Source organism: Carex rostrata, chromosome 4, assembly GCF_964058835.1.
Source record: "Carex rostrata chromosome 4, lpCarRost1.2, whole genome shotgun sequence".
Lineage (NCBI taxonomy): Eukaryota > Viridiplantae > Streptophyta > Magnoliopsida > Poales > Cyperaceae > Carex > Carex rostrata.
The window spans coordinates 14,993,075-15,055,403 of NC_135921.1; the positions used below are offsets into that span (position 1 = coordinate 14,993,075).

Below are 62,329 nucleotides of genomic sequence, written 5' to 3' on the forward strand. Positions count from 1 at the left end.
AATGGCTTGGAATTGGATCAATGTGTAGTTTCACATTTGGTCCCTAGCTGGCTAGCTTGAGTTAAATTAAGCATCCATCTTTAGCTGCATGTTTTATTTTTTCCTTTAAGATCGATATATGGCAGACAACTCTGGCCGAATAAGTGTTTCAATTTAATTTATTTCCATGAAAGAAGTTTTCCAGTTTAGATTTTGCGTGATTATATGTCATTCAATCATTCATTTAATCCAACGAAGACAGACAGTGCCCAAAATGCCCTTCTTTTGGAATTGGAGGGCCCACCGGTCACTGAACACGTACAGCTGAGGTTTTAGAGTACATTCTGGAGTTAATTAGGAATGCATTATTCCAACATGTTTTTTAAACATCACAAGTTGAAAGTACCTCACTTCTCTTTATAATACCATACCATGCCAAGATCTCCTCTCTCAAATTAATACCCAAATGACTACAACCAAGCAATCTCTTTCTCTCCTTCTCCTCCTTTTCTGCATCTTCCCCTTCTTATCTGCTCTGCGCACTGAAGACGAGGTGCACCGCCTCCACAACACATGGATCACTGAACATGGCCGCTCATACAAGAATGCCGAAGAAAGAGAATTGAGATTCAGTGTGTTCAGAGATAACCTCGAATTCATTGACCGACACAATGCTGATGCCGATGCCGATGCCGATGCCGGGATCCACACGTTTCGTCTCGGGCTCAACCGGTTTGCTGATCTGACGAATGAGGAGTACCGGAAGACATTCCTTGGTACGAGGCCGTCAAGGAGAGTGGAAAAAGAGAGAAAGGAGAGCGGGAGGTATACATTGTTAGAAGATGACAGCATTCCTGATTCCATTGACTGGAGAGAAAAAGGTGCTGTTAATCCAGTCAAGGACCAAGGGAGTTGTGGTACGTATGTGTTTTGTTGAGATCGATCTCTCTTCTTTTACCATTTAAACTTCTCTGATCAGCTTCTTTAATTACCAATATAATTCTTGCTTATTAGACTTTTCCAATCATATTTTGTCACTACAGTAGTCTACAGATAGATACAATTAAGTTTAATTAATTAACTTACCCAAAGTTATATATATTTGCATATATATATTGAACATTTCCAAGGTGTTAATTACATATGTCGATACTCAGTCAGGATGTATCTGCATATTAATTGCATATTGTAGTTTATGTCAACATGATTTGGTTTAGCTTGTTTGATGTACTGGTATGGACTGTGCACTGCACATGACACTGGCTAGTTAGCAGTCTAGCACTAACATCTCTCCAATTAGTAATCTAAATGCATCTACAATTAAAGCAATTTTGATATTGGTTTTCCTTTTTCCTCAAATCCAACAGAAAACTCTTTGAAATTAAGTCTAATTAAAAAAACATGCCACTCGATCTCAAGTCAATGATTTGAATGTCATTAATGAAGAGCACGTTCTATATATATCCCAATATCCAGTGCGCCTCATCTCCAGTCATCAAGTACTGGAGAGGTTCTCCCTTGACTTGTCAACTTTTACCTCTCCCTTTTTATTTAGCAAATATATATATATATATGTTCATCAGTTCATTACTTTAACTTAGTTTTTGTCTCTTCCAGGGAGTTGCTGGGCCTTCTCAACAATCGCAGCAGTCGAGGGTATAAACCAGATCGTCACCGGCGAACTCATTTCATTGTCTGAGCAGGAGTTGGTCGACTGCGACGTTAATGGCGCTGACGCAGGATGCAATGGAGGCCTCATGGATTATGCTTTTCAGTATATCATCAAAAATGGCGGGATCGATACCGAAGATGACTACAAGTATACTGGTTTAGATGGAAAATGCAATTCTGAAAAGGTATATATATATATATAATTAAAGATTTTGATGTGAGGTGAGGTTTATATATATATATACATATATATAGGAAAAGAAGAAGGTTGTGAGTATAGATTCATACGAGGATGTGGCAGCAAACAGCGAGAGTGCTCTGAAGAAGGCAGTGGCAAATCAACCAGTCAGTGTTGCAATTGAAGCTGGTGGCCGCGCTTTCCAGTTTTATTCATCGGTCAGTACTCAGTAGTCAGTACTAGTACTGTCTTATTAATTAATTTCCTTAATTTTATCTATCTATCTATCTATATATATATTTAATTTCTTTCTTTTTGTTTGTTTTAATATATATATATATATATATATATATATCTATAGGGAGTTTTTACGGGCTCATGTGGAACCGACCTTGATCACGGTGTTACAGCCATTGGGTATGGAACATCCGACGAGGTTGACTACTGGATCGTGCGTAACTCATGGGGTAGTTCCTGGGGCGAGTCTGGCTACATTCGCATGGAGCGCAACATCGCAGCTTCCCATGGCAAATGCGGCATTGCCATAGAGCCTTCATACCCCATCAAGAAAGGCGCTAACCCGCCACCATACACTACTCCTCCACCACCACCTCCTACTCCTCCACCACCTCCTACACCTCCTACTCCTGTGAGCCCACCGCCACCACCATCATCACCAACAAATCTGTGTGATGACTATTACTCGTGCCCTTCAGCTACAACTTGTTGTTGTATATACTCTTGGGGCAGTCAATGCTTTTACTGGGGCTGCTGCCCTCTGCCCAATGCGTCATGTTGCGACGACCACTATAGTTGCTGCCCGCATGACTATCCCGTGTGCCATGTTCGCGAGGGCACCTGCTCCAAGGTTAATTAATTTAATTTAATTTAATATATATATGTTGCATTCTTAATTTATTATTTAATTACATGCATGATATTGATATTGATATTGACGGACGATCACAAAGATTAATTACTTTTTACTTTAATTTGTGAAACAGACCAAGGATAGCACATTTAAGGTGAAGGGGTATAAGAAGATCCCTGCCAAGGCTTTCATGTCATTTGTTGACGCTTAATTAATTACTGTTCCACTGCTAGCTCTTCCCATTTCAAATTAAGAATTTGAGAGCATATATATTAATTTATTTGTTTCTACTTTAGATTTGAACATCGATCAATCGATCCTGCAATTTAATCACTTCATTTTAAACTCATATAAATGAACTATATATTTGTCCTTGATTTATTTCTTAATTAAGAGCAGCACAATTAATGTGAGTAGTGTATTGCTGTCGGGTAGGGGCCAGGCGGGCATGGCAAACCCGGACACGGGTATTACGGATAGATGGGTACCTCGGGCCGAGTATCACGGGTTTTTTTTTTCAAAAACCGTGTCTTGCCCGTCCTATACCCGTGCCCGTTGTACCCTTGAGGGGCAGGGCGGTCCGGTTTTTTTTTTTTGTTTTTTTTTAACAGTGTCGTATAAATATTATTACGTGTTTATAATTCGACTTTTAAAATCTGAATAGTTCAATATCAAATAGTGTATATATATACATAAGAGTAGAACTAGGGTGCTCTTAAGCTCACCAAAGTTTTGGTAAGCTTAACTCTAAATCTCATCAAATCGATTTTAAATGACAAATCCGAACCGTTGAAACCCGCCTACCTTACGTGTGATGCATCTACATGTGAAATTTTTAAACATTCGAATTAATTTAGTATAAAGTCAAGCGGTCAAAATTAGAAGGTTAATAAATTAATTTTAGTGCATTCATTTTTGAACGTTTTTTGACCGCTTGACTTTATACTAAATTAATTCGAATGTTTAAAAATTTCACATGTAGATGCATCACACGTAAGGTAGGTGGGTTTCAACGGTTCGGATTCGTCATTTGAAATCGATTTGATGAGTTTTAGAGTTAAACTCACCAAAACTTTGGTGAGCTTAAGAGCACCCTAGTTCTACTCTATACATAAAATTATCAAGTCACATCTTTATAATTCCTAAATAAATAAAATTTGTAACTTATATATAAAAATTATTCTTGCGAAAATTTGTATGTTTATTCGGCTAAGTACAAATGTATTTATTTATTTCTTTACACGAGTCATTTTATTTTATTTTCAAATTCTCATTCTAATTATATAGTTTCATAATTTATTTATATCTTGAAATTTTTAGTTTACATTTTAAATTGATAATATATTTTCTAAACGTTCATTTTAAATTGATAATATATTTTATAAATAAAAATTACTAATTATTTTAAAACAATGTTGCTTAAATCAATTACTAATTATTTTAAAACAATGTTAGTTAAATCAATTACTTTAAAAGTCGATCTGAACTGTATATGTATATGTATATATAATATAGAGGTTGGCTACTCTACTTATATAAGCATATGAGTGTATATGCTTATAAGTCATTTTTTTGTTTTCAAAATCTAAAAAGTCGATCTGAACTGTTAGATGTGACCTCTATATTGAAATGTGCTTGGAGACCAAATTTTAAATTTTTCTGATTTTTTTTACTATTTATTAAGCCACTTTGAAAATACCGATCGTCGTATGCCTACCGTCAAACGAAAACTTAAATTGAATTTTTGAGACACTAAACAACATTTTTTTTGAAATTCTGATGCTTCCGATGCCCAGTGTAACACCGAACAAAATCGATCCGTCTTGTCACCAGATAGATAATGAAAAATTTCTCTGATAGATAATGGAATGGGGCCGAGATGTAGTCAAGTTATTAGAGCGGAACAGTGATTCGTCGCATGCATGGGCACTGGATTAGGTGACGGAGAACCAAGTCCTTATTTTAGGCATGATTTTAGGCATGCAACTATCTTCAAAATAGTGTTGCCTGATTTTAGGCATGCAACTGTGATGGATAGATATATAGTTGATTAATTGGTATTACTGTAAATTGTATAGGCCAGGCCTGTGCGCCTATTTTGGACCACTGTACTTTGCTTTTACTATTTCCTCTATTAGTCTGGTATTTTGTTTCAGGGTAATGAAACGGGCACTTGATTGCCTTTTGTTTCAGATTGTTTGTATTTTTCAAGTTGATATATATGTTGCTCCCTCCTATCCCTTTGGACTGAACTCTCCTCCAAAGCGTCTCTCCACCGTACGATATATATTATTTCATCATAATCGCATCTTCATTGCTTAATTAAAAATATGAAAACGACTCTTTCTTGGTTTGGTTTTCTCCGTGAGATAAAATAAGGAAATGATTTTCCTCTCTTTCCACCAGATTCGGATCAAATCGCTTTAAGAAATAAAACATAAACAACTCTTTTATTCCTCCTCCGCGCGTCGTCTGTGCTCTCATGAGAAAGCACACACGCTCCCACCATCTCATTTTTTTATTTTTTTTTATTTTTATGTTTGATATGCCCGTAGGCCCCCCATCTCATCTTCTCCTCCCATCGTTTTAACGAGTTGTTGACTTCTATTCAACCCTGCTCCTCTTTCTTCTCCTCTAACTGTGATTTTGTATGATACAAGAAACTTCTCAAAAGACAGATATCAACTTGGCATGGCGACGCTCTTCCAGAAGCCTTTGTAGACACTTGGTGTGAGGATGCTAGCAGCTTGTTTTAGCATATCCGAAAATTCTACTCTTGGAGTGCCTTGATTAGCACAAAAATCAAATATCAACTTGGCATGGCAACGCTCTTCCAGAAGCCTTTGCCTTTCATAGTGATTAAAAATATCCAACAATCGTTGTTTAGGGTCCAAGAACCGCTTAATTACACTATTTATGCTCTCACTCGCTGTGTGCTTTTCATATCAGCACAAAATACTTGACGTCCGTACACCAAAGCCCATTTTGTTCGATTTTTAAATAGATCTTTCAACCAGATATTTTCATTAAGACCATACTTTTTAAGCATACCATCCCAAGCTCCTAAAAATTCTCTCTCAAAGGATTTCGAACCGCCAAATACGTGACTAAGATGCTTGGCTGCATTCTGATACATACAATTTCAATAGCTTTACTCATGACAGCATCTTGATCCGTTAATATTACTCTAGGAGGTTTTTCCCCGACAGCATGTGTTAAAGTTTGGAATAACCATTCAAAAGATTCCACTTTCTCATCATATAATAAGGCACCAGCAGATACTAATGTTTGCTTATGGTGATTAGCACCCAAAAAAGGAGCAAACGGTCAACCATATCCATTTGTCTTATAAGTAGTATCAAAGCACACAACATCTCCAAAGCAATCATAGTCTAACAATTAATGACCTTCCATCAGTCCATAAAATGTTTGTAATTTGATCATCTTCATCGAGTTGCACAACATAGTAAAAAGCGGGATCTTCCTTAACCCGCTTCTGAAGATATTGCATTAATGCTCCAGCATCTCCAAGTGCCATATCATGCATGCGTTTTGACCTTAAATAGTTTTTGTAGTCAATCGGTGAAAAACAAAGATGTTTCCTCCCACTAGCTTGCTTTGCCAAAAGGTCATATGTTTGCTTTGGTTTTAATCTTGCTGAATCGGCTATATGTGCATTGGCCTTTTCTGCCTCACTCATCTCCTTTTGAGACCTTAGAAGCTTCCTTTTTGAGGGTGTAGCTATACAATGATTATGTTCGGGCTCAAAAGACTTTAGGTATAAACACCTTTCTCAGAGAGATTTATCCTCATGTGTGCATTGCAACTGTACGAACATCTAAATGCTCTTTCTTTGGTTTTTTCTGATTTAATCTTTCTCTATAATAACCCTCTTTACAACAAGTAAAGGTTCTCATGGTAAGTACACCTGATGTATTCTTTCGAATAAGATTTTTTCGAATACTAAACCCAACATAATATGCATAGACATTGTAGAATTTGTAGGCTGCATCCTCAGTTGGAAATTCCATGCCAATCTTTGGTTCTTCAAACTTTTGTACTTGGGTGCTTTCTTGATAAGCAGTTTTCATCGATTCATTATCTAAACAAAAGTCCAAATTTAAGCATGACATCAGTATGCATAACAAACAAACAAAAAAATTAAGGTAATGAGATATTCACCTCTAATGTTATTATGGTCTCTATACTCCAGTTTAGAGTTAATTTGTAGAATTAATTATAAAAAAATAACTAGCCCAATCAATATAAGAGAAGAAGTAACATCAATGCTGAGCAAAACTGATTTAGGCATTACTAAAAACACCGAAACTACATGATGATTATCTTCTTCATAATTACTAAAAATTAAAGAATTCACCTCGTGGATGAAGAATGGTGACTACATTTCCAACATTAGAGTCGGAAGAAAGAGCATTTGTTTGAAGTCGACTCTTCTCTGTTGCAGGAGAAGGAAGGTGTGTGTGGTCCCAATTGGAGATAGTACACCAAATAGTATTTTGAGATTTGAAGAAGGTTGGGTTGACAGCACGGGATTCCATAGATTATGAAAACTTATTTTTGTTGTTGGTGACAATAATTGAAGAACAATCGCAAGGGAAAAAGATTAGAGAAAGAACTGTATTCTTGGTTTGATTCCAGCGTAGAGTAGAGAGGAGCAATTTTTTTTTGGTCTCACGGAGTAAACATCCATTACTTAACAGAGAATACAACAACCGTCAATATTAATTAAGCAATCAAGATGCGATTTTGAGTGGAGAGATGCTTTGGAGGAGAGTTCAGTCCAAACTCCAAAGGGCTTTGGACAAAACCCATTCCCATGAACTAGTCGATCGGTCATTTATGTGAGATTTCATCTTTTGCATAAAATATAGCACCAAGTGGGTATGTTCTGAATCTGAACATCCATAAAACTCATGTTTTAAAGTTTAAACAAGCTATTTACTTTGGTTATCAAAAAAAGAAAAAAAGAAGGATAATGAGTTTTATTTGCACATACGACAAATTACTGGTGTTATTTAGCATCACACGTTGATTTCATACATGTTTTTTAAGATTTTGCGTTTGTTCTTTATCAGATATTAGTCCACTTGTAACTAAGATTGATGATCCAATACCGGCAACAAATGACGATGTGCTGCAAGTTGTTAGACAGTTGGATGTGGCTTGCAAAGAGGCTGGATTCTTCTATGTGGTAAAATTTGATTATTTTATATATTACTGTGTATGGCTTGATAAAGAAATTACTCGTAGCTTATAGCACCTCAGCATTGCTACTTGTCACCAAAATGTATTAGTTGGAATTTAATACATACTTCATTACTTCAAGGAAAATGGAAAATTAGTGATATTTTGGGATAGTGTTACTCCAAAATTAGTTTTTATGCAAAACTACTAGTGAAATTAAACGAATCGATAACATCATGCTATTGCTAAATAAACAAAAACTGAACCAAAACAATTAGAAAAAAAAATATCTGAATTTCTCGTCTGTTTTATAATTTGTGCTTGTGCTTGACAGAAAGGTCATGGAGTTCCTGATTCAATGATCAGAGAAGTTAGAGATACAACTCGCGCTTTCTTTGCGCTTCCTACAGAGGAGAAATTAAAGATTAAATTGACTCCAAAAAGTGGATATAGGTATTGCCTCTTAACCTGTTACCTTTATGCATATTAAATGCCCATCATTGGTCCTTATTGAGTATCAAATTGTTTTTGATACAGAGGTTACCAAAAAGTTGGAGAAAATATAACAAAGGGAAAGCCTGACATGCATGAAGCTATTGATGTAAGTCAATATTTACTATGTATTACTGCAGCAGTTGGGTTTAATCTTAACTCTGGCTTATAGATTATACCTGTGTTGTCATAAAATTAATTTGGAAAAACTTCTAGTGTTATAGGCCTATTTTACCTGGGCAGTATGGAGATCTAGCAAAGCCTCTTGAAGGAAATAATTTCTGGTATGTTTACTGTCAAGAACTTTTTTTTTTTTAAATTCAATTTTTGTATTGTCTTCCTTCTAGGGCTCTGCAAACACTGCAATAATGAGATTCGTAACATGACTAAGTTGGTTTTGTTAATATATAGTCTTTTGAAGCCATAACTTTTTTTTTTAAAACAGGCTTTTTAATTTTGTAAAAAAGTTTATAAGTTGAAGTTTGTCGGTTGTTTTCAGGCCAGAAAACCCATCAAATTTCAAGGCATTGATGGAAGCTTATCTCTGTCTTGTCAAAGGTTCCAATAACTTGAATTAAGTTTGTGTCACTCCTGTAATTTTTACTGTTATATGCTATTCTGTTATTTTACATTAACATGCAAGTTTGTCTTTTGGGTTTGGTTACAGATCTTTCTAGAAAGATAATGAGAGGAATAGCTTTAGCACTAGGTGGCCCAATTGATGCATTTGAAGGAGACTGTGCTGGAGACCCATTTTGGGTATGTAGATTAATTGGATATCCTGTTTCAACTGATATTCCTGAATCTGAACGCAGTGATATAGGATGGTACAATTTTCTATTTCTTTTATTTGATAAAATATGTTCATTTTGAGTTAATTTATAAAAAAAAATAATTTGGAAATTAATTTCTCATTATTTTTCTTTTTGCATTTCAAATAAATGAAGTGGTGCTCATACAGACTATGGTGAGTATCTCTCTGTGATTCTAAGTTTTAAGATACTAGCTTTCATTTTCATTGATTGACTATGGTCTTGATGTGTGAATACACACAGGTCTCCTGACTTTGGTTAACCAAGACGAAGAAATTCAAGCGCTTGAGGTAATTTTGCTGTTAATGTCTTCTATGCAACGCCTTATTAAGACTTTCTAACATCATCCCTAATTTCTCATGAAGTTGCCATTATTCATCAAAATTTCAGGTTCAAAATCGGTCTGGGGAATGGACCTATGCAGTACCAATACCTGGTACATTTGTCTGTAATATTGGAGATATGCTAAAGGTGGATAGAAAAGACTTTTAATGAAAATCTGTTACCTTCATCACCAGCATTTTCTTCATTGATTGTATTGAGTATTGACAATAATAAAAAAAAATTGTTTTAGGTGTGGACTAATGGTGTCTATGAGCCAACACTTCATAGGGTTACAAACAACACCCTTCTTTATCGTGTATCTGTTGCGTTCTTTTATGAGGTAATTTTTTTATATTTTTTTTACTTTCTCTCTTGCCAGCTTTCCTTTCCCTTTACCTCTCTCTACCTCAGAATTTTTTTGTTATTGTTGAGAATTATGTATGTTTATCGTATTATGAGAGTTGTAGGGTTATATAGGCAAGATATGTATTATAGAAGTTGTAGGATTGTGTATGCAAAATGTACCGCCTATATAGGCCCAAAGGAACACAGGAATCTATACAATTCATTTTTAGAACCATTTCCTCTTTGTCAATTTGGTATCAGAGCTGAAAAAAACGAAACCCTAAAATCGCTACTGTAGCGCTACAGTAACCGCGATTTCACAGATTCAAGGCAGAGCCACCTCCGCCCAGCTCCGCCCGACTGCCTGAGCTCCGCCTCTCTCCGTTCAGGTCGCCTGACCCTCCTGGTCACGGCCTGAGCTCCGTCCGGCCGCCGAGCTCCGCCCCGCCCTAGTTCTACCGCCACTGCCATGATCTAGGCTTCTCTGACCTAGATCCGCCGTCCAGCTCTAGATCCGCTGCTCCTCTCTCTCTCTCTGCTCCGCCTTCCCTTTCTCTTGGCCGAGCAGCACTGTAGCTCCGCCTAGCTCCGCCTTGACCACCAGCCATCTTTTCTTTCTCTTCTCTTTGGCTGTTTTTTCCTCTTTTCTAGGCCGTGCCACCACTTCTAGGGCCGGCCAGCCACCAAAGGTAGGTTCCGAGTGTTGATTTGGCCGGCGTGGGAGGCCTAAATCCCACAGTACCCGAGAAGCGGGTTCTTGGTTGGGTTTGATTGGGTTTAAGCTCGAGTCTTGATGCGCTAAATCAAGATCGGGACAAGAGGAAGAGAAAGAAAGGGGGAGATGATGTGGATGTGGATCTAAATCGGGTCAAGAAGAGTCAAGAACTCGATTTTGTAGAGGTGATTCGGACTTAGAACAATACGTGAGGCGTAGATCTAAGTCGGATCAATGTCAGAAGGGGAGATCGAGAACCCGTTCGCGAAGGCTTGCGCGAAGCTGACTCCTGATGAGCTTGCTATCATGGTGCGAGCGTTGGCCGCGAGCCAAACTCCTGTGGAAAGCAAGCCGAAGTCGCAGAAGTTGGAGCTTCAGTCTGTGGACATAAAAATGGATGGGCCAGCCTCGTATTTGAGCTGGTCGCGTCGGGTTAAGAGAGCTCTGGTAGGGAAGAACGTGGATGGGTATATCACGGGTGAGATGGAAGTACCAGCAAAGGATTCGGCTGAGTACAGTGTGTGGAGGTCTACCAATAGTATGCTGCACACTTGGCTCCTAAACTCGATGAATGCCTCTATTGCCAAGACGGTTGATGCAATAGAGGACGTGAGTGATGTTTGGGGGAAGCTGATGCGGATCTATGCGGGGATTGACAACAACATGAGGGTGTTTCAGATCGAGAGAGAGATCGAGGAGGTAGCACAGAGAGGTAGGTCGATTGGAGAGTATGCCGCAGATCTGGAGCGACTGTGGGCAGATTACGACCACTTCTCTCCTGCTGAGTGCTGTGTGGATCCAAATTGCAAGAAGGGTGTGAGAGATGTTCAGAGGAGAACTATGCACTTTCTGAGGCATTTGGACTCAGCATTCGAGTAGAGGAGCGCTATGTTGCTAGCCATGTCGAAGATCCCCTCACTGGATGAGGCGATCTCGGCAATGATACAGGAGGAGAGCCGTATGGGATTACAGGCTGGGACATGGGGATCTCCAGGAGTGAGGTCAGCACTAACGATCTCCAACCCAGGTAACACTGGGTACAGAGGTGAGACTCGACAGTGCTACAACTGTGGTGAGGTAGGTCACCTGAAGCAGGCTTGCCGTAAGCCACCAAAGGAGAGAGATACAGGTGGAAGGGGGCAGTCTGGGAGTCGTGGTCGCGGACGTGGAGGCCGAAGAGGTGGAAGAGGCAACCGGGCACATCTGATGGTTGCTGAGGGGGAAGAAGAAGCTGGTGTGGGCTTGTCAGAGGAGGATCAGGCACTCGTGGAGGCCTATTCTCAGGGGCTCAAGAACAGGCAGAGACCGACAGGTGATGGGAAGAGTGTGCGCGATGATGCATCCACCTCCTCCTCTTCTGATGTCAGGGGTAATTTTGCCTCTGTTGCTTACTCGACTGCAGGTACTAGTGATATACTTGCTCTTTCCTCTAGATCCATCGCTAGATCACCAGATTGGATAGTCGATTCCGGTGCATCTCGCCATGTGACTGGTGCTGCTAAGGAGTTCTCTTCCTATACTCACTTAGCGGTACCAGAGAGCATCCGGACAGCCGATGGTACGGCCCAGCCGGTGGTTGGTAAGGGTACAGTGAAATGTACCAACACTTTGACTTTGTCTAATGTTTTGCATGCTCCTACTTTTCCTGTGAATCTCCTATCTATAAGTGCCATTATCTCACAACTAAACTGTGTTGTTTTGTTTGATAATCCCAAGGTGATCTTCCGAGAGAAGGGGACGGGCAAGGAGATTGGGACTGGCACAATGCATAGAGGACTGTGGTACATGGATAAAGAGGGTATGAGCTCGGCCCTCTCATCCATTGTTGAGAGAAGTGTGGAAGACCTACTGATGCTCCATCATAGGCGATTGGGTCACTCTTCATTTCCAGTTTTGAGTAGGATGTATCAGTCTTTATTTGAAAAGGCGAATAAAGAAAAATTGGTGTGTGATGCGTGTGAGTTGGGCAAGCACACCAGAAGCTCTTATGTTAGCTCTGGGAGTAGGAAGCCTTGTAGTTTTGATTTGATTCATTCGGATGTATGGGGACCCTGTCCTACAACTACTTTGAATGGATTTAAATACTTTGTGTCTTTTATTGATTGTTTTTCTCGTGTGTCTTGGCTTTACTTGATGAAAAATAAGAGTGATGTGCTTGCTTGCTTTAAAGATTTTCACAAGATGGTTCAGACTCAATACGGTGCAGTTGTGAAGGTATTGAGGTCTGACAATGGGACAGAGTACACCAATAAGGCGTTTGGGGAATACTTGTCATCTCAGGGGATACAGCATCAGACCACGTGTCCATACACACCAGAGCAGAATGGGGTAGCGGAACGGAAGAACAGGCATCTCCTTGAGGTAACTCGGAGTATGATGATTTCGATGAAAGTCCCAAAGCACTTGTGGGGGCAAACAGTTCTGACAGCAGCCTATTTGATCAATAGGATGCCCTCATGGGTATTGGATTGGAAGTCTCCAATTGAGATGCTGACAGGTAAGAATGGAGATATTCTTCCTCTCAAAACTTTTGGGTGTGTGTGCTTTGTACATGACAACAGGCCCAATGTGGGAAAACTTGATCCAAGGGCCGTGAGGTGTATCTTTGTGGGATACTCAGCCACTCAAAAGGGGTATGCGTGCTGGAGTCCAGTTGAGAGGCGAATGTTTGTGAGTATGGATGTTACTTTTCACGAGCTTGAACCATACTACTCCTCAGAAGCAACATCACCATTTGAAAGCTCGCTCGATACAGGAGGTATGAGGCGAGAGGAGGAGAGTAGTGGTGATGGTGAGAGGAGGATGGTGAGTGTGGGTGGTATGGGTTGCCCCATACTCGACGAGGCTGTGATTGAGCCGGAAAAGGAGATTTCGGCTAGAGTTGAGCCGGAAAAGGAGACTTCGGCTAGAGTTGAGCCAGAAGTTGAGAGGATTGAGTCTGAGGGTGGTGGAACTCAGGCTCAGGGGGAGTCGAGATATGGTGAAGTGTATGTGAGGAGAAAGAAGCAGAATGAGGGAACCGTGCCTACAGTGCCTACTATTGTGCCAAGTCCCTTGTCCCTGCCCGCTCCGACTCTTGAGACACCTTTACCATCCACCTCAGACCTAGAATACACAGGTGATATGATTCCTCTCTCTACTCCTCCCACTCCCTTATCGGTAAGGAGGACTCCTCGCGAGAATGCATGCATTCCTCCTGACCGGTATGGTTTCCCACATGACATTGCCCAGTTTGTCTCTTACTCACACATATCACCTGTACATGGAGCATTCATTGCATCATTAGACATTGTCTCTATCCCTAAGTGTTGGCAGGTTGCTAAAGAAGATCCGAAGTGGAAAGCAGCCATGCTAGAAGAGCTCGAGGCCCTTGCGAAGAACAGAACTTGGGAGCTCGTGTCACTACCACCAGGCAAGAGGGCAGTTGGATGCAAGTGGGTCTTTACAGTGAAACAGAATCCTGAGGGTTTGGTTGAGCGCTACAAGGCTCGGTTGGTAGCGAAGGGGTACAGTCAGACCTATGGAATCGACTATGATGAGACCTTTGCACCCGTGGCAAAGATGAGCACAGTGAGGACATTGGTTTCCATGGCAGTGAATGGAGGATGGAAGTTACACCAACTCGACGTGAAAAATGCGTTTCTTCATGGTGACTTGTTAGAGGAGGTGTATATGGAGATACCATCAGGGTTTGGCACGAACCAGACAGTGGGTAAGGTGTGCAGGCTCAAGAAGTCGCTGTATGGGTTGAAGCAGTCCCCTCGGGCCTGGTTTGATAGGTTCAGGAAGGCTATGGTAGGCATGGGCTACCAGCAGATCAATGCAGACCACACGGTGTTCTTTCGACAACATGGCGGTCACATTACTATGTTAGCTGTGTATGTTGATGATATGATCATTACCGGGGATGACGAGGGGGAGATTGCACAGTTGAAGGCAAGATTGGGAAAGGAATTCGAGGTGAAGGATCTGGGACTGCTTAGGTACTTCCTTGGAATTGAGGTGGCTCGTGGAGCAGAGGAAATTGTTCTATCCCAAAGAAAGTATGTCCTAGACTTGCTCACTGAAACAGGCATGTTGGGGGTGCAAGCCTGTGGTTTCTCCAATCGATGTGAAGGCCAAAATAAGTGCAGAGGCAGGAGAACAGGTTGATCGTGAGAGGTACCAGAGACTGGTAGGCAGATTGATCTATTTGAGCCACACTCGTCCCGATATCTCATTTGCAGTGAGCGTGGTGAGCCGCTACATGCATGACCCTAGGAAGGGCCATATGGACGCAGTGTATCACATTCTGAGGTACCTGAAGAGTGCACCAGGAAAGGGCTTGATTTTCAGGCAGAATGGGCACATGAACATTGAGGGCTATTGTGACTCGGATTGGGCTAGTTCTCTTGATGACAGGAGGTCCACAGCTGGCTACTGCATGTTTGTAGGGGGCAACTTGGTCTCTTGGAAGAGCAAGAAGCACCCAGTTGTTGCGAGATCGACAGCAGAAGCCGAGTACAGGGCTATGGCATTGGCAGTTGCTGAGATGGTGTGGCTGAAGAGGTTGTTGGAAGAGCTCAAGGTGGATAACGGAGCTAAGATGAAATTGTGGTGCGATAGCAAGTCCGCGATTAGCATTGCCAACAACCCTGTGCAGCATGACAGAACCAAGCATGTGGAGATCGATAGGTTCTTCATAAAGGAAAAACTAGAGGGTGGACTATTGGAGCTGAGTCATGTAGCTACTAGAGATCAAGTAGCTGACTGCCTCACCAAAGGACTTAGCTCGATAGATCTAGATAGGTTTTGTGACAAGATGGGCTTGAAGGATATCTTTTGCCCATCTTGAGGGGGAGTGTTGAGAATTATGTATGTTTATCGTATTATGAGAGTTGTAGGGTTATATAGGCAAGAAAGGTATTATAGAAGTTGTAGGGTTGTGTATGCAAAATGTACCGCCTATATAGGCCCAAAGGAACACAGGAATCTATACAATTCATTTTTAGAACCATTTCCTCTTTGTCAATTGTTATTATATTGCACAGTCAAACTTTGATGCAAGCATAGAGGCAGTTGAATTCTGCAAAGAAAAAACAGGCGGTGTTGCAAAATATGAAAAGATTGTTTATGGAGAGCATTTAGTTAAGAAGGTCCTAACCAACTTCATCGAGGGTACTTATTAGTTTCATGATGTAACAGTCTTGAATTTACTTCAGTGGTTGTTTACTTGTAGTGTTGTATTTTATTGGCTTAACTGTATCTGAATTTCAAATAAGATTTTATGGATGGTCAGGATTTATTAACTCAAAAGATTCCCTTTTGAGTTAATGCAGAGGATACGAATTCCCATATTTAACTCTGTTCTATGTGTTCCACTGCTTGGGTGTTATTTATTTTTTATTTTGATGAGCAGTGAAAAAGATTCATGTTCTGGTTTTGGTTCATTTTATTTTGTCTATTTCTTTTTTTTTTGGTCCAATGTTAAAGATTTGTTTACTTCATGGTCTAATACTGAAAAACATTGAAATCAATTTCCAACTAATATTCACAAGTCGCATCGCATCAGTTCTAAACCCTTCTATCTTAGCTGGAGGAGGAATTGGATCTCGCCCCATCCACCAACCCTGCCTCTCCTCCGTCTCCCCACTCCCCGTCGAACCACACCCAGACCCAGTCTCCCCACCCCACTCCTTCCCACTCCACCCCCACCTCCACCCCCACCGCCTCCCGCAAGAGCGAGAGAAAGCGCAAGCTCCGAGAGTTTCTCGAGATGTCTGACACCAATAAGATAACCTCTCACCATAAGACCTGGTCTGAAGCTGACCAAGTAACCCTGCTCAAAGCCGCCAAGGACTTTCGTGCCACAACTGGATCAGAGCCTAAAATTGGGACCTATGTTGCATGGATACGGGTACGGGTATCGTGTCGGACACGACACGGGTACGGTGACACGGCAATTCTCAAAAATAGAGGATACGACACGGCTATTATATATTATTTTAATTATATTATTAATTCATCACTTGTATTATATAAAATAAATATAGTAAAATTATGAATAAGTATTCAATATAAGTTATATATATAATAAGATAATACATAATAACAACAAAGTTGTTCTATTCCAGTGGTAAAGGCTCAGCTTAGGTTGCTTCATAACCTGGGTTCGAATCCCGCTATAGCCACTGATTTTGCTATTTTCGCTGCAGTCAAGCAAAAATTGAAATGGACTCGGTCCATGCGCGGTTCATAGCGCAAATCAAATGCTCTTGAGGCGTATCCCTCCGTATCCGAATTTTCAAGCCGTATCGGCAGGGGTCAACCAGGTGTCGGAGACCGTGTCAAGAGGGTAGGGACACGCCAGCTCATCTGACACGCCAGCTGGCGTGTCTGATACGTATCGTACGCATGTCAGAGGCGTGTCGGTGTCGGACACGGGTATGACAGCTTCCTAGGAGTGTCAGGGTAACATAGATTGGGACCATAAGGGACTTTTTTGACAAAATCAAGGGATCCGTGGCGCCCCATCTCGATCCTGATAAGGCCTACTACAAGCTCAAGCGCCTTAAGAGCAAGTTTTTGTTGAATGGCAGTGTCACCCCGAGTGGGGCCCATGACAGAGTTCTCTACAACCTGTCCAAGGATGTGTGGCGTGGTTTAAATGGAGGTCAGAAGACGCCTGCTCATGCTGGTATGCTTTATTTTTTCTGGTAAATGGTTATGAGCAAGTAGTGAAACTGAGGTATGATCGAGACACTTGCTGATCATACTAATTTGGACTTGATTCTTAATTCAATGGGAGTTATACTGGAGAAATAATTATTAGTGACATTGGCACCGCAAACAAAAATATTATTGCCCTTTTTTTGGATGGGTCTCATTCTACCATTGGGAATTATTTGGCTAAAGTTGGCAACTCTATCTCATTCTCAACAAGAATTTCTAATGTGAGTGGAACAATTACAACTATCTATCAATGTCCCAGAACACTATTTGCATAATAAAAAAGGTTGCTGGTTTAGCAATTAATGATGGAAAATGATCCTTTTAAAAAATAGAGTGAGTCTATTATCTCTGATATTTCAGGATTCAATGTTATAATCTCTGGCATTATCTATTTTATTTGACCAGGCAACAAGGATGAAGGTAGAGATTATGAGGAGGATGGGGATGACTATGCTATTGTGGCGGTAGAGAAAACTCAGAAAAAGGTGGAATCATATCCATTTTTAAGTGATGCTTTAAGGGAGTACTGGAAATCCAATGGAGATAAATTTTCGGCTGTCTCGCTGGAGAACGGTCTGACACAAATGGACACAGCCCGAGCAAGGGAACTGGAGAAGAAGTGGAAGAAGCAAGTGGAGGCTGATATTAGGTCCCGCATGAAACAACATGAGGTTTTTAAAGAGGTATATGCATTGCTCATTGATGGTGTCAAGGGCCAGGGGTTATAGAGTCAAATCATCTTATGAAAATTCTAATGTTGTGGTGCATTGCTTTTTATCTTCTCTATCTGAAATTGTTCTCTTCTTGTTTCTAACCCTCCACCCTCCACCCCCCCTCCTCATTGTTGTTATGTACAGTTGTAGTGAGAGTAGTGTGAATTAAGCAGTTAGATGCTAGATCAGTGTTTTTCACCGTGTTATGGATGTGCAGTTATCAGTTTAATTTGTTTTACATATTTCAAATCATGTGTTTATTGTTGGAAGAGCTTTCTGTCTGGATCAGTGGTCTTTCTTTCAAATTGTTGGTGTTAGTTAGAAAACTTGTTCTGTAATATTACATTTGTATTTTGTGCTTCTACCTGTCTTTTCTTTGAGAAAATGTTCCAACATTATATTGAACAATTCCAGTGCTTGTGTACTTGTGCCAAGGTTATTTTTAATCAGATTACATCAATAACTTGATACAATTTTAGTGGAAGCACAGAAAAGTTTATTCATAGAGCAATAGCTACTAGCAAGCAGCTTGCGAAGCCCACAAAGTGGCGTGCAAGACCAGTACAGACTACAGATAACAGATAACAGATAACAGATAAGAAAGTAACGGACACGCGCGCTACTCAATCATGCAAAATATAATAGATAATAGCAGCCTTAAGATAGCTTCCATAGAAACCGCCGGTACAGACTTCATACCCTGCCAAAGGAATATTCGATTTTAAACCAAAAACATAATAAACGAAACGAAGAAAAAAGCCATAATCCAGCAGGATAAGTGCAATTCCATAAATAAAATGATATGCTGATAATTACAAGGAACTACTTACTGATTGTATTCGATCTTGATATTCCCAACATCAAGGTTGTTAGAGACTGTGAGGAAGACTTCCTTTGAGAGGTCGAAGGTGCCATTGCAATTAGGGCAGTAATCGACGATCTTTACTGTGACAGTGCGTCCTGTGCATGGATTAGGTGCTTGATTGTTAGCCCCGGTGCACTTGATCCTGTACCTCCTCCCGCACGCGGCTCTGTTGTTCCAGATAGCATCACTGGCTGCTGCAATCGTTGTGCCTTCATTGGTATACCCGTAGCACGACGATGCTGAAAACATAAATTTAATATATGTTGTCCGATTACAAGTTCTTAATTGTTACTTGTTAGGAAAAATAAATTGAGTGTATTCCGATATTTTGTTACAAGGTACGTAGCTGGGCTTATATTTGTTCGGTAGGCAAAATGTTTCAAAAGTAACATATATATGCATATTCCAAAAGTACATGTCAATTTTGTTGCATACTAAATGGTAACAAGAAACTGAATATAATTAAAAATGAATATGGCCTAACGGGCATACGTGTATAAGGTGGTGTGTAGTATGTAGCAGTGCCAGCAGTAGCCACCGTGACTGATACAAGACCAAGAAATATAGCAAGAATAAGAAAGCTCTTCTCCATAGTTCTGAGAATTGTGCTCTAGAGTTGCAAAACTGTGTTTGTTAATTGTGCATGTGAGGAGCAGCCAATTTATAGAATTGAGAGAGCTAGGGAGGTGGCTTAATTAACAAGGGGAAGTGCCAAGTCAGTCAACTCTCAAATGTATAATAAATTTCAACTGCGTCAGTGTTAACCTTATATTTCACATATTATGAAAAAGGTTCAGATGTATTATCAAATAATTAGCACAAATAAAGATAATTTAAATATAATATATACTTGTTAATTAGTAAATGAAGATTAAAAGTAAATATATTTAAAACAATATTTTTTTTTTTTCAAATTTATGTTTCCACAATCTTCCACAAAATTAAAATTTTATAAATATCTAATAAAATTTTTTGTAAAGCAAACTGCTAAATATTTATAATGGTACAAATTCTTTACTTCATCCGGTCTTGATGGTTTCAATTTAGAGGAGATATAGAGAAAATCATATATTGACTAGCACTTTTGATCTGAGAGTTTCTTCACCACAGATAATAGAGAACTACAACCACAAGTTGTGCATTAATGACCTTACAATTAAATATTGTAATTTTCATTAGTTTTAAAGGCTTACACACATTCGTGATAAGCCTTTCTTGTCAATTATAGAGATTATTGTATTTGATTTGTTTATGTTTTATATATGTAGCTTTATAAATAGAGTAGGGTTAAAATGCCTCATTGATTTTGTGCTCCATCATTCTCCAACATCGTTATCTTTATTTTCAAAGTCTAAATAGTTAATCCGAGTGGAACAATTAACAACTTGTGAAAATAATTTATTTGAGCAAATTACAATAAGTACCATGTTTCTCATAAAATTCTATGAGTGTGCCTATGGTACTATGCATAGCGCTGATTGGTCTGTACTACTGATTAATATTTTTGTTTTCAAAATTTTAATGGTTGACCTGGACTGTTGAAGATAGTTTCCATATGAATTTGTACATATAAACTAAATTTTTAATTTTTTAACTATTTTTTAAAATGAATAGGTTTGGGAATTGGGATCAACCCTCAGAGTACAATAACTGAAATCAGAGATTGTGCCTTGGTAGCTACTACCAAGTTTTAAAAAAAAAGAAATCAGAGATTGTGTCGTTATCAAGAGTTAATGATGTTGAGTAGCTTGGATGCCGACCAATTAAGCCCTTGAAAGTTCCACGATATATACCGACTCCGTTAATTTGTCTCTTGAATAAAGTATGACTGAGCTCACGGTGCTTTGCACACCTGCTGATCGAATGCACTTGGATACAATAATTAATTGTGGATGTGCCAGTCAGTATCCCCATACAACCAACTGGTAAAGTTAATTAATGTAGAGGTATCCTCCTAGCATGCTAACCAGTTAGCTAGCTCCTAAATCAGTGTTTGTTTTTCATTGTGGTTTGCAGTCATTGATTTTAACGTTTTTACTTTTTTTCTGCTTATATTAATTATTATTGAAAGAGATTCCTGTCCGTACGTGGATCTGCATCTGCTATCTTTCATTCAATTTTTTTTCCTGTTAATCATAAACTTAATTGGTTCTCATTTCTTCAATGACAAAATATATGTTCCACCATTGACACGACTCAACGGTTGGACCTGTCAAAACCGGTTTGACTGACCTGTTCGATTCACTTTTGTTTTTTCTTTTCTTCCCATCTCTTCTTTCCTTCCTGCGTTATCGCTAGTGGAGAACTTGGAATTAGTATCGGATATTGGACGACACTAATGAGGCTGATACTAATACTTTTAATTGACCGACACTAAAAGTAATGCATTAGTAGTCAGATCCAGTTTTTCGCCCTTTCTCCTGCAAAATACCAAACAAATCATAGCAGTACCACATTTCATCGAAATACAAGTACAAAGTCCACTTTTATAGGCTTTAAAACACAGGTTTTAGTGTAAATCAGGGCTGTAATTTGGATATAATATGAAGATATCACTATGCATAGCATAGAGCCCCTCCATGCAACGCTTTGGATTTTGACTTTTCAAAATCCTAATGGTCGATCCGAATCGTTCATCTTGTTCTCCATATTAATATGTGTTTGGGGACCAAATTTTACATTTTTTGGAATTTTTTTACTATTTCTTTAGATTTATTGAAAATCGCTGTTTTTTTATGGTCCAGATTTGCTGAAAACAGTGATTTTCAATAAATCTAAAGAAATAGTAAAAAAATTCCAAAAAATGTAAAATTTGGTCCCCAAACACATATTAATATAGAGAACAAGATGAACGGTTCGGATCGACCGTTAGGATTTTGAAAAGTCAAAATCCAAGACGTTGCATGGAGGGGCTCTATGCTATGCATAGCATGCTAGCATATTCCTATATATATATATATATATAGAGTAAAGCTAGGGTGTGATGTGCTCACCAAGAGGGTTTGGTGAGCACAACTCCAAAAGTATATCGGATTGACTTCAAACGCCGAATCCAAACCGTTGAAATCCTTGTACTTCATGAGTGATGCATGTACATATAAAATTTTTAAAGTTTCGAGTTTATTTGCTACACGGTCAAGCGGTCAAAGAAAAATTGAATATATAAAACAACTTATAAATTAAGTTATAAAAAGTTCCTTTCTTTGACCGCTTGACCGTGTAGCAAATAAACTCGAAACTTTAAAAAATTTATATGTACATGCATCACTCATGAAGTACAAGGATTTCAACGGTTTGGATTCGGCGTTTGAAGTCGATCCGATATACTTTTGGAGTTGTGCTCACCAAACCCTCTTGGTGAGCACATCACACCCTAGCTTTACTATATATATATATATATATATATATATATAGGATTTGGCTAATATGCTATGGGTAGCTAAGAGGCTTCCCGTGCTACGGCTCAATATTCGACTTTTCAAAATCCTAACGGTCGATCCGAACCGTTCATCTTGTTCTACATATTAATATGTGTTTGGAGACCAATTTTACATTTTTTGGAAATTTTTTACTATTTTTTTAGATTTATTGAATATCGCTGTTTTTTATGGTCCAGATTTATCTGAAAAACAGCGATTTTCAATAAATCTAAAAAAATAGTAAAAAATTTCCAAAAAATGTAAAATTTGGTCTCCAAGAACATATCAATATGGAGAACAAGATGAACGGTTCGGATCGACCGTTGAGATTTTGAAAAGTCGAATATTGAGCCGTAGCACGGGAGGCCTCTTAGCTACCCATAGCACCGTAGCCAAGTCCTATATATATATAGAGAGAGAGAGATGGGCTATGGTGCATTGCAATGCATAGGCCATGGTGTGCATTGGACCATAAATCACCGATTCAAAGTCCAAATGACCGATCCAAACCGTTCATCTTGTTCTCCATATTAATATGTGCTTGGATATCAAATTTTACATTTTTTGGAATTTTTTTACTATTTATTAAGCCACTTTGAAATCGCTGATCCAACGGTGGCTTCTGATTTTACTGTTCCAAACAGTCACCGTTGGATCAGCGATTTTCAAAGTGGCTTAATAAATAGTAAAAAAATTCCAAAAAATGTAAAATTTGGTCTCCAAGCACATATTAATATGGAGAACAAGATGAACGGTTTGGATCGGTCATTTGGACTTTGAATCGGTGATTTATGGTCCAATGCACACCATGGCCTATGCATTGCAATGCACCATAGCCCATCTCTCTCTCTCTCTATATATATATAGGTTGGCTAAGATCAAAGTGGTTGTTCCTGAGCTTTGGTGCTACTAATTCGTTTTTCAATTTTCAAATTTTAAAACGTCGATCCGAACTGTTCAAGTTGATCTCTATATTAAAATGTGCTTGGAGACCAAAATTTACATTTTTCTGAATTTTTTTACTATTTATTAAGCCACTTTGAAAATTGTTGATTCAACGGTGGCTTAACAAAATAGTAAAATCAGAAGCCACCGTTGGATCAACGATTTTCAAAGTGACTTAATAAATAGTAAAAAAATTTAGGAAAATGTAAAATTTGTTCTCCAAGCACATTTTAATATAGAGATCAACTTGAATGGTTCGGATCGATATTTTGAACTTTAAAAATTGAAAAACAAATTGGTAGCACCAAAGCTTAGGAACTACCACTTTGATCTTAGCCAACCTCTATATCTCTAGTTTCGTTACATCACACATGGCATTGGAAATCTTTGATCACACAATCCGCTTGTTGTCTGAAATTTCGCATCTATGATAAACATTTATCATTACTTGAGTCATTATCTGAACAAAAAAATTTCACAATCAATCGTCGATATCATTTTTAATTTTACATCCTAAAATATGATCGTAATTGAAAAAAAAAACATACTACAATATTTTGATGAAAGCTAAAAGCACAATGCAGAGGTCGATTTGTAGATAACAGACTTCCTAACACTCGGATGTGGAGCTTCGTTTTCAACTTGAAGAGAAAAAAATGGTGGCTGAGTGTTGGAGAGAGGGAAAAGAAGAGTATTTATATTAAAAAATAATACATGAGACTGAAATGCCAACTCGGTCCCAGCTTAAAAAATATTAGATACTGAATTTGCATTTCGGTCAAAAAAAAAAAAAAATCGGTTTTAAAAAGTGAAAAATAAACTGAATAGGCTATTCCGTCTAAAAATAAATAAATAAATAAATAAATTCGGGACCGAAATGTTTGCTTCTAATCCAGTGCCCATGCAAATGCAACGAATCAGTGTTCCGGTCTAATAAGTTGACGACATCTCGGCCCCATTATCAACAGACACAGAAAATCCTTCTCTGAATATTCACCGAGTCCCAATTGCTCTCGGCGGCGAGGTTGAGTCCGCATCCTGGGTTGCAAGAATCAAACTCTCGGCTTGAGAATTGGTTCTGATGGGATCCGATTTCAGGACAATTCCAATTATCGGTATCATTAATTTCTAAATGTTCTTCCAATTTAGTTGGGTTACTGGGAGCTTTTTGTCGTAATTGAAACAATTATGAAGCCTTATTAATCTCCAAGGATTGAGAATTTAGCTGTATGATATCAAAATGGAATGGCTTTCCTTCCGTTAAGATTTTATATTTTCTTTTATTTAAATTGATTTTTATGTAGCTAGCTGCAAGTGTTGCCTGATTTTAGGCAACTTTGACGGATAGATAGTTCATTGGTATAAAATAGCACCAAGCAGATTGTTTGTATTTTTCAGGTTGATATGAACTAGTCAGTCATTTATGTGAGATTTCATCTTTTGCATGAATCAAATGACTTTGTCATAGTGGGTATGTTCTGAATCTGAACATCCATAAAACTCATGTTTTAAAGTTTAAACAAGCTATTTAGTTTGGTTATCAAAAAAAGAAAAAACAAGGATAATGAATTTTATTTGCAGATACGGCAAATTACTGGTGTTATTTAGCATGACTCGTTGATTTCATACATGTTTTTTAATATTTCGCATCTGTTCTTTATCAGATATTAGTCCACTTGTGACTAAGATTGATGATCCAATACTGGCAACAAATGATGATGTGCTGGAAGTTGTTAGACAGTTGGATGTGGCTTGCAAAGAGGCTGGATTCTTCTATGTGGTACAATTTGATTATTTTATATATTACTATGTATGGCTTGATAAAGAAATTACTCGTAGCTTATAGCACCTCAGCTATTGCTACTTGTCACCAAAATGTATTAGTTGGAATTTAATACATACTTCATTACTTCAAGGAAAATGGGAAATTAGTGATATTTTGGGACAGTGTTACTTACTCCAAAATTAGTTTTTATGCAAAACTACTAGTGAAATTAAACGAATGGATAACATCATGCTATTGCTAAATAAACAAAAACTGAACCAAAACAATTAGAAAAAAAAAAAATCTGAATTTCTCGTCTGTTTTATAATTTGTGCTTGTGCTTGACAGAAAGGTCATGGAGTTCCTGATTCAATGATCAGAGAAGTTAGAGATACAACTCGCGCTTTCTTTGCGCTTCCTACAGAGGAGAAATTAAAGATTAAATTGACTCCAAAAAGTGGATATAGGTATTGCCTCTTAACCTGTTACCTTTATGCATATTAAATGCCCATCATTGGTCCTTATTGAGTATCAAATTGTTTTTGATACAGAGGTTACCAAAAAGTTGGAGAAAATATAACAAAGGGAAAGCCTGACATGCATGAAGCTATTGATGTAAGTCAATATTTACTATGTATTACTGCAGCAGTTGGGTTTAATCTTAACTCTGGCTTATAGATTATACCTGTGTTGTCATAAAATTAATTTGGAAAAACTTCTAGTGTTATAGGCCTATTTTACCTGGGCAGTATGGAGATCTAGCAAAGCCTCTTGAAGGAAATAATTTCTGGTATGTTTACTGTCAAGAACTTTTTTTTTTTTAAATTCAATTTTTGTATTGTCTTCCTTCTAGGGCTCTGCAAACACTGCAATAATGAGATTCGTAACATGACTAAGTTGGTTTTGTTAATATATAGTCTTTTGAAGCCATAACTTTTTTTTTTAAAACAGGCTTTTTAATTTTGTAAAAAAGTTTATAAGTTGAAGTTTGTCGGTTGTTTTCAGGCCAGAAAACCCATCAAATTTCAAGGCATTGATGGAAGCTTATCTCTGTCTTGTCAAAGGTTCCAATAACTTGAATTAAGTTTGTGTCACTCCTGTAATTTTTACTGTTATATGCTATTCTGTTATTTTACATTAACATGCAAGTTTGTCTTTTGGGTTTGGTTACAGATCTTTCTAGAAAGATAATGAGAGGAATAGCTTTAGCACTAGGTGGCCCAATTGATGCATTTGAAGGAGACTGTGCTGGAGACCCATTTTGGGTATGTAGATTAATTGGATATCCTGTTTCAACTGATATTCCTGAATCTGAACGCAGTGATATAGGATGGTACAATTTTCTATTTCTTTTATTTGATAAAATATGTTCATTTTGAGTTAATTTATAAAAAAAAATAATTTGGAAATTAATTTCTCATTATTTTTCTTTTTGCATTTCAAATAAATGAAGTGGTGCTCATACAGACTATGGTGAGTATCTCTCTGTGATTCTAAGTTTTAAGATACTAGCTTTCATTTTCATTGATTGACTATGGTCTTGATGTGTGAATACACACAGGTCTCCTGACTTTGGTTAACCAAGACGAAGAAATTCAAGCGCTTGAGGTAATTTTGCTGTTAATGTCTTCTATGCAACGCCTTATTAAGACTTTCTAACATCATCCCTAATTTCTCATGAAGTTGCCATTATTCATCAAAATTTCAGGTTCAAAATCGGTCTGGGGAATGGATATATGCAGTACCAATACCTGGTACATTTGTCTGTAATATTGGAGATATGCTAAAGGTACACTATGGATAGAAAAGACTTTTCATGAAAATCTGTTACCTTAATCACCAGCATTTTCTTCATTGATTGTATTGAGTATTGGCAATAATAAAAAAAAATTGTTTTAGGTGTGGACTAATGGTGTCTATGAGCCAACACTTCATAGGGTTACAAACAACACCCTTCTTTATCGTGTATCTGTTGCATTCTTTTATGAGGTAATTTTTTTTATATTTTTTTACTTTCTCTCTTGCCTGCTTTCCTTTCCCTTTACCTCTCTCTACCTCAGAATTTTTTTGTTATTACATTGCACAGTCAAACTTTGATGCTTGCATAGAGGCAGTTGAATTCTGCAAAGAAAAAACAGGCAGTGTTGCAAAATATGAAAAGATTGTTTATGGAGAGCATTTAGTTAAGAAGGTCCTAACCAACTTCATCGAGGGTACTTACTAGTTTCATCATGTAAGAGCATCTCCAACGGTGATTGCTTATGGATTGTACCAATGTAGGAATTAATTTCAATTGCTGGATTGAAGATGCTTTAACAATCTTGAATTTGTTTCAGTGGTGGTTAACTTGTAGTGTTGTATTTTATTGGCTTAACTGTATCTGAATTTCAAATAAGATTTTATGGAAGGTTTGCAGATAAAATAATAGCTTTATTGAACTTGTAATGCAGCAATAATACAATCTCACCATACTTTGTTCTATGTGTTCCAGTGCTTGGTTGTTATTTATTTTTTTACGTATTTTTTATTTTTTATTTTGGTGAGCAGTAAAAAATATTAATGTTCTGGTTTTGGTTTATTTTTTTTGGTCCGATGTTAAAGATTTGTTTTGCAACTAATCTTGGACCTTTTGAAATGAAAAGAAAAAGCTGATTTAATCTGTAACATCTTATCTTACTGGACAACCAAATATGGACAACCAAATATGGATCAAAGGAAGCAAGCCCAAGGAATACTAATTTTGGACTCAATATAAGCAAGCCCGTTCGTTCGTTGGTTGGTTCGTTCGTTCGTTCTACTCTTCTTTCCAATTCCTCTCTCTCTCTCTCTCTCTCTCTCTCTCTCTCTCCAATCGAATGAGCAAGCAAAAGTGCTAACTAAACCCTTCTATCTTAGATGGAGGAGGAATTGGATCTCGCCCCGGCCCCATCCACCAATGGTCTACTAAACCCCAACCCTGGCTCTCCTCCGTCGAACCAGACCCAGACCCAGACCCACTCTCCCCACCCCACTCCTTCCCACTCCACCCCCACCCCCACCCCTACCCCCACCGCCTCCCGCAAGAGCGAGAGAAAGCGCAAGCTCCGAGAGTTTCCCGAGATGTCTGACACCAATAAGATAACCTCTCACCATAAGACCTGGTCTGAAGCCGACCAAGTAACCCTGCTCAAAGCTGCCAAGGAGTTTCGTGCCACAACTGGATCCGAGCCTAAAATTGGGACAATAAGGGACTTTTTTGACAAAATCAAGGGGTCCGTGGCGCCCCATCTCGATCCTGATAAAGCCTACTACAAGCTCAAGCGCCTTAAAAGCAAGTTTTTGTTGAATGGCAGTGTCACCCCGAGTGGGGCCCATGACAGAGTTCTCTACAACCTGTCCAAGGATGTGTGGCGTGGTTTAAATGGAGGTCAGAAGACGCCTGCTCATGCTGGTATGCTTTATTTTTTCTGGTAAATGGTTATGAGCAAGTAGTGAAACTGAGGTATGATCGAGACACTTGCTGATCATACTAATTTGGACTTGATTCTTAATTCAATGGGAGTTATACTGGAGAAATAATTATTAGTGACATTGGCACCGCAAACAAAAATATTATTGCCCTTTTTTTGGATGGGGGTCTCATTCTACCATTGGGAATTATTTGGCTAAAGTTGGCAACTCTATCTCATTCTCAACAAGAATTTCTAATGTGAGTGGAACAATTACAACTATCTATCAATGTCCCAGAACACTATTTGCATAATAAAAAAGGTTGCTGGTTTAGCAATTAATGATGGAAAATGATCCTTTTAAAAAATAGAGTGAGTCTATGCTGCTGTTCATAGCACCAATTAGCCAGTGCTATCGCTCCAAATCTCAACTTTTGAGATTTCAAACAGTATTTGATCTGATCAATTCGATTTCGAAATAGAAGTCCCATAGGAACTCATTACAATTTTTAGGGTTTTTAATACTTTTTGCAATATGGAAATGACCATTTTTATTGGACAATCTATAATTTTTTAAATCAATGGTTTTCTTCCTGTAGAAAAAATAATTAAAGATTGTTAAAAATATATAAAATTTGTTTTCCTATAGGATTTTGATATTTAGATCAAATTGAACAGATAGGATCAGCTATTTGAATATCTAAAATTGATATTTCAAGCCATAGCATGGGCTGGTTGGTGCTCTGAATTAGCATCTTAGACTTGCTCAAGAAAAAACCTTTTTCTTTTTCCTTTTTTTTTTTTTAAAAAAAAAGATGGGGAGGTTGATCACTGATATGTTCAAAAGGAAGATAGCTTGATAACTGATAAGTTTCCTTAGTTTTTTAACATTATGTTTATATCCTTTTTCACCTCTTCACTCAAAAGAATTATAAGCACTTAAAACTAAGGGGACTACCATATAATTTCTCTGAAGATGAAAATTTGATCATGGCCTCTTTTTATTGGTCATATTATCTCCGATATTTCAGGATTCAATGTTATAATCTCTGGCATTATCTATTTTATTTGACCAGGCAACAAGGATGAAGGTAGAGATTATGAGGAGGATGGGGATGACTATGCTATTGTGGCGGTAGAGAAAACTCAGAAAAAGGTGGAATCATATCCATTTTTAAGTGATGCTTTAAGGGAGTACTGGAAATCCAATGGAGATAAATTTTCGGCTGTCTCGCTGGAGAACGGTCTGACACAAATGGACACAGCCCGAGCAAGGGAACTGGAGAAGAAGTGGAAGAAGCAAGTGGAGGCTGATATTAGGTCCCGCATGAAACAACATGAGGTTTTTAAAGAGGTATATGCATTGCTCATTGATGGTGTCAAGGGCCAGGGGTTATAGAGTCAAATCATCTTATGAAAATTCTAATGTTGTGGTGCATTGCTTTTTATCTTCTCTATCTGAAATTGTTCTCTTCTTGTTTCTAACCCTCCACCCTCCACCCCCCCTCCTCATTGTTGTTATGTACAGTTGTAGTGAGAGTAGTGTGAATTAAGCAGTTAGATGCTAGATCAGTGTTTTTCACCGTGTTATGGATGTGCAGTTATCAGTTTAATTTGTTTTACATATTTCAAATCATGTGTTTATTGTTGGAAGAGCTTTCTGTCTGGATCAGTGGTCTTTCTTTCAAATTGTTGGTGTTAGTTAGAAAACTTGTTCTGTAATATTACATTTGTATTTTGTGCTTCTACCTGTCTTTTCTTTGAGAAAATGTTCCAACATTATATTGAACAATTCCAGTGCTTGTGTACTTGTGCCAAGGTTATTTTTAATCAGATTACATCAATAACTTGATACAATTTTAGTGGAAGCACAGAAAAGTTTATTCATAGAGCAATAGCTACTAGCAAGCAGCTTGCGAAGCCCACAAAGTGGCGTGCAAGACCAGTACAGACTACAGATAACAGATAACAGATAAGAAAGTAACGGACACGCGCGCTACTCAATCATGCAAAATATAATAGATAATAGCAGCCTTAAGATAGCTTCCATAGAAACCGCCGGTACAGACTTCATACCCTGCCAAAGGAATATTCGATTTCTTATTAAAAAAGAAAAAGAAAAATCCATAATCCAGCAGGGCATGCAGGATAAGTGCAATTCAATAAATAAAAGGGAAATAAAATGATATATATTCTGATAATTAATAACAAGGAACTACTAGCTTACTGATTGTATTCGATCTTGATATTCCCAACATCAAGGTTATTAGAGACAGTGAGGAAGACTTCCTGTGAGAGGTCGAAGGTGCCATTGCAATTAGGGCAGTAATCGACGATCTTAACCGTGACAGTTTGTCCTGTGCATGGATAAGGTGCTTCATTGTTAGCCCCGGTGCACTTGATGCTGTACATCCTCCCACACGCGGCTCTGTTGTCCCAGATAGCATCACTGGCCGCTGCAATCATTGTGCCTTCATCGGTATACCCGTAGCACGACGATGCTAAAACACATAAATTAAATATATGTTGTACGAATCAATTACAAGTTCTTAATTGTTACTTGTTAGGAAAATTAAATTGAGTGTATTCCGATATTTTGTTGCAAGGTACGTAGCTGGGCTTATATACAGCCTAGCCTAATTAGTAATATATGTATGTACGTACGTGTATAAGGTGGTGTGTAGTGTGTAGTGTGTAGTATGTAGCAGTGCCAGCAGTAGCCACCGTGACTGATACAAGACCAAGTAATACAGCGAGAATAAGAAAGCTCTTCTCCATAGTACTGAGAATTGTGCTCTAGAGTTGCAAAACTGTTTTTGTTAATTGTGTGAGGAGCAGCCAATTTATAGAATTGAGAGATCAGGGAGGTGGCTTAATTAACAAGGGCAAGTACGTGCCAAGTCAGTCAACTCTCAAATGTATAATAAATTTGAATTGTGTCAGTGTTAACCTTATATTTCACATATTATGAAAAAGGTTCAGATATGTATTATCAAATAATTAGCACAAATGAAGATAATTTAAATATAATATATACTTGTTAATTAGTAAATGAAGATTAAAAGTAAATATCTTAAATCATTTTTTTTTCAAATTTATGTTTCTACAATCTTCCACAAAATTAAAGTTTTATAAATATCAAATGTAAAATGTTGTAAAGCAAACTACTAAATATTTATAATGGTACAAATTCTTTACTTCATCCGGTCTTGATGGTTTCAATTTAGAGGAGATATAGAGAAAATCATATATTGACTAGCTCTTTTGATCTGAGAGTTTCTTCACCACACGCAGTCACGCATAATAGAGAATTGCAACCACAAGTTGTGCATTAATGACCTTACAATTAAATCTTGTAACACTACAACAAAGTAGACATTTTTTGCGAGGAAAAAAACGCATTTATAACGGTAGTCCGTCGCAAAAAATTATTTTTTTATTCTCGCGAAAAGTGTCTCATTCTTGTTGTGTAATTTTTGTTAGTCTTAAAGGCTTACACACACATTAGTGATAAGACCTTCATGTCAATTATAGAGATTAATTGTATTTGATTTGTTTATGTTTTATATATGTAGCTTTGTAAATAGAGTAGGGTTAAAATGCTTCATTGATTTAGTGTCCAATCATGTTCTAACATCGTTATTTTTATTTTTAAAGTCTAAACAGTCGATCTGAGTGGAATTACAACTTGTAAAAGTAATTTATTTGAGCTAATGAGTGGAATTACAACTTTTAAAAGTAATTTATTTGAGCTAATTACAATAAGTACCATGTTTCTCATAAAACTCTATATATGAGTGAGCCTATGGTACTATGCATAGCGCTGATGATTGGTCCGTATCTATAAGCTTCGTTAACTAAATGATGAATAACATTCAATTTCAATATAGATATATCATATGTTATATAAACTTTTCCAATTTTTTTTATTTATATTAAAAAAATAAATAAAATTTCAAAAAATAACCAAACCCGTGTTGAATTTCGAAAACTACCCAAACCGGAAATTTTTTTTTCCAGAAACTCAAATCTAATACCGGAAAAAAAAATTCTAGATCCGAAACTGGAAAAAATTTATCCGGTATTTTGATTAGAAACCGGATAAATATTTTCTGGTTTTGGACAGCAAATTTTTTTTCCAGGATCGCACTGATTTCGTTTATAAAACCCGCGGATCTCAGTGTTTCTTTCACTCAATCTCTCACTCGCTTTCACTCAATCTCAAACAATAAGTTTTATCATTTTATTTAATTTTAAATTATTTAAATTTTAAATTATTTGTAATAATTTAGAAAATAGTTTATATATTGTCTGATTAATTTAGAAAATTCTAAAATAGTTTAGAATATTGTTCTATTAATTAAAAAAAATTCAAAATGGTGTAGAATAATTTAGAAATTTTCAAAATGGTGTAGAATAATTTAGAAATTTTCAAAATGGTCTAGAATAATTTAGAAAATACTAAAATGATTTAGAATTATTTTAGGAACCTCTTTGCTTTTCAGATTCCTGACGGAACTCTGACTGTCTGATCGATCGGCTCTTCGATTCAGGTTTTTTTTTATTTTTTTATTTTAATTTTAATTTATAATATAAATAATTACTTCATTGTAGTCCGAGTTTAGAATATTGTCCAAATAATTTAGAATTTTTTAGAACATTCCAAAATGGTTTAGAATAATTTATAAAATTCCAAATAATATTGCCCTATTAATTTATAAAATTTCAAAACGGTGTAGAATAATTTAGGAACATCCAAAATGGTCTAGAATAATTTAGAAAATTGTAAAATGATATAGAATAATTTTTAGAGGTCCGGACAATTTTTAATTACTTATATGTTGTTATTTTTTTAAATTGTCATATCAATCGAAACTAAAAATGACAACCATTTGTTTGAAAATTTTTATTGGAGGGGAAATCCAATACAATGATGACGGGGTCTTTTACAGTATTCGAGCTAAATACTCATTACCGCTAACTGTGAACCACAGCTTTGATTATCTTCAGAATGAGATTTATAAATTTGTTGGGTACAATGCTAGTCAAGCAAATATGGAAATCCAAGCCAGGTTTAATATGTCCACCGATGGCCAACGTGACTATCAATTAGTACCGATAATGAACCAACAATCGTTCGAAATGATTTTAGGAATTGTGTCGTCTTTTCCACAAAGGTTACCGATCCTAGAGTTATATGTAGAATTGGAACCGAACTATACCGGTCAGATTCCTGAACCTCGATCCTGACCTAGTACCAGTCGAAATCCTGTTGATCTCGACCCAATACCAGTTAGATCCCGACCTAATACCGGTCGGCACTCTGTGGATGTACCAATGAGACCCCGACCCAGTATCGGTAGCAACTCTGTGGATTAACCAATTAGACCCCGACCCAGTACCAGTCGGAACTCTATGGATCTACCAATTAGACCCTGACCTAGTACCAATCGGGTCCGTAGACAGGTACGTGATTATTCGCATGTACTTGTGGATGCAATTGATTCTGACAGTTTGAAGAGTGGAGATGAGATGCTCTCAAGTGAGTCATCGGGTTCCGACGATGATATTAGACCGTCCAGCCAGTCACAATCACAGTCTCGTCAAACATAATCCCGTGAAGCACAGTACCTGATAATTGGTCGGGAAAATATGACACATCCGGTTGATAGTTTCAATGATATATCCGGTTTTCGACCTGCAAATGTCAATTTTTTCGGCATCTCAAAAAAAATATTAGATAATCCATTAGTTAAGGGTGTAGTTTGTAAGTCGAAAATGGCTCTAAGGATAACAATTAATGAGTTTTATCTCGATAAGAATTGTGAGTGCAAGGTTCTTAGAAGCGAACCCAGACGTTACGAGGTGGTGTGCATAGATGTTTATTATAAATTTAAGATATGCGCGAAGCAGAACGGTCTTTCAAAATCTTGGATTATTACCAAACAAGCAATTCCCCATACGTGCACAGTATCGGCAACACGTACTGATCATTGTCAGCTTATAGCAGAGATGGTTGCCCTTGCGATTGATAAGACCATTAGAAGGGATGTGTGCTCTTCTATAAATCATATTCGAGATATCGTCATGATGAAATATGATAAGGTAACCCCCAAGTACAACAAATTATGGAGAGGCTGTGAGCTTGCTATTGCAAATCTGTTTAGGAGTTGGGAGGACTCGTACAACTTGCTTATTCCACTATTGGAAGCCATCAAAAGAAAAAAATCCAAGAACTAAGTATTGTGTGATCTCGACCTCGATTGCCAGAGAAACTGATAGGTACTTCCACAGAGCGGCATGGGCATTTGGAGCATGTATTGCAGCGATACCGTTCCTCATCCTCAGACCAGTGATTATTATCGATGCATGTTTCATGTCGGGACGGTACCAAGGTAGACTGCTAATGGCATGTATGTACGATGCCCAAGGTTCTAAATAATGTTTATCCTGTCATAGCAGGAAGCCTACAAAAAAAGCTATAGCGAATAACGTCGCTATAGAGAAAGCTATGCTACATAGCGTTTTCTTATTTTTATAAAAATTATATCATATATTTGTACTAAATATCAACATTATCTAAGTCTCATAGAACAATAAATAATATCAAATTGATTAAAAAATTATAATATTCATATTGAACCAAGACAAAGTCCAAATTGCGACTCAAAATATCCATAGTAATACTAATACCATAAACTATCAATCTTTTTCTATTCAAAATATATTCAGCATCATGACATAATCTATCTTTTTTCTATTTAAATTTCAAAATAACCTAGACATCATGACATAATTAACTATCTTAATATATTCAAAATATTCAAACTACTGTATAGTAAGTATCATTTTGTTACTTCAAGAAATATCTTAATATATTCAATCTAAGCCTTTATTTAAAACCCATATAAATTGAAAAAAAAACCAGCTCATGTTGCATAGCGTGTTGTAGCTTATTTTGATTTCGTTTGATAGATCTCTTATTAAATATTTAATAGTTTAATATAAATCTTAGTACGCCAATTGCAAAAAAAAATTACAGTTAAAATCCAATCTGAGCCTTTATTTAAAGCTCATATAAATTAAAAAAAAACAGCAAATGTTGCATATCGGACGCTATTTGCGCTACACGCTATGCACTATAGCGAATCGCTATTACCGCTATAGTGTGCGTAGCTCAAATAGCGCGTTATTATGCCATAGCTGAGCGTTTAGGGTCCAAAAACACTATAGCGCGCTATTTAGAACACTGACGATGCCAAAAACCAATTGCTTCCCGTGGTTTTCGCAATTGTGGAGAAAGAAAACACTGACAACTGGGGGTTTTTTTATGAGATGGTTGAGGTTGGAAGTAATTGGAGATAATCGATTCTTTTGTGTCATATCGAATAGACATTTGGGGATTAAAGCCGTATTCCAAGATCCGAATCTCGGATGGGATGAGTCTACCGATTAATGTGTGCATCGGTATTGCTCTCAACATGTTGCCGAAAACCTTTTCAAGCATGTGGGACGAAATCTTAGTGACAGGTTCATAGCTGGAGTCAATAAATGCAAACCTAGGAGGTTGCAGGAGATGTTATAAGACTTTGAAATTGGTTGTCCAAAGGCTTTTGACTACCTTAACAAAGTAGGTAAGAGGAACCCTAATGATGAAGACAAGCTTCCATGTCCAGAGAAGTTGTATCAAGCAGAGGAAGGAGGTCACCGATGGGGGATAATGACAACAAATGGGTCAGAGTCGTTGAACGCCGTATTCAAAATTAGTCGGCGATTACCGATTGCAGCGATCATGGGAATGTATCTAGACTTCGAATGCTCGTCTCTTGGAATCAGAACATTACGATCCATCCCATCGACGTACTTGCCAAACAAGTAGACAGATGTCATGCAATCCTTTTGGTACCATTTTCGATATCTTACAAGGTCATTTACATCCCACGGATGAGCTACTTCGTACATGTGCATATTGTGTCACATGGTTCACATGTTGTGTGTGCACTTGTGCCCAGTTCGTATTCCTCTTTGAGCCCCATTTCAACCTGTTTACAATATTAGTAGGTTAAATAAGTAAATAAGTATATTAAAATAAATAAACCACATAAATAATGTGAATATTACTTGTGCAGCTCTTGGTGCTTGTGCTTATCTAGGGGAAGTTGTGGCTCTATTTGTTGCCATCTTCCAAACTGTTAGTACGGCTGATAAATTTATAGTTGCAATGTTAGGTAGAATTTATAATTATGATGATATAAATAAAAGAAAGTATACGACTTTATTAAAATGTACCTGGTCCGTTTAAGTTCTTCTCGAAAGCTGGTGGTAAACATTTGCGTACGGCTGCCAATTCACCATGTTATCCGTCAGTTGCTGAATCTGGTTGTGGGGGATACTTAGACCGGCGGTACTTGAATGCATCGATTTTTCCCAATTATGTGGGCCTTTCCATAGGTCAGCAAAAGCTGGGCATGTATCTTCTGTTTCTGCGCCCCATGCCGGTTGAGATCCCGGTAACGGTCGGTGAATTTGAAATTGGGTCCACGACCAGTGTTGCAGAAGCATGGTGGGACTATGCATAGAGTGGCAGCTAGGATTGGATGCGAGGCATAGATTTCAGTATAAATATGCCAGAATAGCTCCGCCCCAATTGTAATTCTTCGGCTCGTCCAAATTATCCACCATGCTGAGATACTACAGTGGTATCCCGTCCCCGCTACTGTCGGCAAACATGGTATTCCCTAACATGTCAAGGATAAATCCACAGACATACCTAATCACCAATATTAGAATGTGAGTACATTATTGAAAATGTAAAATACGAATAAGGTTTTTAAATAAAAAAAATACTAACCACTTCAATTGTTGGTCGGTCGCATCTTCGGGCAATGTTTTCAAGCACTGACGGAGCGCTTTTTTCGCCACATACATATCTGACATTCTCTCATTGGCATCCTTTCCCCTCTTTTTCATTAAACCCTTGATTTCATGACCTTTTACGCCTAGCAAATCATACAGTCGGCCTTGGATACTCACCGAGTCTGTAATTCCTATTACCGGATCCCCCGAAATAGGCAAACCCCACAAGCAACTCACATCCTCCAGCGAAACTGTAATTTATTTGACTTGTTAGTAAGAAATTAAAAAAAAATTAATTTGAATTAGTTAATACCTGCCATCTCTCCGAAGGGAAGATGAAAGGTGTGCGTCTCTAGACGCCACCGCTCGACGAGTCCTTGAATAAGGGCCGCATCGAGGGCGATATCAGGCAATGTCGCAATCTGATATAAGCCCATTCGAATTAAAAACGGTGCATACTTCTTGTTATAATCACATTTGTGTCGATAGTGTCTCACGGTTAAAATATCTTTACTCTAAAGTAGGAAAAGATATCAATTACAATATAATTTGATTATTGACCGAGTTATAAAAAATAAAATAAGTAAATGCTTACCTCCTTAGACGCCTCACATACCCTATGATTGCCGTGAGTTATCCACAACAAGCGGCTAAATGTATGCTTAAGTGTTTCGTCTGTCATTCTAAAAAATTCGAACAATATTCTAAATCATTTTGAATTTTTCTAAATTATTCTAGACCATTTTGATATTTTCTAAATTATTTTAGACCATTTTAGTATTTTCTAAATTATTCTACACTATTTTGGTATTTTCTAAATAATTCTAGACCATTTTGGTATTTTCATTTTGATATTTTCTAAATTATTTTAGACCATTTTGGAAATTTTTAAATTAATAGGGTAATATTCTCAACTATTTTGGAATTTTATAAATTATTCCAAACAATTTTGGAATGTTCTAAAAAATTCTAAATTATTCGGAATGGATCTGAAAAAAAAGATGTTCCTAAAAAAATTCGAAATCATTTTAGAATTTTAAGCTAAATATATATTTCAAGGGTTTTATTGAAAATTTATCAATCTCTTGCGTGGCACTCTCTCGCTAGTTATCTAGCCGATGAAAGAGATGCTGACTAAGCATCTTAACCTTGCCGCCTATTTTATGTTACTTCTCTAGCTTGTTCTAAATAAAATTACACCAAGTTTCTCAAGTTTATCCTTATCCATTTCACTGGAGACTTTTCTTTCTTTCTTTCACACACGTCAATTACACTCCTAGATCTATATGGAAATTGAAATATAATTTTAGAAAAGGGATAAAGGGTGAAGCTCGGTGAAGGGCTGCAGATGGTGGTGACCCTTAGTTCCTTCTTGCCAATTTTTTTATTTATATCTAAAAAATAACTAAACCGATGTTTTTCCAAAACTATTCAAATTAGAAAAAAAAAATTTTCTAGTTTCAACATCTAAAATCAGAAAAAAAAAAAAAAAAAATTCCAGAAACACAAATCTAAAACCGGATAAATTTTTTCCGGTTTTGGGTTAAAACCAGATAATTTTTTTCCGGTCCCCAACCCCGGAATTTTTTTTTTCCAAATTCAAGTCCCAAAACCAGAATATTTTTTCGGAACTCGAAATTCCCCTACATAAGGCCGGTGCCTTCCTTCTTCTTCCCCACACGCCACACGTCTCTTTCAAGCTCTTTAAAGGTAAATTTTTTTTTTTAATTTAAATTTAAATTTATAATAAAAGTTGATAACAAGTCAAGTTGTGCATATGCATATTAGCTGTGTAGATAAAAAAATGGAAGCATGATTTAAAACTGGATGCATTATATTTGTTATTTTTTTAACACGAGTCTCTAAGTTAAACAAATAACTCTTATATATCATTCCTATCATGAAATTGGGTTATTTGGAAAACTATGTAATCTGTTCTAATAACTGGTGCGATATATGATGATCAATGTACTATCTGAACCTTGTCTTATTCCTCCTCTATATATATTTCTTAAGTTGAACTAATACCAATTAGTTGCAATAAATTATAAAGAAATGACGATTTTAAGTTATTAATTTCAAATTGGAAATTCTTTTAGACAGAGATATGAATTCGACCACTTGAATCGAACTGGCCTGTCGGATGCAGTTGCAGAATGGTAACTTGGCTTCGAATCACATTGTATACGTTATCGGGTGTGGGGTTACTGGACTTATTTGATATTATATTTTTAAGAAAAAAATGTTATTCGATTGTCATGTTGAATAATTATTTGTTGCATTATTTGAGATGTGTGAATCATATGCATAGTCCAATCAAATTATAACTAGATTTGTGTGATACTGTTGACCTGTCATTTCGAATGGTTTATCATTTTGTGTGTTCTCCTATTTTGGACTACGGTCGAAAGTCACTATAAATTTGTGATGATTACTAACTTATCAAAGTCAATTGCTGGGCGTTGACTTTGAGCGATTATGCTCATATGGTGTATGGTCAATCACTTACTGGGTGGTGATTGATCGAATCAGTCAATTGCGGGGTGTTGATTGTGACAGAGATTTTGGGTGACTATAAAGAAACGTCTTATTGATGTCATATCCAGTCAATTGCGGGGCGTTGACTGTTTTGTTTAATGTGTTGAAAATTATGAATTCTGAGTATATTGCATACAAAATATTATCTGAATATGAACCAGACTTTAATAAATGGTATAAGTCCAAACATTACAGATGAGGGTCATTTTGAGATTACTATATGGGTACTAATAGGTGCGGGTTTAGCTTGGCCACCTGTGTGACAAGTTGGTGGATCAAATGTTTGTGTTACCAGACTGGATAATCTGAGTTTAAGCCAAATTTATCTGTTGAACTTCATTTGAAATTTTATTAGTTGAGATCCAATTTAATATTGTGATTGAGCATATGCATTCATTTATATATATAAATTAAACTGTTAATGTAAAGTTGTGAGGATTTAATTCTGGATATGGATTGATTGCAAGTCCAGTGGCCTGATTGTGGCAAATTTGCACTGGGAGATAATATTTATATTATTTCTCACCCCTACTCTTTGAGTTATTTTCAGGTTTATTACACAGATACAGAGAGACGGTTCTGGATTGCATCTGACAGTATAACCACATGAAATTGGGGATTTGGGTCGTTGAAACTGACAGGATGTGGAAGATATTTCTAAAATATAGTTTGTTGTATTCTGTCAGATAAATTTTATAAGAAATATTAGGATGTGGTTAATATGTAATGATGTTATTGGTAATGCATATAAAAGATCAACTTCCTTACGTATATGTTTTAATAAATATACGTAGCAAGCCTATTATACTCAATTTGGGGGTGTAACAAGTAGCTATTCTAACATTTACAAGGAATAGAAAATAGCAGATATTATAACTATTATGAATAGCAAAAATGTTGTTTGGATGCACATTGTTATTCCGAATAGCCTCTATTCTAAAATAGCCCTCTATTATAGCTATTCTTATTTCATCCAAACATACCCTAATATGTTGTCATCGAGTGTCAATGACACTATTTTTGGTATATTAGGTCTCATTTTTGAAATCTGAATAGGGGAATCTCTCATAGATATTAAATAACATACCCTAATATGTTGTCATCGAGTGTCAATGACACTATTTTTGGTATATTAGGTCTCATTTTTGAAATCTGAATAGGGGAATCTCTCATAGATATTAAATAGTTGGGAGTAGGGCTGCACAAAAAGTTTGTAGTTCATGATTCGATTTGAGTTCGATTCGAAAAAAGTTCTCAATTAATTTGATTCGAAATTAGTTCGTTCTGAAACAAATCAAACCAGTTCGGTTCGAATCTTATTCAAATCAAATTCAAATTGGGTATAATTTGTTCGAAATTAATTCGCAAACTATTTAGGTTTGAATCTCAAATAATGCAATTAATGTATTCAACCATCAATCTTTAATAATACAAGAATCAAACTTATATCAGAGCTCAAAATTGTTAATATAATAGTAACTTATAATAGGAAAATGATTCAGCAGCGTAACAAATAACAATGGAATTAGTTCCATTTGACTAGGTCCATGTCGTGATTTTAATCAATCTAGCAGCGTAAAAGGTAAGAGAATCTTAAGATGACCCATAATCCATCAGTGTGAATTCGTGAAAGGTAAAAGAAAACGGTGTGAATTTTGTTCCGCGCGAAGAAAACTAATGCATAATCTACCGGTATAACTAGGACTGCCAAAAATAATTCTAGTACATAATTCAATTGACTTCGATTTGAAAACTTTATAGTTCGCAATATTCTCCATCCTTTACTCAAAAAATAAAAAAAATGTTGCTATCGAACAACATTTTTGACGTGATCAAGCTGACGAAGTTAATTGCGGTACACACTTGGAGGCCTTTTTAGGTTCTTTTTTATGCGCTTTATTTTATGTTTTAAAATCTTATTGATAGCTGTTTTTCTCGGAATTTTGTTTCTGACAAATAATAGTAGATGTTCTGCTTGGTGATTTAAAAATAAAAAAAATAAGCTGGAGGGTTTAAATGAATTGTAAATTCAGTAGGTATTACTGTTGATAATTAATTGACGTTGGATGAAGAAGCATCGTAGCATTTCTCTAATTCAGTAAATTACTATCTGACATTATTTTTACTACAGAGTTGATATATATATAATACCATAAATAATATATTTCATGGTACAAATTTTGAGCGTTTATTTGTGTTTAATTATTTCTTGAAACGGATATATACTAGCTATATAGGTATACATACATATATATAGCTAGCTTCCTCGATCATCATGCCAGCTGATGAGTTGTTCAAGCCCTACAAAACAAAATGAAGGTTCGATTCAGTAATACTATTTAAGATGAAAACAGTTGAGAGTACGTAGGTAAAGGTCAGAAAATAAAAGGATGATTTTGTCTTTTAAAAATCCATTAATTCTGAGATTAAATAACTTACGGATTGTATTCAATATTGATTTTGCCAGCGTCAGTGTTGGCGATGGCGGAGAAGGCCTCCTGTGAGAGGTCAATTGTGGCCTGGCAGCCGGATGGCGGGCAGTAATCGACGATCTTAACAGTAACTGTATTGCCAGTGCAGGGCTGTGGGATCCCCGCATTGGTACCCCCAGTGCATGTAACGGTGTACATGTTTCCACATGCTGCACCGTTGTTCCACAGTGTGTCACTCGCAGCTGCGATCATCGTCCCCTCATCTGTGTACCCATAGCATGCAGAGGCTGCAAAAATAATTAATTAATGCAAGCTAGTCACAATTAATATATCTTTTTGTTTCACTACTGTATATATATGTGAAGGATAATTAATTTTATATATATATATATATATATATATATATATATATATAATTGTAGGCATAATTAAATCTTTACATATATAGAACCGGAGGTCGTCAAATATATATATGTAACTTAATTATCCGGCCGAGGGACCAAAACATATATAGTAATTTTGTTGCATAGACTGAATTAATTAAAATATAGGAACAAGAATCTCGATCGTTATTAGATTAAAGTAGTAGTATACTAGTATATATACAGCCTAGCCTAAGTAAGTAATTAATATATATATGTATGTACGTACGTGTATATGTTGTGTAGTATGTAGCAGTGCCAGCAGTAGCCACCGTGACTGATACAAGACCAAGTAATATAGCAAGAATAAGAAAGCTCTTCTCCATAGTTCTAGCTCTAGAGATGCAAAAGTGTTTGTTTATTAATTGTGACTTGCCAAAGGAAGATGAGCAGCAGCCACTTTATAGAAGAGCTAGAGATTGTGGAAATTATTTAAGGTACGTACACGAAGACGAAGTAGGGAAATTAATTAATGTCAAGTCAGTCAACTCTTAATTAATTCAGTCATTCATTTGATAAGATTGGGATTTATCATTAAAATATGTACAAATTAATGGCCAATTTAATTAATTAAGGATACTTTTTAAGTTTGGAAACTCATAACAATTCACGACTAACAATCCATCGACGATCATGACAGAACGGTGTATCCTACATTCGGTCGAACTTGTGCTTACTTGTAAACTTAGTCAAGATATAATAAAATTAATTAATTAACTAGCTAGATTGACATATATATAGAGAGAGAGTATGGCTAAATTGCTACCGGTAGCATTTCAATCTAAGTGCTTACAGGGTCATATTTTAGCATTTGATGTTCAAACAACAAATCCAAACCGTTAGATGTTCAATCTATATTAAAATGTGCTTGGAGACCAAATTTTACATTTTTTGAAATTTTTTTACTATTTATTAAGATGGTTTGAAATCGCTGTTTTTTAATGGTGGAGAATTTTAATAAAAACAATGATTTTCAAACCATTTTAATAAATAGTAAAAAAAATTTCAAAAATATAAAATTTGGTCTCCAAGCACATTTTAATATAGATTGAACATCTAATAGTTTGAATTTGCTGTTTGAACATCAAATGCTAAGATATGACTCCGTAAGCACTTAGGTCGAAGTGCTACCAGTAGCAATTTAGCCATATTATATATATATATATATATATATATATATATATATATATATGCTTATTCTAGGTAGAAATAATACTTCTTATCTAATATTAATTGCCATATATAATTGATCGATACGGATAAGAAAGAACAAATTAAGCACTGGATAGAAAACGTATGATCGATGAGTACTTGTTGCATTCTTGGACTTTTCAAACCTTTCAGATTTGTGGTGCGAATTCATGTTCAACAAATTAATGTCTTTTCAAACCCCCGTGATTTGCGTTCATAATTAGATTCATATATATATATATGAGCACGATTGCACGAAGCTAGCCCACACCAAAGAGCTGAACTTATATATATATATATATATATATAGACTAATGTGCATTCGTATGCATATGGCTCGATATGCATGATATGTATACGGTCCAAATTTGAAATTTCAAAATCTAAAACGTCGATCCGAAAAGTTCATCTCGTTTTCCATATTAATATATATGTGCTTGGAGACCAAATTTTACATTTTTTTGAATTTTTTTTATTATTTATTAAGCCACTTTGAAAATTGTTGATCCAACGGTGGCTTAACAAAACAGTAAAATCAGCAGCCACCGTTGTGGCTTAATAAATAGTAACAAAATTCAGAAAAATATAAAATTTGGTCTCCAAGCACATATATATTAATATGGACAACAAGATGAACGGTTCGGATCGACGTTTTGGATTTTGAAATTTCAAATTTTGACCATATGCATATCGAGCCATATGCATACGAATGCACATTAGTCACTCTCTCTCTCTCTCTCTCTCTCTCTCTCTCTCTATATATATATATATATATATATATATATATATATATATATATATATATATATATATATATATATATATATATATAAGCAAAACTAGGGTGTGATGTGCTCACCAAGAGAGATTGGTGAGAACACCTCCAAATGATTATCGGATTGATTTCGAAATATGAATCCAAACCATTGAAATCCAAGTACTTCGTGAGTGATGCATGTACATCAAAAATTTTAAAGTTTCGAATTCATTAAGTACATGGTCAAGCTGTCAAAATAATGATGAAAAATTAATAGATAAAACAATTAAAAAATAATTTATAAAATGTTCATTTTTTTGACCGCTTGACCATGTGCTAAATGAATTCCAAACTTTAAAATTTTTGCATGCACATGCATCACTCACGAAGTACTTGGATTTCAACAATTTAGATTCGTAGTTCGGAGTCAATCCAATAGTCATTTGGAGGTTTGCTCACCAACCCCTCTTAGTGAGCACATCACACCCTAGTTTTGCTATATATATATATATATATATATATATACTAGTAATCATGCCCGTGCACAGCAACGGGATCAAATTATGTAGTAGAAATCATTAAGCTCCTTAATAAGGAGGAGAGATAATTTAAATCAAATTTGTAGTGAAAAATAGTTAAATATTATATTTATTTACAAGATAACACATGTGAACTCTAGTGTAGTGGTAAGAATTTTGACACCAACAGAATCCAACTGGGCTCGAATCCCGCCTTCAACAGAAAAAAAGAAAAAGGGTGCGCGAGCACAGGCTCGGTCCGCAGGTGCCGTGCGTGGTTCAGAGGCGCGGTCTACGGGCACTGGGATCATATGCGGCGTGACCAGTGCATACATAAGTGTTGAAGCTCATAATTTGGAAAATTCATCTATGTGCGATCTAGAAATTCAACGACTAAGCATCATTATGAAAAAAAAGCAGTAAATCAGAACCTTTTCTGGATCTAGACATTAAGCTTCTTAATAAGAAGGAGAGATATATCGTGCTAGAAAATTAATTAATGTTGTCCCAAAGCAACTAGCTAATTTCTACAAATTAATCCAAGATAGTGACAATCTTGTTCTCGTCTTTATTTTCTTCGTGTGAATTAGCTAACGGTGCATGCAAAGTGCTAGCTTGTCAAGGAATATAATCGAGAAGGATCGATGTTGCCTTTTCAAACCTTGGAGATTTGTGGTGCATGCGAAGTCAATTAATCTTCCGCAATTAACTGCCAATTAATATTTCCAATTTGGAACGATCGATAAGTGTTGCTGGATATATCTCTCCTCCTTATTAAGGAGCTTAATGTCTAGATCCTGCAAGGATCCTGATTTATTATTTTTTTTTTTCAGAATGATGCTCAACTGTTGAATTTCCAGATCGCACATAGATGAATTTTCCAAATTATGAGCTTCAACACTTAAGTATACACTCGTCACGCCGCAAATGATCCCAGTGCCCATAGACCGCGCGCCGCACCCGTAGAACGCGCCTCTGAATCACGCACGGCACCTGCGGACCGAACCTGTGCACTGCGCACTCTTTTTCTTTTTTTTCTGCTGAAGGCGGGATTCGAACCCAGTTGAGTTCTGTTGGTGCCAAAATTCTTACCACTACACTAGAGTTCACATGTGTTATCTTGTAGATAAATATAGTATTTAACTATTTTCACTACAAATTTGATTTAAATTATCTCTCCTCCTTATTAAAGAGCTTAATGATTTCTACTACATAATTTGCTCCCGTTACTGTGCACGGGCACGATTACTAATATATATATATATAGAGGAGGGTTCAAATGCACTCAAATTTTTGTGCACCCAAATGCACTCTATCTTTCAAATTATTTTTCTCCGTTTTCAAAGTCTGAATAGTCAATCTGAACCGTTAGATGCAATTTATATATTAAGATGTGCTTGGAGACCAAATTTTACATTTTTTGAAATTATTTTACTATTTATTAAGCCACTTTGAAAATTGCTGATTTTTCATTTTATGGACCATTGGATCAGCGATTTTCAGAGTGACTTAATAAATAGTAAAAAAATTTCAAAAAAATGAAAAATTTGGTCTCCAAGCACATCTTAATATATAGATCGCATCTAACGGTTCGGATTGACTGTTTTAACTTTGAAAACAGAGATAAAGGATATAAAAGATAGGGTGCATTTGGGTGCACAAAAATTTGGGTGCATTTGAACCCTCCTCATATATATATATATATATATATAGAGTTCGGCTAAATTGCTGCTAGCAGCAGTTCTGCCCAAGTGCTGCTGAGGCTATATTTAGCCGTGTGATGTCCAAACAACAAATCCAAACCGTTAGATGTTTAATCTATATTATAATCTACTTGGAGACCAAATTTTACATTTTTTGGAATTTGTTTACTATTTATTAAGCTGGTTTGAAAACCGCTGTTTTCAATGCTGCAGAAATTTACTGAAAATAGCGCTTTTCAAACCAGCTTAATAAATAGTAAACAAATTCCAAAAAATGTAAAATTTGGTCTCCAAGTAGATTATAATATAGATTAAACATCTAACGGTTTGGATTTGTTGTTTGGACATCACACGGCTAAATATAGCCCCGGCAGCACTTGGGCAGAACTGCTGCCAGCAACAATTTAGCCGGACTATATATATATATATATATATATATATATTAAGGCTAGGGTGTGATGTGCTCATCAAGAGGGTTTGGTGAGCACAACTCCAAAAGTTCATCGGATCGACTCCATATGCCGAATCCAAACCGTTGAAATCCATGTACTTCATGAGTGATGCATATAGATGCAAATTTTTGAAAGTTTCGAGTGTATTTGCTACACGGTCAAGCGATCAAAGGAATGAACATTTTATAAGTTAATTTATAAGTTATTTTATATATTCAATTTTTATTATTTCTTTGACCGCTTGACCTTGTAGCAAATAAACTCGAAACTTTCAAAATTTTGCATGTATATGCATCACTCATGAAGTACATGGATTTCAACGGTTTGGATTCCGCATTTGACATTAATTCGATATACTTTTGGAGTTGTGTTCACCAAACTCTCTTGGTGAGCACATCACAACCTAGCTTTACTCTATATATATATATATATGAGATGGGCTATGGTGAGTTGCGAAGTAAAATGCGTTTCTACTTCACGCCATATTTTTATTTTGAAAGTTCAAACGACTGATCCGAATTGTTAGATGTTTAATCCATATTGAAATGTGCTTGGAGACCAAATTTTACATTTTTTGGATTTTTTTTTACTATTTATTAAGCATTTTTAAAAATTGTTGTTTTGCTGTGAACAGTAAAAAACAGTAAAATTTTATGAACCATCAAATCAGCGACTTTCAAAATTACTTAATAAATAGTAAAAAAATTTCAAAAAATATAAAATTTGGTCTCCAATCACATTTCAATATGGAGAATAAGATGAACGGTTCGGATCGACGTTTTGAACTTTAAAATCGTAAAATATGAGCGTGAAGTAAAATAGTCACTTTACTTCGCAACTCACCGTAGCCCATATCTCTCTCTCTCTCTCTCTCTATATATATATATATATATCAAGATTCTAAATAGCGTTTATAGCAGCATAGCGGGGAGACTAAAAAAAAAAGCTTTAACGAATAGCGCAACTATAGCGAAAGCTATCATAAATAGTGTTTTTTATTTCAAAATTATATTTTATCACTAGTACATAAAACCCTTTCACTGACTATTAAAATACCTCTACACCAACTGTTATAGAGTCTGTACCCTTTCACGAGGCCTATTCAACGTAATCAACCTCACATTGCCACTTCACCTAGTACAACCTACGGATAGCAATTAGTGAAAATTAGAGTCTGTACCATTAAATTTAATATCACAATGATAAAGTATATGACAAGAGGGTAGTATGACAATATACCGTAGAAGTGTATTCACTCCATGCAAACTCACTCTGCAAATTATTCTCAAATTAATGCAAGCTCACCCATTAAGCAAAACTAAGAACATAAGCAATGTTGTTTTAGCAATTGAAAAGAAACAGATCTAAAGTAGGAAGAGAAGATCGAGATGGGTCAATGGAAAGAAAACCAACCTAGATCTGAGTTTAGCTGTTGTCAGCCAATCTTTAAAAATTCATTCTCGACAATCTACAAAGCCAATTTTTTTGTTCTTTTTATAGAAATGTAAAGGAAAGTCTAAACTACATGCTTGCCAAGTTTCAGAATTTTTGTAATTTTCTAACTATTTTTAACAGATGCTTGAATGCAGGGGCAGATTGGTAAAAGATGCAGAAAACAACATTTTTTTGGAGATTCAAAAAGCAAACTTAAACATAGCTAGTAAATCATAGAAAAATGCTATGAATGTAAAATTTGAGTCTAAAGTGTGTGTTTTTGAGTCCTCTATCTGACTGTTTATGTGGATTTTTGGTTTGGACTTCTGATCAGCCTGCACTGGCTGATCTGTCACAGAAAGTGGAGTTTTAACCAGTAGAATTTCAAGGGTCAAACTTTAAAGCATTTAGTGAACAAAAATAATGAACTTACCATCTTGTAGAAGCATATTCAGTATAAGGAGGCTCCGAGTAAAGTTCCCTTGCTAGCCCCGAATCCGCAATTTTAACTATTCTATCCTTAACTAATATATTTTCTACAAAAAAATTGAAGCATCTTTTCATTGTTGCATCCCAATTTTCCAAAGGTGTCGCATCGTCTCCCCGCATGATTTATAAAGCAAATTCTTAAATTTAAGTGTCACGGGAGTACATTCATAGTACGATATACTCATTATATCTCTCAGAAATATTTCTTTAAATTGAAATATGAACAAGGATACTGCCGTTGATAATAACGATTCCCTCGGGATCATAATTTATTGAGTAAAGATGTTGTCCCCCGCATATTAGTCCCCTAACTATCCCCCTAACTGTCTAATTAATAACTAACAAAATTAGTTAGTAATGATTTTATCCCCCTGATTCTTTCCAATTCGATCCCCTTCAGAAAAAAAATAAGAACAACCTCTCCGCCACCCAGTCGTGGATTCTCTCCGCCTCCTCTCACCTCAAACTCCGGCTAAAACTTCATCGGCCTCCGGCTTGACCTCTGCATCGGCATCGAAGGCTTCCTTTTCTCTCCTCCACGGCTTCCTTTTCCGCACTTTTCTCTTCCTGCACCGTCGAGATCCGACGAGGAGAACGTGATGCACCGTCGAGATCTGACGAGATCAGGCGAGGAGAGTGCGGTGCACCATCGAGATCCGGGCGAGGGAGCGTGGTGCACCATTGGAGGGGTCCATGCTAGCCCAGCGAAGGTTGTCAAAGTGGAACATATTAATACTTTATTAGTTAGATATGAATACTTCATTTGTTAGATATGCATACTTCATGTTAGATATGAATACTTTTTGGGAGAGGTGGGGTGAGAGAGATGAATCTGACAATGAATTTTGAATTGTATAAATTATTTCAAACATGTATGAATACTTCGTAATCGTCAGTATGAATACTTTTTGGAAGAGGTGGGGTGAGAGAGATGAATCTGACTTTGAATTTTGAATTGTATAAATTATTTTGAACATGTATGAATACTTCGTAATCGTCAGTATGAATACTTCTTGGAAGAGGTGGGGTGAGAGAGATGAATCTGACTTTGAATTTTGAATTGTATAAATTATTTCAAACATGTATGAATACTTCGTAATCGCCAGTATGAATACTTCATTTGTTTAGATATGAATACTTCTTTATTTAGATATGAATAATATATAGATTCGCTGTAGTGGTCTCCAATCTTGGCAAATGTCGCTTTCAGGCGGTTGCGGTCCCCAATCCAGACTGTCACAAGACGTCAGCGGTCCCCCTGGTCGTTACTGGTCCCCTCCAACTTGTATTTACATATGACAAATGGTTCTAATAATAAGTATGAATACTATAAATCTGTAGGTATGAATACTATACGTTTTGACTATTAATAAAATAGCATTAATCTTGCTCTTTGGTGGTAGTTAGCACGTTTTAACTATTTTTTTTTGTCTTTTAGTGCGGGGGACAGATAGGGGACTGAACTAGGGGGACTGTTAGTCCATCCCTAATTTATTTTTTCCGGCTTACCCTCGGCAATACTCATTTTTTACCCGTCCTGGATAAAATAGACTCTTTTATTAGTGAGCTACTGATACATCAACAACTTACCAGTACTGTCGGAATTTCGGTTGGCTTAAATTCTTGGCCATAAGAACCTCATACATGTGTCAATAATTGCACAAAAAGAATTACCAGAGAAACGCTCACTGTATAATTTCTATGACAAGATAATTTGATTAATGTATTTAAATAAACCTAGCAGCAGATGAACCATATTAAAGCAACCCTGTAGGCAATGGAACTGTGATATTTTTGTTACACTAGGTAATTCAAACTTCTTAACTGAATTACTTTCTGTGAATTGATGACTGGTGCCTAATTCAATTAGCCTAAGTTATGATATATGTGCTGTGATTTTTAAGTTAATATTGGAGTTTTCTCATTCATGTACTGTGCCTTTTATTTTGATTTATGATATGTTTTGAAGATATACTTTGCATGCGGGGAGACAGCATATTTTCTACAAAGAATTTTTTTATTATTTATTAAGTATTTTACAAAATTGTCGATCCAACGGCGACTTAACAAAACAATAAAATCAGCAGCCACCGTTGGATAAATAATTTTGTAAAATACTTAATAAATAATAAAAAAACTCATAAAAATGTAAAATTTGATCTCCAAGCACATATTAATATGGAGAACAAGATGAATGGTTCGGATCGACCGTTTGAATTTTGAAAAGTCGAATTTGTACCATATGTATTTCGGCCCATATACATTCGAATGCACATTAGTCACACACTCTCTCTCTCTCTCTCTCTATATATATATATATATATATATATAGAGTTAGGCTGGGGTGCTATGGATAGCATAGTGGCCTCTATGCTACGGTTCAATATTCGAGTTTTCAGAATCCAAACGGTCGATCTGAACCGTTCATCTTATTCTCCATATTAATATCTACTTGGAGACCAAATTTTACATTTTTCTGAATTTTTTTACTATTTATTAAGTATTTTACAAAATTGTTGATCCAACGGTGGCTGCACAAAACAGTAAAACCGTTGGATTAGCGATTTTCAAAGTGGCTTAATAAATAGTAAAAAAATTCAGAAAATTATAAAATTTGGTCTCCAAGCAGATATTAATATGGAAAATAAGATGAACGGTTCGGATCGACCGTTTGGATTTTGAAAACTCGAATATTGAGCCGTAGCATAGAGGCCACTATGCTATCCATAGCACCCCAGCCTAACTCTATATATATATATATATATATATATATGACTTGGCTACGGTGCTATGGGTTGCATAGAGGCCTCCCGTGCTACGGCTCAATATTCGAGTTTTCAAAATCCTAACGGTCGATCCGAACCGTTCATCTTGTTCTCCATATTAATATGTGTTTGGAGACCAAATTTTACATTTTTTGGAAATTTTTTACTAATTTTTTAGATTTATTGAAAATCATTATTTTTCAGACAAATCTGGACCATAAAAAACAGCGATATTCAATAAATCTAAAAAAAATAATAAAAAATTTCCAAAAAATGTAAAATTTGGTCTCCAAACACATATTAATATGGAGAACAAGATGAACGGTTCGGATTGACTGTTAGAATTTTAAAAACTCGAATATTAAGCCGTAGCACGGGAGGCCTCTATGCAACCCATAGCATATATATATATATATGAGGAGGGTTCAAATGCACCCAAATGCACCCTATCTTTCAAATCCTTTTTCTCCGTTTTCAAAGTCCGAATAATCAATCCGAACCGTTAGATGCGATCTATATATTAAGATGTGCTTGGAGACCAAATTTTATATTTTTTGGATTTGTTTACTATTTATTAAGCCACTTTGAAAATCGCTGAGTTTGCATTTTCTGGACCATTGGATCAGCGATTTTCAAAGTGGCTTAATAAATAGTAAAAAAATTCCAAAAAATGTAAAATTTGGTCTCCAAGCACATTTTAATATATAGATTGCATCTAACGGTTCGGATTGACTATTCGGACTTTGAAAACGGAGAAAAAGGATAGGGTGCATTTGAACCCTTCTCTCTCTCTCTCTATATATATATATATATATAGGTTTTGGCTAATATGCTACGGGTAGCTAAGAGGCCTCCGTGCTACGGCTCGGATTTCGAGTTTTCAAAATCCTAACGGTCGATCCGAACCGTTCATCTTGTTCTCCATATTAATATCTGCTTGGAGACAAAATTTTACATTTTTCTGAATTTTTTTACTATTTATTAAGCCACTTTGAAAACCGCTGATCCAACGGTAGTTTCTGGTTTTACTGTTGGGTTAAGCCACCGTTGGATCAGGGGTTTTCAAGGTGGCTTAATAAATAGTAAAAAAATTCAGAAAAATGTAAAATTTGGTCTCCAAGCACATATTAATATGGAGAACAAGATGAACGGTTCGGATCAACCGTTAGGATTTTGAAAACTCGAAATCCGAGCCGTAGCACGGAGGCCTCTTAGCTACCCGTAGCACCGTAGCCACGTCCTATATATATATATATATATATAAGTGATGAAGAGGAATGAATATAAAAATGGGAATGAGAAGGAAATTGATTATAATAATTTTTGAAGCATGATCGATCTCCTCCTCTAAAACAAATTAATTAAGATCTGAATGAATTTGCAAGACAATATGACTAGCTATATGAGCTAGCCGCCCTTAATTAATGAAGTGGTACCCACTACCCAGTGAGGTATAGGTGTTGACCGATCTGAATTGGATAAATTCTGCGCATTAATTAGAATTTAGAATTTAGAAAGAAAGAGTGAGTGCCTCCGCCCTCCGGTTCTTCCTTTGTGTTTGTTCTTTCCTTTTTACCTCCCTCCCCCGCTTCTTCCTTCCCCTTTCCCTTTCCCTCTTTCCCTTTTCCTCCTCCCCTCATTCTGCGCAATGCATTCAGGCATTTGGTCGAGCTGAGATCAAGATCAAATCAAGATGGGCTCTCTTCCTCCCGCTAAGATCAATCCCTCCGATCTTTCCCGCCTTTTCGAATCACAGCGCCGCCACCTTAACCACTTCTTCAACCACCTTGATCTCTCTCAAGCTGTCTCTTTTGCTCAGTCTCTCCTTGATGCACCTGGAGCTATTTTCTTCTCTGGCGTAGGCAAATCAGGCGCTGTCGCCTTCAAATTAGCTCAGACCTTGGCTTCACTTGGACTTGCACGCTCCTCTTTTCTCTGTCCGCTCAATGCTTTGCATGGTGATCTTGGAGCATTGTTCCCATCCGATATTCTCGTACTTCTCTCCAAATCTGGCGCATCTCAGGTAACACCACTATCTCTCTAATCTTCAATTAAACAAAAGGCCTTCGTATCCTTGGCTACTTGCTTCATGGATTTCATCTACTCTTAGACAACCATACAAGATTGTATCATATGAGTTCGCCTATACAACCACTAAATAATCAGCTATCTACTGACCCAATTTTCCTCATTTTGGTATAGGAATAGAATAGGAAATACAAATCATCTATGTCCCATCTCAGCCTATAAATTCATCAACCAAGTCAGATAAGGTTAAACAGTTCAAATATAATGTCCATTCAAGTCAAATTAGTCAATGTTATATTCATAGCTTCAAAATCATAACCCTTGTCACAAACTGTGTATTTGAATAATAAAAGGCACAGCAATTAGATTAGAAAAAAAATAATAATAATAAAAAAGAACAGATAGTGCATTATACTCCTTCAAAAATATTAATATGACCAAAAACTCGCTATTTGAAGTAAATAACTGGTAATCAATCTACATACCTAACAGGAACTACTAGCACTGGCACCATGTGCAAAGGCAAAAGGAGCATACCTGGTAGCCGTGACATCTGCAGAGGACGGGAAAGGTGGGATGCTTGGCAGAGTGTGTGATATGAGTGTGCATCTGCCATTGAGTGGGGAAGTTTGCCCCTTTGGTCTGGCACCGGTGACATCAGCATCAGTGCAGATGGTGTTTGGGGATACAGTTGTGGTTGCGCTGATGGAGGCGAAGCGTGTCAGCCGGGAACAGTATGCTTCCAATCACCCTGCTGGGCGGATTGGCAAGAGCCTCATCTTTAAGGTTTTCTTTTTTTGATTCTTTCTATTTCTTTTTAAAATTATGTGTGTATATTGAATATGGTTTGTCCTTCAGTGGATAAAAAACTCAATCCTGCCAAGTTATTGTCAGTAACACATTTCGTAGTTTTGTTAAAATAAATAGTGAGCAATGAAATATTGTGGGCATTTTGGAGTAATTGGTATGGTAGCATGATTTAATCATGCTTTGTAAGGTTATGTAGAATATACAATGTTTCCATATATGAGGGTTCACATGATATTTCTTATCTCGCAGGGTATGTCAGTTATTTTGACATGTTGTGTTGGCCTTACGGAAAATTGTCTTCTCTTTAAATATTTATTTATTTTATTACTACTTTTTTTTTTCTTTTCTTCTTTTTTTGCAAATCTCTCTCTTTTTTTTTTCTTTTTTCTTTTGGACATTATATAGTGCAATCACATTTCCTCTGTGTGTGTATGTTAAAAAAATGAAGAAAATTGGGCTAAACAGGAAGTGATACTGACATCTTGCAGCATATCTGTTTTATCTTTGTTTTTTTCTCTTTTTACAGTAAAAACTGTCTACCTAGAACATTGACCGCTTCTTTAACATCAATAGAAATTTGAATATTAATGTTGAAAAGTAATATATATAGGTGAAGGATGTAATGAAAAAGCAAAACGAGCTACCTCTATGCAAAGATGGTGACATGATAATGGATCAGCTAACAGAACTAACAAGTAAAGGATGTGGATGTCTCCTTGTAGTAGATGATGCTTACCGCTTAATTGGTACATTCACTGATGGTGATCTCAGGAGGACACTGAAAGCAAACGGTGCTGCTATTTTCAACATGACAGTTGGTCAAATGTGCAACAGGTTTGAAACACCTCCAAGAAATTATTGGATACATCTAGCACTGTGTTTTACCAAACTGGTATAGAAATTGACTGTAATTTTTTTGGTTGGAACTGATATTTAAAGCCTCAAACCCAGTACATATTCCTTTAGTGCAACTTGAATAAGATGAAGTCAAACCAATACAATCTGAAGTCAATAAAAAAATATTGGGAATAGTTGCATATGTGCCATTACTAAGAAATATCTTACAATTTCCCCAAGTCATGTGAAGTTGTAAACATTTTTTCAGTCCTGATTTCTTTGGAAGTAGCAATACACAAGCTGCCCCCTTTCCTAGTTTTTTTCGTAGAGATTAACAGTATAAAAGAAGCAGAGGCAGTTTTGGCACCTTCTAGAGTTCAGAGTTGGTGAGGAAGGGGTTTTGATATTTCTCGGGGTTACACTTGCCAGTATCCATGTTTTTTTTTGGTATGCATAGTAGTTGTCATTTTCCAAGGGCACACTTCATCTTTTTTGGGTATGCATAATACTGTGACATTATGCGTGGGCACACTATATTAAAATTGGCCGACTATGTGCATGGTAACAACTGCTGTGGTATACTGAGATGCGAAATCCTGATGCTTGCTTGAATAGCATTTAAAATGGAACATGAGATAGTGAATATATAATCTACAATGAAGTCTGTGTATTCTTAGAGTCAAACATTACATTAATATATCAATTTTAAAGGGTTAATCAGCAAATATCAGGCTCTTCGTCATAAGATTTAACTGACCCGGAGCAAATCTGAACCTTGGATCTTAGAGTGGACAGTCCAGATAAAACCCCAACTGCATTTAGTAGAATTTGGATGCTTTAGGCAGATAGTCAGGTTTGATTAGATCTTGTGCTCAAATCAGCATAGAAATCTGTACCCACCTGTAGGTGCTAATTTCTGATTTGTTTTTAAGAGATACCAATTCCATTGTACATGTTTATATGCTACAGGATGAGAGGCTTTGTACCAATTCTCTTTTATATATTCTTGTATGTTTTTTGCATGTCAGAAATCCAAGAACAATAATGGCAGATGCAATGGCAGTGGAGGCAATGGAGAAGATGGAGGCACCACCTTCTCCTGTGCAGTTCTTGCCAGTTGTAGATGAAAGTAGAACTGTGATTGGAATTGTGACGCTTCATGGATTGGTGTCTGCTGGTTTATGAACACTACTAGGACACTGCATTTTTTGTACTCTAATCAATTCTTTTCATTTGAAACATTTAGTCTTATGTATATTGATGTAAGTTCTGAAGGAAAGATCACATGGCAGAAACGCCAATTCAGTTTTTTTTTTTTTTTTTTCTTCTTCTCTCGCGTTCTCCCATTCATACTATTATTATGTTTTTATGGTTTTTCAAGTATGGTATCACATAGTTCCCCATAAATGTTAGTTTTTATTTAAATGGTATGCTATGTACTGGTATTATGCTTTTTGTAGTTCCAGCCTTCCAGGGGTAGTTTTAGGGAAGTTTTTATCATGCTGTTATGTTCTGCTATGACTAACCATTAATGGTTTAATGGTATATGCAAGCCCTGAGACGAAGTGAGTCTGATAAGCATTTAGATTTTTAAACATGGTTTTGTGTAGCACCTCGGATGATCTACTCTGAGAAAGATTGTAGCAAGACACCGAAAAGATAATTATATTGTATTAGCAAATGCTGAAAGAATTTTATGGTGAAGGTTCGTATTTATTAGACGTAATTGCTGGGGCAATTAAGTGCATTGTAGCAAACAATTTGGTTCTTATAGAAAAAGAAGTTCGAAGACAAAATCGTTTGGGCATACTCGTTTAGTACGTGTACGTCCCAGATGATGGTTAAAAGTTAGAACTAGTGAATTGTAATACAACTTTGGTACCTTGATTGGTGACAAAGGTAGAGCATGGCAACAGCCAAAGCAATTAATTAGAAAGAGACTTGATTGGATAGTTAGGTGAATTTAAGAAACCCGGGGGATAGTTCTTATGTGGCACACATTCTCTAACTCTTAGCTCTAACATGAATTTTTAGAGTCTTCAGTCAATATATAATTAATTATATATGAATATGAGCATCTATCATCATCAATGCCAAGCCAACTATAATCACCCATGCATCTTGTTGATTTTATGAATTATGACGAGATTATATTTATTGAGTGTTGAGTTATGTTTATTACAAGTTTTTACCTCTATTTATACACAAACATCTCTAAGTTACTGTTTGTATCATTTTTCTATTTATGATAATACGGTAAAAGTTACCGTTTATTTTATTACCATAGAAGTCTATTTCCTATTTTCTTCTTTATTTTCAACACATCTTAATTTAGGGGTAGGCATATCGACACTACATACGTTTATATTAATACAACAATTTTACAAAAAATTAATGTATGGACAATTTTAACCCTCATTAAATGTTTCTCTAACTACCATTTTTTCATAATGTAATTAATATAGTGATTATTAAATTATTTGGTTTCCATAATTACTAGATTTTTTCCCTTTTTTTATATTTTGCATTCATGTAAAATCAAAAGCTATATAAATTTGTTGATCTTTTCTTTTTCTCATGACTCATGGTACGTATTTAACTTTTTTTTGTAAATTTTTTTTTTTATATTAAGATACACTTGCTTTAATATATGATACATTCCAACTCAAATATTTTTTTAAATTTTTTAAATTTTTTTTCTTCTTTATTTTGATACTTATAATTTATTAGTCTATTTTAATTAAAATTGTTAGTGATTTTTTTTATTGATGTTTTGTAATTAATTTATATTTGTTAATTGAATAGATCTATCAATCTCCTAACTTATCAGAAGAAAACCTTGAAAATTAAGCTTTGAATTATGCAAATGAAAACAATCAATATAAAATTAAGTTGTTTTAATATCATCAGTTCATCACCCTTAATTTAGTGTGCTTGTTGTTTCTCGTCATGTATTGATGAATGAAAGCGTTACCAACCACAGCATTCGGAAAATGCCAAAATGGATGGAGGGAGCTATACACGACTCACGAGGGAGTGAGACACAATTATAAAATTATAAAATTAAAAGTGAAAAAGTTGAATAAATTAGTGTCATCGAGTGATGTATCTAATAATCTAAATATAAAATAATTAATTTTTTTAATTAAATTTGTATAGAATTAAATGGTAAAAAAATAACATTCAAAATAAATATATTAAAATTAATTTATAAATCTTCTAATCTTGATCATTTGACTTTATAGTAAATTATTTTGAAAGTTTAAAATTTTTACATGTAGATCCATCACTAATAAGATAGATGGATTTCAACGACACTAATTCGTCATTTGAAGTAAATTTGATAAGTTTTAGAATTTAGTTCATAAAGAACTTGGTGAACTTAGGAACACCATAGATTCAAAAGAATAAAGTATAAACGCATATTATATATTTTTTTTTTTGAAGAATAGTGGTATATACCACTGATTTCATTTGAAATCAAAGCATATCTGATTTAGTACCAAATTGGTACCAAAATCAAATATAACGAGTCCATACATCTATTCAAAATATAGCAAAAGCAAAAGCAAAAGAAGACTAAGTTCACACAACAAGCACACAACTAAGAAAAACAAAACATAAGAAACTACTGAAAACATGTAAATGTGTATAAAGCTAAAGACTATATATCTAATAGATCTTCATCACTCTCCTCTTCTCCAGACATTGGAGATGGAGGGTTGCCAGTTCCAAAAACCTGCATATCCTCTGAACTGTCCACTTGGGAAATGAACATTAGAAGGTCCACTACTTGAGTCAATTCTGGACTTCCTACCTCTTCCTCTTGAATTTGATCTGGGAGATCCTTAACACCAGAAGGGAGCATTAGACTCAATTTTAAAAATGAATCATCTAATTGAGATTGACACCAAAAGCTAGCTAATGAAATAATTTTTGTACCAATAGATTTAATCGGTAAATGGTTAGCATCATTAAAGAAAATTCTATTTCTTTCTAACCAAATGGTCCATAAAATGGATCCTCTAAGTAACTCAACCAATAACCTATCTTTTAAAGGAATGTATGCATCTAATACCCATAAATCCTCTAAAGACGCACAAGTAAATGTAAAATTATTATGAACAGCAATCCAATGCCAAATTAATCTAATGTAAGAACAATGTATAAAAAGGTGTTCAGTATCTTCTGGTTGACCACAAAAGACACAAGAAACATCACCTTGCCAACCTTTGGCAGCTAAATTAATTTTAGTAAGAATTTTATCTCGTCTAACGAGCCATAAGAATATTTTTATTTTCAAAGGGATATGTGATTTCCAGATAGAATTATACTCCTTGTTAGGAATACCCCCATATTCAAGCCATTGATAAAAAGAATGTACAGTAAAATTATCATCATTGGACCATCTCCAAATCAATCTATCTTCTAACTGATCGGATAAAGTGAAATGCTGAAATCTACATTGTAAAGCATGCCATTCTTCTAAACATACCCCAGTCAACTGTCTTTTGAAAGACAATTGAAGAGTAGAACTAACAAAAGCCTCTGCAACCGAGATAAATCTATGAGATACAATGGAAAACAAGTGCGGATATTGATGTTGTAAAGCATGCTCAGAACACCATCTATCTAACCAAAAAGAAGTAGTTTGACCAGTACCTATTTCTTTGTTTAAACCTAAATTGATAACTGGAATATCCTTAAGAATAGATCTCCAAAAGGGAGAGCAAATTGTAAGAGTAGTTCTGGTCCCATATTTACTTATAATTATATCCTTCCATTTACCATGTACTGTATTATCTAAAAATCTAATCCATCATTTAGCCAATAGAGCTTTATTCATAAGTTTCAAATCTAAAATACCCAAACCACCTTGATTTTTTACTCTTACAAACTATCATCCATTCCACTAAATGATATTTTTTTCCTTGTAGAATTACCTCCATGCCATAAGAATTTTCTCCTAATCTTATCTATTTTATGTCTTATTTTAACTGGTAATCTATAAATAGAAAGCCAATATAAAGGAATAGCTGAAAGAACAGAATTGAGAAGAGTAACTCTACCTCCTAAAGATAATAAGGAGCCCTTCCAAGTTTGCAATTTTTTCTCAATCTTATCTATAAGAAGTTGCCAATCAATGTCTGTAAGAGACTTATTATTGATCGGGACACCTAAATAGGTAAGAGGTAAAGTAACTACCTTGCAACCCAAAACATAAGCTAAATCAGCACACTCTAAATCATTCAAGTTTAATGGGTACATCTCACTTTTGTCATAATTAATCTTGAGACCGGAGACATTTTCAAATGCCAAAAGAAGTCATTTAATATTAGCTAAAATATGTCTATCAGCTTTAAGAAATAGTAAAGTATCATCTGCAAAATGTAAATTTAACACATTACCTAAATTAGGAAAATTACCTAAATCCTCTATAAAACCCCCGTTTTGTGCTCTCAACAGTATTTTATTTAAAACATCGGTAACTAAAATAAAGAGAAAAGGGGATAAGGGATCCCCTTGTCGCACCCCCCCCCCCCCTCTTACAGGAAAAGTATGGACCTAGAGTCCCATTCAGATTAACACAAGTTCGACTACCCTCTAAAGTTAATCTAATCCAAGAAATAAATCTAGGGCCAAAGCCTCGTAATTGCATAACCTCAATAAGAAAATCCCAATTAACATGGTCAAAAGCTTTTTCAAAATCTAACTTAAATAATACTCCTTTCTGTTTCGTAATTTTAATCTGATGCAATACCTCATGAGCACAAACTACATTGTCAAGAATAAATCTACCTTTAATATAAGCTGTTTGTGATGAATCAATTATAGAATCCATAACAATCGAAATCCTATCGGCAAGAAGTTTAGTAATAAGTTTATAACTACAATTAATTAAACTAATAGGTCTAAAATTATGGACTGTAATGGCCTCCTCTTTCTTTGGAAGTAAAGTTATTGATGCTAAATTAAATTTGGCTACATCCAACTCATGATTATAGAATGATGTGAATAAATGGAGTAAATCATCCTTAAGAATGTCCCAAAAGGTCTGATAAAAAAGAAAAGACATGCCATCGGGACCAGGTGCCTTAGTTGGATTACATGCAAAAACTATTTTTTTAATTTCATCTAAAGTAAAAGGTGCCTCTAAAAAACAGCACTGATCGAATGATAAATTAGGTGAATTTGACCATAAATCAGAATGCAAAGATATTAATCGTGGAACCGAAGTTCCCATGAGACTCGTATAATAATCCGTAATATGTCGCAAAATAATGGACTGATCATATGACATAACCCCATCAATCTCTAAACAACAAATAGTGTTTTTCTTTTTCCTAGCCGAAGCTACTACATGAAAAAATTTTGTATTAAGGTCTCCCTCTAGTAGCCACTTTAATCTAGATCTTTGGTGCCAATATTGTTCATCTTCTAAATATATCTTATGTAAATCCGTTTGGCAAAGTTTCCAATCATCTAAATTAAGATCAGTTAAACAATTATCCTCTAATTGTTGTTCATAAATCCCTAACTTATTTAACAAATCAGATTTCATTCTTTTCTTTTCACCCCTTACATTTGAGTTCCAACCTCGTAATTTTCGTCGCAAAAATTGCATTCTTAATTTCCAACTTAAACCCAAATTAGATGTT

At 35.9% G+C, this 62,329-nt stretch overlaps 8 protein-coding genes and 2 long non-coding RNA genes across 13 annotated transcripts; 6 read left to right on the forward strand and 4 right to left on the reverse strand.

Moving 5' to 3' along the window:
- The first annotated feature begins 412 nt into the window (after positions 1-412).
- LOC144553596 (oryzain alpha chain-like) lies at positions 413-2,977 on the forward strand. Its single transcript, XM_078301823.1, has 5 exons — positions 413-896; positions 1,597-1,835; positions 1,906-2,046; positions 2,190-2,696; positions 2,833-2,977. The coding sequence occupies exons 1-5, from the start codon at positions 446-448 to the stop codon at positions 2,908-2,910; spliced, it is 1,416 nt and encodes a 471-aa protein (XP_078157949.1). The 5' UTR covers positions 413-445; the 3' UTR covers positions 2,911-2,977.
- A 3,107-nt stretch (positions 2,978-6,084) lies between these two features.
- On the reverse strand, positions 6,085-6,790 carry LOC144553285 (protein FAR1-RELATED SEQUENCE 5-like). The gene is made up of 2 exons (XM_078301382.1): positions 6,532-6,790; positions 6,085-6,440 (listed from the first exon to the last, which is right to left on the reverse strand). Exons 1-2 carry the CDS (start codon positions 6,788-6,790, stop codon positions 6,085-6,087), a joined length of 615 nt encoding a protein of 204 aa, XP_078157508.1.
- A 1,010-nt stretch (positions 6,791-7,800) lies between these two features.
- LOC144553613 (homoarginine-6-hydroxylase 2-ODD-233-like) lies at positions 7,801-27,481 on the forward strand. 3 transcript variants are annotated; one of them, XM_078301854.1, is made up of 12 exons: positions 7,801-7,911; positions 8,239-8,357; positions 8,442-8,505; positions 8,613-8,680; positions 8,896-8,954; positions 9,064-9,223; positions 9,344-9,363; positions 9,452-9,498; positions 9,599-9,679; positions 9,783-9,872; positions 15,623-15,865; positions 27,419-27,481. In XM_078301854.1, exons 2-11 carry the CDS (start codon positions 8,263-8,265, stop codon positions 15,758-15,760), a joined length of 822 nt encoding a protein of 273 aa, XP_078157980.1. In that variant the 5' UTR covers positions 7,801-7,911; positions 8,239-8,262; the 3' UTR covers positions 15,761-15,865; positions 27,419-27,481. The 3 variants fall into 3 exon arrangements, with proteins under 3 accessions (XP_078157980.1, XP_078157981.1, XP_078157982.1); XM_078301855.1 differs by having other exon boundaries at positions 15,623-15,850; positions 27,394-27,481; XM_078301856.1 differs by lacking the exon at positions 7,801-7,911 and having other exon boundaries at positions 8,621-8,680.
- LOC144553614 (uncharacterized) lies at positions 16,202-18,445 on the forward strand. The gene is made up of 3 exons (XM_078301857.1): positions 16,202-16,469; positions 17,060-17,268; positions 17,709-18,445. Exons 1-3 carry the CDS (start codon positions 16,348-16,350, stop codon positions 18,029-18,031), a joined length of 654 nt encoding a protein of 217 aa, XP_078157983.1. The 5' UTR covers positions 16,202-16,347; the 3' UTR covers positions 18,032-18,445.
- Positions 18,672-19,471, reverse strand: LOC144552380 (uncharacterized). The gene is made up of 3 exons (XR_013511097.1): positions 19,374-19,471; positions 18,847-19,120; positions 18,672-18,716 (listed from the first exon to the last, which is right to left on the reverse strand). It is a non-coding gene; the product is annotated as an uncharacterized LOC144552380 (long non-coding RNA).
- Positions 24,222-27,481, forward strand: LOC144553611 (homoarginine-6-hydroxylase 2-ODD-233-like). Its single transcript, XM_078301851.1, has 12 exons — positions 24,222-24,360; positions 24,910-25,025; positions 25,359-25,477; positions 25,562-25,625; positions 25,733-25,800; positions 26,016-26,074; positions 26,184-26,343; positions 26,464-26,483; positions 26,572-26,618; positions 26,719-26,799; positions 26,910-26,999; positions 27,097-27,481. The coding sequence occupies exons 1-12, from the start codon at positions 24,327-24,329 to the stop codon at positions 27,232-27,234; spliced, it is 996 nt and encodes a 331-aa protein (XP_078157977.1). The 5' UTR covers positions 24,222-24,326; the 3' UTR covers positions 27,235-27,481.
- A 353-nt stretch (positions 27,482-27,834) lies between these two features.
- On the forward strand, positions 27,835-30,251 carry LOC144553612 (uncharacterized). The gene is made up of 2 exons (XM_078301853.1): positions 27,835-28,440; positions 29,515-30,251. The coding sequence occupies exons 1-2, from the start codon at positions 27,906-27,908 to the stop codon at positions 29,835-29,837; spliced, it is 858 nt and encodes a 285-aa protein (XP_078157979.1). The 5' UTR covers positions 27,835-27,905; the 3' UTR covers positions 29,838-30,251.
- A 195-nt stretch (positions 30,252-30,446) lies between these two features.
- Positions 30,447-31,113, reverse strand: LOC144552425 (uncharacterized). Its single transcript, XR_013511129.1, has 3 exons — positions 31,103-31,113; positions 30,666-30,939; positions 30,447-30,515 (listed from the first exon to the last, which is right to left on the reverse strand). It is a non-coding gene; the product is annotated as an uncharacterized LOC144552425 (long non-coding RNA).
- Positions 31,114-42,263: 11,150 nt separating this feature from the next.
- On the reverse strand, positions 42,264-43,067 carry LOC144552793 (putative EG45-like domain containing protein 1). The gene is made up of 2 exons (XM_078300785.1): positions 42,916-43,067; positions 42,264-42,551 (listed from the first exon to the last, which is right to left on the reverse strand). Exons 1-2 carry the CDS (start codon positions 43,010-43,012, stop codon positions 42,268-42,270), a joined length of 381 nt encoding a protein of 126 aa, XP_078156911.1. The 5' UTR covers positions 43,013-43,067; the 3' UTR covers positions 42,264-42,267.
- A 10,510-nt stretch (positions 43,068-53,577) lies between these two features.
- LOC144553615 (putative arabinose 5-phosphate isomerase) lies at positions 53,578-57,050 on the forward strand. 2 transcript variants are annotated; one of them, XM_078301858.1, is made up of 4 exons: positions 53,578-54,018; positions 54,516-54,809; positions 55,444-55,667; positions 56,699-57,050. In XM_078301858.1, exons 1-4 carry the CDS (start codon positions 53,689-53,691, stop codon positions 56,853-56,855), a joined length of 1,005 nt encoding a protein of 334 aa, XP_078157984.1. In that variant the 5' UTR covers positions 53,578-53,688; the 3' UTR covers positions 56,856-57,050. The 2 variants fall into 2 exon arrangements, with proteins under 2 accessions (XP_078157984.1, XP_078157985.1); XM_078301859.1 differs by having other exon boundaries at positions 53,623-54,018; positions 55,444-55,725.
- The last annotated feature ends 5,279 nt before the right edge of the window (positions 57,051-62,329 follow it).

What these genes read in the sequence shown, in the direction of transcription:
- LOC144553615 (XM_078301858.1), top strand. Translation starts at nt 53,689, where the DNA reads ATGGGCTCTCTTCCTCCCGCTAAGATCAATCCCTCCGATCTTTCCCGC. An exon ending in CCAAATCTGGCGCATCTCAG is followed by an intron (nt 54,019 to 54,515) that starts GTAACACCACTA and finishes CATACCTAACAG; the next exon opens with GAACTACTAGCACTGGCACC. An exon ending in GCAAGAGCCTCATCTTTAAG is followed by an intron (nt 54,810 to 55,443) that starts GTTTTCTTTTTT and finishes TAATATATATAG; the next exon opens with GTGAAGGATGTAATGAAAAA.
- LOC144553611 (XM_078301851.1), top strand. Translation starts at nt 24,327, where the DNA reads ATGGGATCCGATTTCAGGACAATTCCAATTATCG. An exon ending in GAACGCAGTGATATAGGATG is followed by an intron (nt 26,344 to 26,463) that starts GTACAATTTTCT and finishes AAATAAATGAAG; the next exon opens with TGGTGCTCATACAGACTATG. An exon ending in CTGTTGCATTCTTTTATGAG is followed by an intron (nt 27,000 to 27,096) that starts GTAATTTTTTTT and finishes TACATTGCACAG; the next exon opens with TCAAACTTTGATGCTTGCAT.
- LOC144553285 (XM_078301382.1), bottom strand. Translation starts at nt 6,790, where the DNA reads ATGAAAACTGCTTATCAAGAAAGCACCCAAGTACAAAAGTTTGAAGAA. An exon ending in GAAAGAGCATTTAGATGTTC is followed by an intron (nt 6,441 to 6,531) that starts GTACAGTTGCAA and finishes ATCATTGTATAG; the next exon opens with CTACACCCTCAAAAAGGAAG.
- LOC144553613 (XM_078301854.1), top strand. Translation starts at nt 8,263, where the DNA reads ATGATCAGAGAAGTTAGAGATACAACTCGCGCTTTCTTTGCGCTTCCT. An exon ending in TTATCTCTGTCTTGTCAAAG is followed by an intron (nt 8,955 to 9,063) that starts GTTCCAATAACT and finishes GTTTGGTTACAG; the next exon opens with ATCTTTCTAGAAAGATAATG. An exon ending in ATATTGGAGATATGCTAAAG is followed by an intron (nt 9,680 to 9,782) that starts GTGGATAGAAAA and finishes AAATTGTTTTAG; the next exon opens with GTGTGGACTAATGGTGTCTA.
- LOC144553614 (XM_078301857.1), top strand. Translation starts at nt 16,348, where the DNA reads ATGTCTGACACCAATAAGATAACCTCTCACCATAAGACCTGGTCTGAA. An exon ending in TCAGAGCCTAAAATTGGGAC is followed by an intron (nt 16,470 to 17,059) that starts CTATGTTGCATG and finishes ATAGATTGGGAC; the next exon opens with CATAAGGGACTTTTTTGACA. An exon ending in GAAGACGCCTGCTCATGCTG is followed by an intron (nt 17,269 to 17,708) that starts GTATGCTTTATT and finishes TTATTTGACCAG; the next exon opens with GCAACAAGGATGAAGGTAGA.
- LOC144553612 (XM_078301853.1), top strand. Translation starts at nt 27,906, where the DNA reads ATGGAGGAGGAATTGGATCTCGCCCCGGCCCCATCCACCAATGGTCTA. An exon ending in GAAGACGCCTGCTCATGCTG is followed by an intron (nt 28,441 to 29,514) that starts GTATGCTTTATT and finishes TTATTTGACCAG; the next exon opens with GCAACAAGGATGAAGGTAGA.
- LOC144552793 (XM_078300785.1), bottom strand. Translation starts at nt 43,012, where the DNA reads ATGGAGAAGAGCTTTCTTATTCTTGCTATATTACTTGGTCTTGTATCA. An exon ending in ATACTACACAACATATACAC is followed by an intron (nt 42,552 to 42,915) that starts GTACGTACATAC and finishes TTATTTTTGCAG; the next exon opens with CCTCTGCATGCTATGGGTAC.
- LOC144553596 (XM_078301823.1), top strand. Translation starts at nt 446, where the DNA reads ATGACTACAACCAAGCAATCTCTTTCTCTCCTTCTCCTCCTTTTCTGC. An exon ending in CTTTCCAGTTTTATTCATCG is followed by an intron (nt 2,047 to 2,189) that starts GTCAGTACTCAG and finishes ATATATCTATAG; the next exon opens with GGAGTTTTTACGGGCTCATG. An exon ending in GCGAGGGCACCTGCTCCAAG is followed by an intron (nt 2,697 to 2,832) that starts GTTAATTAATTT and finishes TTTGTGAAACAG; the next exon opens with ACCAAGGATAGCACATTTAA.